Here is a 72,089-nt window from a genome sequence, read left to right on the forward strand (position 1 = left end):
AAACAAAAATTAATTTTGTCCTTCTAAAATAGAAGGTAATAATATGGAATGGCATTTATCTCATTAATATTTGAATTTAAGAGTTTTAATAGCAATCCAGGAGCTGCATTTTTCTTGTGCATTTCAACAGTGGATGGTTGAGATACCAGCATCAGATATTAGGATTCTAGAAAGCATTGCAAATGAATTTTTAGTTTTCAAGACTAGACTGCAGCTGCTTTGCTCCATCAGGTTTAGTCTTTCTTTGGCTGCTTATCCTTAACTCCTTAATGTGGCACATTAATTACAACCTCTCAATGGTTCCATTCCTTCAGGTCCTCATGTCTAGAAATGTTGCCACTCAAATAGCAAAGTGCAAGCTTTCCATCATTCTAATAGTTAAATAATGGTGAGGCTGTGCAATTGAAACAGCAAGAAAGGTCACCTTGACAATATTCTGACTGGTTAAAAGTAGCTTAAGGCATCACATTTCTTTATTGTGAATGAGTTGACTGAGTTTATTACTGTTCATGATATTTGAATCACTTACAAGTTTGAAATAAAGTAAGAAAAACCATTTTGGAATTGCTGTAAATTATCAGATACATCAAATTCAAAGACTATTTATAAAGCATATTTTTTACTATATTGATCAACAAAAAAGTGAGGAGATGCAGGAAAATGAACCAACGACACAATTTTTGGAACAGCTCACACAGGTAGTCAGTACGAAATGCAAACCTCAGCAGAAGTCCAGAAGAAGATTTTGTCATCAGCAAAGTTCCCAGAAAGCTCTGTTTTCAGGATGCAAGGTGCACAGGCATGGAACAGAGACCTCACACAGGGGTTTTGAGAAAAAAAGTTTTGTGTCAAATGACATTCATAAACTGCCTTTGGTATGTATTTTATGGCAGGAATAATACCAGGACTGAATTTCACATATTTCTCTGTTGGAGGTGGGACCAGAACCATAATTCCCACAATCATATAACAGTATGATATCTGGTGAAGCAGTAAAAGAAACCTAAATATTCTGTCATCTGTTAAGATTAGATTTAACTGGAGAATAACGTCACTAAGGACAGTGGAGTTAAGCCAGGCATAAACAGCCTTGCTTTTGTGTTTCTTTTCAGAACTGCTAATTGCAGAAATTGATTGGTTTAAGGTCCTTAAGTTTTATGCTTTAACAAAAGGTGAGGTAAGATCAAAGCTATATGGACTCGAGCAATAAACACATTAACTGAAGTACAGTGAGCAGTTCAGCTGCCAGTCTTCTGGTATGTCTGTATTTCCTTCCAAGGACATAAAAATGTGGAACATACTTGCTAACTTCCTTATCCATTAGGAGCATTAGGTAAAGCCCAGGATTTAAAATGTGCTGGATACTTGATCGCATACATCAATACTTAAGGATTCATCTTTCAAGTTGCTATTAATCTTTTATATCGGTATTACTACTGCCCAAATTTCTTATAATCAAATTTGAATCAAAGCAGAGGGCTGGATATTCTGAATGATGGAACACAATCTTACACAGAGGAGCTATAACTTTCTTCACTAATCAAGGTCTATTTGCCTGAAATTAATTAAATCAGTACGTCTTCAAGGCTCTTTCACTACTTCATCATCTAGTTTCTCATGCACATACTGAGAGAATGGAAAAACCACAAAATGCTGATGAAAGACTTACCACCCAATGACCATTTTTCTGCAGTGATTTAAAAAATCAGTAATGGGTGACACTATTTTAAAAGGTGCCACCAGCACCTGGCAGAGAGACTAATACATATGTAGCACAAATTAATAAATCATAATATGGTAAATATATAAGAAACTGCAAAATATATCTTTTAAGTGTGATGTTCAGACTGGTGCAAAATAAAAAAATTTACATTTTTGCCTAATGATAAATATTTTTCCAGTAGTTGTCAGGAAAAAAAATTCAAACATAGAGAACAATCAGGGTTGTCAGTATTAAGACAAAGCATTTGTGGTAATGCACGTTTTGCTTCCTGCTGAGGCTTGTCAGAGTAACTATTTTGCTCTGAAAGGTGCAGGGCACTTGCCAGAAGTGTACTGTGTGACTCAGGTTTAGAACAGTATAATAACACAGTCCATTTCCAGCAGCAAAGGGGGAGGTTGGGGTCTGAACTTCTGTCTCTCATAACATGACACCAAATCTTGGCTATAGGAAGGCATATTGGCCAGCAAATACACACACAGCTCTACTGCAGTTACTATTTAAAGAGCTATGTTCTGTCTTCTTTTAGAGAGGCAGTGACCTAAATGGACATCCTGTGGACATACCAGACATTTCTAAGGCCTATAGAGCCACACTGTAACAGATGCCCTAGAGTTTCCCTATGTCCTTCTCTGTTGATTTGGGTATAACATTTGATTTGGCTCCATGTAACGAGAGACACCCTGTCAGAATTGTTCCTTTAGGAGCTGGGCAGATGTGTTTCTCTAGAAGCATTTTCTGCACTTTCTCTTGGTGACAGGCCATATTTTCCCAGCCACTGCAGCAAGGTCATTCATAGCCATCAGTCTGTCCACCTCCCACCTGTCTAACAGGTAGCTCCTGCTAGTGCCCAGCTCTACTGCAGGGAGGGACACTTTATTGAAACTGGTTTCATGTTCAGTCTTGAGTAAAAAATAAGAGAAAATAAATTACCTTAAAACAGGAAAGAGTCCTAAGTGTAGAAAAAAAAAGCATCACAAACATCTGTGCATAATACTTTGAATAAATGTGTGATTAGCTTATTTTTGCTGTATTTAACTGCTATAGAGTATACTAATAATTATCTAATAGTAGCCATTAAAACATCTCTGCATTGGATACAATCCCCATCCATTAGTCAGCTGAGCTGGATGAAAGAAATATTAACAATTTTTTTGTGAAACAGAAACATTGTATTCATCAAAGATATTATGTTTTGACTGAAATCACAAACCCATAGCCAAAGGCCTGATCCTTCCAACAGATTTGTATGGGTGGAACTTCTGGTCATTCCCATTAGTGAAAAGATCTTAGTTGTAGTTTAAGTAAATATTTGGAAAAATGTGGGAAATACAGAGTTGACCTCAAATTAGCAGCAAAATTACCACTATTACCCCTAAAGCCAGGTTTTAATCCACCATCTAGAAGCAGATTTGAATGCACTGAGATAACAGCTCCATAAATGCCAATTTCCTTATGAAGTGCAAAGAAAGAGTTTGAAGTTTCTCTGCTAAGTTTGCCTGTGCACAGAGGTCTTTTATAATATAAATTTAAATACACAATCTGTTTTATAATGTTTTCCATCAACTCTCTTCTCCATATGTTCTCCCACTAGGAATCTAATGAGTTCTACATATGAGGGATGACAAGGGAATATGCCTGAGAAATAATTCCAGCAATTATGGCATATGGAGGCATTGTTTTTGAGTCACTTTTGCCATGAACATTAGGCAGAGCATCTGGGACCAAATTATGTCTACCTGCCCATGGACATTAGCAATATCATCATCTTCCATTTGTAAATTCTGCTGAGGTAATCTGACATACAGAGAAGACCATTTCATCAGCTTTATGATCAGGGAGCATATTGAAACACAGTCCATTTATAGTTAGAAAAAAAAAATGTTTCTCTTTAGAAAAAATAGTTCAAACTGGAAGATAAAATAAAATTATAGAAACACATAATCCCTCTCTCGTCTCCCATGTTCAGTTCCAGGCCACTATTTACTAAAAAATTTTCTCATCATTATCAGAGTTTTGAAAGGATGGACTGGATTGCAGGACATGAGAAAATGACCAAAGAAAAATAAAAATAACAAAAATATACACAGACTCTAAATCAGTAATAGTAGGGATTATATTCTCTGTGCTCAAATATGACAAGGCATCAGTAATTAATCATAAGGAGGAAAGAGAGTTAAGGCTGGAGATTCAAGTACAGTTTCTGTCATGTTTGTTATGGCAGTAAGAAGAAAAAGGTTCAAGAGATTCAACCAATATGCTCATATGGAGTTAACTTGCAACTCTACATATTCCTCATATTCAAGAAAAATGTCTCAGCAATGTGAGGAATGTAAGTATTTTTACATGTTGTTTTCCCAGCTGTGCAGTTGAAACAGTGAAAGGCATAAATCCCAAACTCCAATGTCCTTAAGTTACCTCAGTGTTTAAGCAGAAAAAAAAGAATGTTCCTGCTGTTATAGAGGACCTATACCAAATTTTACATTTTAAAGTTATGAACAGAAATATAATTTGAAGAGCTGATATAGAAGTTTTACTGTTAGGGTTACATATAAGCAATAATATCTCTATTACACAAATTATTTTATTTAGATGGCAATACACTGGTTTTCAGAACTGAAAGATTTATTTAAGCTCTTTCAGTCACAGCTAATATTAATGTGATTAGTGACATTTAATCAAGAGAATCTATTATCAAGGAATAACTGGAATTCACTTCCAACTGCTACACAAGCTGACCTGTATACTTGCAAGGAAAGAGTGAAAATAGAGAGTAGTTTCTTTAACTATTAACCTGAATGGAGAGAGATATCGGAATCTTAATGAATTTGCTCAATCAGAATTTTCTAAACCAAATGCTAAACATCATCTACATCTGACTGCTTTATACAAACCACACTGAAATCACCCAGTGTCTTGCCATTTCTGTCATCTGGCTGTGGAGAAAACCCCAGAGACACGAGTCAGACCTTTCCTACAACCCAGAGAACAGGTCTAAGGTCCTCCTGTCCCCACCACAGCCACAGGTTCAGAGTGCTGACTGTGCTCACGTGCTCGATCCACTTCCCCAGACCCTACATCTCTGGTGATGAAACCATATTTGAGTTGTTGACTCTCCTGGCATCCTATTCACAGCACTCTGATAAAGAACTGTCACTCCCTGACACAAGAGTTTCCAGTGTCACCATCAGTGGCCCTCCTGCCAGATTGTCTTAAATTAGTTTTGGATAATGAGACATTGACAACACTTGTAATCTCACCTGTTAAAACAAAGTTGTGGTAAATTCAACCTTTTCATGTACTACCTCTTCTGTAGTACAGATGGATACAGAACATACAAAAAACCCAGCCATATTTTTGCTAAAATATTTGCAATGACTGTCTATGAAGTAGTGTCCAAAAGTTAAATAAGCTCTCACAGAAACAAGACCAAAGATGTAATCTGGAAATATTCACTCATTCTGTGACAGAATAAACAGAAACATTTTTCAGGATACAAACTGTGTTATAAAGACAAAGTGATTAGGAAATTCTTATTTTTCAATTTAAGAGCACTGAATCCATGAGAAATCATTTAATTACATCAGATTGTTCAGGTGTGACAGGTTTGATCCAGAGCTATCTAACTTTTGGCAAAAAAACATAGAAATTAGGGCAACAGTTTTCTTGCAAATCAAAACTGTGCTCCTTTTCTTTGCCAATAGACTGGTTAACAACAGATGTGTAAAATTTGAGGCATGAAGGAGGAGGCAGTAAATCAACAGAAAAGGATGCCAATCACATATTTCTGTTTTGTTGTTACAGACTTTCATGCATTACATAGAAATTATAAAAGCCAGCTGTACAATTATAACGGGCAAAAAAATCCCTGCATATATTTTTATGAAAATTAACAAATTAAAATATTTTATATCAGATTCTTTACTTTCACAATAATTGCATCTGATGCACTCTTAAAGCATATAGATTCTTAACAAAACAGAGCTGCATTGGTTTGGTTAAGTACTGAAATACTACACCAATAACATTTTTAGGCAGAGCTGAAGGAGTCAGGATTTAAAAGATACAGGATAAATACAAGACTTCAAAATATAGCACAATAGGTGTATTTATAGGTAGTAACAGTGTTATCTGCAGCAGTGCTGTTTTAAAGGTTGACATTCTTTATGACAAATAAACCACATACAACCAAGATCTAGATTTGAATGTTTTTTTAAGCTTTATTTTAGATTTGATCCAATATGATTTTTTTTTTCATTAAGATTCATATCAGGATTTCCTTTTGTGCTTTGATGAACTGATCCAATACATCTAACTGTGAGAGGTATCACAAAGCAGTGATTTTTCTTCCTCTCTCAACGCACTGCCACTTGGAACTGCAGAACTTCATGTTCTGCAATTAAGCATTCTTGATGATTACTTAACTCAAAGAGTAACATGGATTTCCCTCTGATCCTAATGCCTGATCATTTTTGCAATCAGATTGAACAATCTACAAAAGAGTATATACATGATTAAATGATTAATTGAAGTAATCCACATTCTAACATGAATGCACATAGCTGATCCTGTCACCTGTACTCCACCTTTAAAGGAGCATTAAACCTGCACTATGGACACTTGAACTGTGGTTCCCAGCTTACTTCAAGGTGTACAAGCAGGTCTGAGTAACTGGCTTTCTTTTTAATTTTCTTTTAAACATTTCCACAAATTAACCTGAAACATTACTTTTTCAGGATTGTCTACCACGCCTTGTTGCTACTTAAAACATCTAAATGACAATTTTTCAGGATTCACATTTTGTGAAGAAAAAAAAAAATTATTTAATCTGAGCTGAAAACAACAGTACACCCACCAGAATTTCCCATAGGTATCAGTTCCTTTCAAAAAAGACATTCCAAAGTGGTAGGAAATATAAAGTTAATAAAACCTTTGAGATTCTTATTCACCAAAAAATTATTTTGTTCCATGAGTAAACAGATCTCCAATGCACACATCCGTACAGGGAACTCTATTTTTTTTATTCACTTGCTATGAATAGTCACAACATTAATCTACTGCAGAGAATCTATTCAGTATATTTGAAAATCCATTTATTTTCATTTATTGGTATGCATGTGTTACACTTGTATAATACATTATTTTCAGCTCTGTTTAAGAACAAGGAAACAAAGAAAACAAGTATTGAGAAGCATGATGTAGATTTTCGACCAATAGAGGTCATATTTAAATTTTACAAAACAGCACATTTACGCTTTGCACTGTCCCAGACAACCTCTTTAAGATGCTACCTTCCACCCTGAACCTCTTAGCACAAATCCATATAATACTAACCCATCCTAAAATACCAAGAGACTTCGTTTCTGCTATGAACGGTTTATTCTAATTAAATTTTAATCAGAAAATAAGATCTTTTTCTGTCAATGTATTTCTTATTTTTTCACAGCAAAATGATAGAATATACTTCTCAGTTTTATTCCCAACAGTCATTTATTTTATTTAAGCTCTCCTGTGCAACAATACAGCAGAGGTAATGAAATGGTTTTGGAACAGCAGGGGCTACAGTGACAGGCAGAGCTTGCCAGGGTGTTCATCCATCACAGAACTTAATATATAACTAAACTAGCCATGTCAATGGCTTGCAATGATTAAACCATTTCTTTCTATTCCTTTTTTTCTCTTTTTTTTCTATTTTTGGGGGTTTTTGCTGTGTTTGGTAACCACACAGAACTTAAACAAGCTTATCTCTATGTATTTTTGACTACCATTAAGTGTGTGTGGCTTTCATTTCAATTCACCAAAGCATACAGTCAGAACTCCCTCTAGCCAGTGTGTTTATGCAGTGTCACTAAAAGGAATTGCCAAATTTCTTTTGTATCAACATTACAGATGGTCCAATATACATTAAATGGAGTATAAAATTATACATTCTGTAATAACTTAGAAAAAGCTCAAAGATGCTTAAGGCCTTCAAATATTGAGGAATTTTTTCATGTAACAACACACTGAAAAGTTCAAAAATTTCTAACAAAACAAAACAGATCTGAATTGGATGACTGTACTCAAGCAAAATACCCATGAAGTGTAAAACTGGGAGAGTACTAGGACTTCTTTCCTTTATGTCAAACAGACTGAGCAGACATCTACATAAGCATCCATCAGTATTTAAGTTCAAGCAAGAGATTTTTTTTTTTAATAAAAAGACAAAAATTCTGAATGATTACCATCCAATATCATAACTGCAAAACTCATTTACATCCCTGCCTACTTTTGTATAAAAGGGATGAAATAGTGGAATTGACTGCTTACCATGAATTTAAATGAGTTAAAGGTTAGGAAAGTAAAGTACATATTGGGAACACCCATTTCCCTCAAACTAAATGGAAATATATATATTAAAGATATAAAATGCCTTATGATGGAAGTAGTAATTGAGTTTTGACCACTACTTTCTTTAACTGTTAAGCTGCAGTAGTTGGTTAGCCTTAGGGAAACATGTCAACCTGACTATACATTTTAATATGACTGATGTATTCAGATAACTATTACTTGTCAACAATAATTATTAACAATGGATATATAATTCCATTCCTATAACAAAGCAACTTCAAGATGTTGAAATATGTACCTTTGAGAGCTGCAAGATTAGAACACAAATAAAAATGTCTAAAACTGCGCCATGCTCGAGGACAATTTCTGCAACAGAAATTTAATTAAAGCAGTGTGCAGTCCCACCAGCAATCTGAACAGCGGACCAAGGATCATTTTAGAGTGAAGGATCCAATACATTTCAGAGTTTGACTTCAAGATGAAAAGCCACTGATTTGCAATGGAGAACCCAAAAGTTTGCTGCTTTTCTGCACCTTTAGAATATTAGCTCATGATTACAGCTGCAAATTCCTTAGCAAGTGCAATTTTACAAGTGTACACAGTTCAATCAGTTGAAATATTTGTGACACAGAAGTTCAAAATAACTTTCCAGTAGTTTTGATCTCAAGGCTGTTGCTGATTGCAAGCCAGGTTCTCATTGAAACAATTGATTCTGAAGGATACACCCCAGCAGTATAAAATTTCACTTCAAGGATTGCCTGGAGGAATGAAATTCCTATGTGTTGTATTTAATGTTATCAGCCTTGAGACTGGCTTGATTTGTCTTTAGCTATCGGGTTACCTGTAAAGAAAAAGAAAATGAGAAAATCAAAAATTGGGTATAGTGAATCTGCTTCCGAAGTACTGGAAACTGAGACTGAAGTGTAAGATCTCTGTCCAGCAAACATTTTTGGATTGTTTTTAAATAAGGGAATAAACCCCGATGATATTAAATGGCATTCCTCCCCAACATAAATTGTGTTTTTAAGTGTTTAGTGAGAATAGGATTTGACAAGGAGAAATTGAAATGTGACCATGATTAAAAATATAATAAAACCATGAATTGCCAACCCACAAATTTCTGTTTTCTGTTATTATTTTTTTGTTGTTGTTAAAAATTCTGTATGGTTACGACTATGCTTTTTAAATGTTAGCTATTGAGTATACAGTGACTGATACTGGAGCTATATTCTTCCATTCTTTGCATGCATCTCTAAAAAACAATCATAACATCATAGAATCATTCAGGTTGGAAAAGGCAATGTCCTTTTAAAGGCTTAATGTATCTCAGCAAGCAATAATCACTTAATGGAGAAACAGGACAAAACTCATGCAAAAGTTAACTAGTGATAGAGATCCTGTTGTTCACAAAGTAAAAAATTACCAGGTATTTAATTTAGAGTGGTTCCACCCAGCCTAACATGAAACAAGAAGGAAACAGAAGACCACAGAGAAAGAGGGGGGGACAAAGCATTTCACAATAATTGGACTTTCCCTCTAACTGATTTGGATTTTAAATTTTAAAAGAAAAAATTTGTCATATCAAAGAAACACAACTTTGAGGAATATTTCTGCTGTGTCAGTGGATACAATTAATCATCATGTAATCTTTTAATATCAAACTGTGTCAGGGGCAAACATCCCAAGGCTTGAGGAACAACTCATTGGAATGGTCACAACACTTTATGACATCAAGGGGCATATGCTTTTCATTTTGATCACAGAGAGAAGGGTCATGCTCCTTAATGATGAAACATTCTTTTGCCCTCAGCAAAACTGTTTGCATACAGCTCTTGTCGGCTCTGCAGAGCATAAACGTAGAACAAACAGAATATTAAACAGACTGTTCAAGGAGTTCATTACTTCGGTTTGCCTTCTCCACAGAGTTGTTTCTAGGAACTGCACTGGAGGCAATAATAAAATTGTGCTTTGTGATTTTTATGATACACAGGCTTATTTATTACACTGCTTTTATTTTGCTTTGGTCTTGCTGTTGGAAACAGCCTCATGTGGTCCCTTCTAAAGTGAAAGATTGCCCGAAAAAATAATAAAGAGTTAATTTAACAGTCAGGCAACATATTTCTGTGTCCTGCACCAAAGCTCAAAAGGCTGATGCACCATCTTATTGTTATTTAATTTTTTGCTTTATTGTAGCAATCTGGAATTCTACTCATGGAACCATGTGCCACTGAGCTACACAATGTAAAATACACGTCTCCTGATACTATCTGCAGGTGGAATTTTATTGGCTTCATTTGTGATACGTCTCTATATCTATATCTATGTCTATATCTATGTCTTCCTATCTGTCTATCCAGTAAAGAGCCACTAAGGCAAATAAGACAGAGGAGCATCTCATATGAGGAAAGGCTGAGAGCACTGGAACTGTTCAGCCTGGGAAAAGAGAAGGCTCAGGGGGAAATACATCAATGTGTACAAATATGTGAAAAAAGGGTGGCAAGAAAATGGAGCCAGACACTTTTTGAGTGGTGCCCAGCAGCAGGACAAGAAACTGAAAACAAGCAAACACAGGCAGTTCCCTCTCAGGAAAAGGTTTTTTACTGTGAGGGTGACTGAGCACTAGCACATATTGCCCAGGGAGATTGTGGGCTCCATTCTTGAAGATATTCAAAAGCTGTCTTGTCCTTACTGGTTTTAGATGTCTCTGCTTGAGCCAGGGGGGTGGCACTTCCAGAGCTGCCTTCCAACATCAACTATCCTGTGATGTATTATTTCTATTACACCCAGATCTATGTGTGGGCTAAGGTGATAAACTTCAGATAACAAAAATGGTATTTTTGCACATACGTGACTGTTCAGTTACATGGTCGTTTGGAAGTGCAAATGTATTTTCAGTCACAAGAAAATCAGTAAAATCATAATCTGCAGGCTTATCTTCTCGCCCCACCTAGCACTATAACCCTGGTGAAAATATCCCCACAAAACCAACATACACTATCCTGTGAATTAGATAGGTGATAAAAATAAGAAAAAAAAAAAAAAAGCAGACAGCCATTCAGATTTCTGCTCTATGTCAGGTCACTCACCTACATACATACACACATACACACACACACACACACATATATGTATATATGTATATATGTATATATGTATATATGTATATATGTATATATGTATATATGTATATATGTATATATATTAGATTTACCTCTATGTATGATGTTAATACTTCTTATGTTCAAGCATAGATTGCACATCAACATTAATGTCAGCTATATATTCATACACCACGCACATCAGGGAGTGAACAAACCTCTTGGTTATTAAAGGTAGTTTCATACAGAAGCAATGAAATTTTAGTTAATACCTATTAAAGGTAGTTTCATACAGAAGCAATGAAATTTTTGGTAATCCCAGAAATGCTTAATTTTGGATATAGTAAATGCTATTTTATTCAAGTTTCTGGGAAGTAAGGTATTAAGGTATTGCGCCAAAGGCCTTCATAGGAAAAGAGGGACCAATAACAATATGTGTCTAATCTTTAAAATCCTTAGAAAACAGTAACACCCTGAAGCGTGCAAATCAAGCTTTCAGTTAATAATTGATACATATGGAAAATTAACAATACAAATTTAAAAAGTACATGAAATCTTTAGCATCCTAAGTGTTGATTTTAATTAATTTATTCATTCTTGGAATGCAATTACTCTCTTTATACTAATAAGTTTTCTCACACCATTGTTATATCATAAATACACCGCATTTGATTCTCTTCATTTTCTTGTCCTAAATATGCAATTAAAGCATAATTACCTTGCAGTTGCAGACTTTTTAATTTAAATTAGTGCGTGGTGGCTGTAAATTGGCTGTAATTGTATGTGGACTCACTTGTTTTATTTTAACACAACAGTATATAACTAAATTCATGTGAAGATTTCCACTTTATTCTGCTCACTAAATGTTCAGAACAAACTAAGTCTTTGGGTAAAACCTTTTTGCCAGGATAATGCAGAATGGATCAGAGATGAAAAGATCTCATGACATCACATTATAAAAGCTACCAGCCTTAAGAGATATTTCTGGACAACCGCAATGGGTGAAAAATATCCTCATTTGTGAAATCCACACTGTGGATGAATACAGCAGGTAGTATTGTTTATTTCATTAAAATAGATTTTCAATAAAAACTAAGTCTGATACTTTTACTCAGGACTTTCTTCTGCCTTAGAAGAGGAAGGAAGAAAAATCAAGACTATAGGATGTAAAGAATGGTTGAGAGCATATTCCCTGAATAATAAAGCACTTCTCCCTAAATTCAGGCACCTCAGCATCAAACTGACACAACCCCAATTAGGTATAGTAGAAGTCTTCTGTTTCTTCAGAGAAACAAATATATCACAAATCAATAGCTAATTACACAATATGTTCTGCATCCTTCTTCTACATCCAAAATTGGGCACATAATTAATTATTATATAATAATGTTAGAATAAAATAGATAACAATATATGGTATATTGAAATTAAATGTGTGCTGGAAAGTTTCATTACACAACTTGTACATTACTATCTTTTGACTGGCAGCTTTTTGAATTTTTTTCTGTGTTCATCATAAACCATACACAAAATCCATAATGAAAACTGACTCTAAAGTTTGGAAAGTCAAGCACTTGAAAGTTAGCAACTTGCCTTTTTATATGTTCACTTCCAATTTAATTCTCTCTCTTTTCCATCATGCACAGTAAATAAGAGACTTTAGTGTGTGAGGAGAGTTGAAGAGAAGACAGGACTAGGTATCAATGCAAATGCAAAAAAGGTAAAATTTTTAAGCCAATGTTTCTTGCCTTGACAGATGATTCCACATGGAATCTATGGACCTTCTGTTCTGGGTTTTCCCCAAATAAACAGTAAGTACTTAAATAGAGGATTTTTTCTTTTTAATTAGAACTGTTCCATCGACCAAATAGGATTGTGTGTGATCATAGGTCATGTCATCTAAGCATACTCAGGCTGTCTTTTTCTTTTCTTTCCTTTTCTTTTTTTCTTGAGATAGGTAAGACACAGAAAGGAAATTATTGTTTTGTAAAAGCAATTAATAGCTCACCCTGAGCTAAGTGTAATTTCATGAGACAAAGTTGCCTTAGCGCCCATTCCATTTTTCTCTAAAATATTAAAAGCTTATGGGAAACAAAAGTGGTATGGGGATTTCAAGCAAAAACAAAAGGGATCTCACAAATTTAATAACCGAGATATGCTAAATACAGGAAATTACAAAAGCCATAAGGAATGGCTTGAAGAAATACCTACAATGGATTGTCCTCCAAGTCCTGGAGAAAAGACAGAGATCCCATACCAAAACGGCCCTTGTTTATATGCAGTATATTCCTGTCCATTTTGCATTGTTATTGTGGTATCCTTTATTATACTGTATGCAAACCACCACAAAAAATTAATAAAATTATGAGCAAAGTGATTCTTTAAACCTTTTCTAAAAAGGAATGAACACAGGAGGGGTATATCAGTCTTTTTTTCTCTATAACGTAAATAATTTTGTTGTAGTAGTAAGAACTTAATATAAATACTACAGTATAGAAACAGAAGGACCCATCTAACCAGAAAAAAACATCTGCCAGCGCATTTTCTCTTCTCATGCCCTCTGAGAATGAGGTTGAGGTTGGAAATGGATCTTTTGAACAGATGGAAGCACAATATTTCCTGGAACTTTAAAATCCATACAGAGCTTTTGCCATGCACTATCATTCATACATCGCTTGTGAAAGCAAATGACAGCTTGCATTGCCACTTGTACATGTTCATTCACTGAAACACTTTCACTTGTAAGCTTGGAAAATGCTTCTGTTCTAGTACTACTATCTTGCAGGAATAATCCAAAGTACTTCACAAGTGTTAACAAAGACAGGTTTCCTTACAGATGGATAATCATGTAATTTATGTTCCAATGAATAGGGGAAAGTGGACAAAAAGATGTAAAGGACCTTTCTGGAATAGGGCTCGTATATGTATAGACCCTTTACAGTAGGTAGATGTGGATTTGGGTTTTTATTGCTAGATAACTGGGTTTCTAGAGGCAGGAGGAACCATTTCAAAAGCCTGAGAAATGAAGGCGACTCAAGCACATTTCAAGGGAACTGCAACCATTAATGAGGACACAGGACCTTATTTTAGTATTACAGACAGCTCTTTGACTGGGCTAATGACAAAAGGCAAAATTTGAGTCACTTTGGAGCAGTCTAGAAACCAGATATTTAATGATAACTACATGGATTCAATTACCTTCAGAGAAGGTTATGTATTGAAAGACACTTTTTCAAGTCACCAAGGAATTTCGTTCCTGTTTATAAAATTTTGATCTTACCTAACTTTTTATTTAAGGGCTCAAGAGCTGCAAATTGTTCCTTTAGTTTTATTTTAGGCACTGCAGTACGAAAAGTATTAATTTAAACATGCTCTCAAGCCTGTTAAGCAATTTAGAATTCTAGATCCTCACGCTTGTCCTTCAGGAGCTAGCTCATTTTATTAATTAAAAAGAGTATTTCCCAGGACATGACTCAAAAGGCTCCCAGTTCTTTGATAACCATGAGATTCTAAAACCTTATAATTCTTTCATATTTTTATTGCATGTGACTAATCAGAACTGCACTTTTGATAGTTCCTGTGCTTAGGACTTGCATTATAGATAGGCAAACATTCTGAAAACTCATTTCATGCAATGCCATTTGAAATATAACTGTACTCTTTTATTTCCTACTGCTCTTAAGGATTTCAGCAGGAAATTTTTGGGGGTAAAGTGAAGATCTAGACAGTCAATGTTAAAAATTTTAATTTAAACTAAAAGTCATTGGAAATCTTTCCCATGTAAAGTGATCTTTCCACTTACTTCAAATGCTCTGAAAGGTAGGACTAGTAAAGTAGGTCATGGAAAAGTACCTCAGAGCATGGCATGTGTTCCTGTAAATGATAAAGGTCTTCATTTTTAACACAGTTTTAAGATAGATAAACAATTTCTAGCCTGTCTTAGGAATATAATGGAAATACCCAATTCTTAGTTTTTTAATGAAATTTAAGTAATTCAGTATGTGATACTGAGCTTTCAACTACAGATGCCACACCAGACTGGATGTATTAAGACGGGCTTCTCTTCCAAGTGCTGTTCTCCAGGGCATCTGCTGTTTTCCCCTGAGTGAGTAACTTAAGCTTACCAACTGGGTCTATCTTTGAAAGTCAAGAGTGTGAAGATATTTTAGGGCTCCCAGAAGCACCTAAGTTACACTCTGAGGCTGCTTAGTAGCACAATCAGAATCTCTCCAACCACCCTCCAGAAACTCTGCCCAAATGAGCCACAAGTCTTTAATGTCCACAGTAAACTAAGCAACTGCAATCAGGAGTAAGGTAAAACAATTCCTGTTAATACCATGTAAACCTGTATTTGTACACACCTGCTGCTCTGTGAGCAATAAAGCGGGGCTGGAACACATTTTCTGGAGTAGTTTGACTCTTTATTCCTCAACGAACGTTCTGGCCCTTCCTTAGAATTCGACCAAGACTAGGATTCATCACAACTAGTGCTCCAACGTGGAGCCAGAATATTTTTTGTGTGTGGAAAAAAGAAAAATTGTCATCAGGCACAGCAGAAACCTCCTTTCTCTACTTCTCCATGCGGACTTGAGGAGTTTTACACGTTTGCCTAAGAAACAAACACATGTCAAGTACTAAACTGTTACGAAACTAGTTACAGAAAACAAAACTGGGATAGTTGGAATATTTTTTAAACTTACAAGGAAAAATACAAAATGACAGGTTAAAACATTTCAGAATCAGAGAAAATTCTCTTAGGAAAAGCGCATGGTCTTTAAAATACCCAAACATACTCAAATTCAAACAAAAAAAAAACCTATAGAAACTTATAGATTACACTCATTTCTGAAAGTATATCAGCAAAACTTAAGTATGTCAAAGCAGTAATTGAAAAGTTCTTTGAGAATAAGTTCATACATAGACCTGTGGTACAGAAAGGAGTCATGAAGTCAGAAGAAATTCCTTCAAAATGAAAATTTGAATGTGTTCTCCTCATATATGTTTAAAGTAAAAAAAAAAAAAAAAATTAGAAGGTTACAGGAAACACTTTAAAATGACAAAGGACACATTACACATTTCAAAAGACAATATTCAATTCAGACAGACAGTTCTTTATCTAGATATTTGAGATAGATTTTGAACCTGCCAATGATTGCTTCTGAAGTGATACACAGCATCTCAAAAGACCACCAAAATTTCTTTGTGTCTTTCTTTTATTTTCTTAACCCTTTTAACTTAAATATCATGCTGCAGATCATTGAAAATATACAAGATTAAACTCAAAACTTCAAAAATTTTTTGCTTAAATAAAATCTCTACATATTTGAATACTATGAAGCCAATTAATATGGTCCCGTGTTCATACTTCCTTGAAATGGATAGTTTACAAAACAAAATTAACTGGTACAACTCACTGGGATAATTATGATAGTGAATAGCTGATGAAGATCTATGAGTTACATCAAGGCTAAATCCAATTCATTAGTCCTTCCTATGTAGTCATTATTTCTGTCTTCCAAAAGGTTATGCCACTGTATTGAACATACCCCAATTTTCTCAATGTTTCTGTAACTCAGTAGAGAACAGACTTTATGGTAGAATTATTTTAATGTAACACAATGTTTCATTTACAGACAAAAATTTTAAATTAAAAGAAGACTTAAACAAAAACCTTATTTTACTTTCTGTAACAGATAACAACTTCAGCATTTCAGACAAGGATATATCCTCTTGAGGTTTTTATGGTGCTCACAACTCCATAGTGGGACTGCAGCATGGTGGCATAAAAGACTGCAAGACAATTAATTACATAAATGTAATTTTTTCTCTTCTACACCACTTATCCTGCCTAATCATCCCAAATGGGAGATAAAACCAAACTCTTTTCTTTTAATATATGAGGAAACTGAAGCATAATAAAGAGTCATGTTACCCTATCAGGAAGTAAGTGGAAATGGAGAGATGGACACAGAGTCCTTCTGTCTTTGGATTTATCTGACTTCACTTACCTACAGAAAAGGCTACACTTGGTTTTTTTTTTTGTTTGTTTTTTTGGAAAAGGAAACCTATAACAAGCATTTTCCTGTGTTTGCATTCTAAATACAAAAAAGCAAAACAAATTTATAAAACCCAAATCCAACCTTGTTTTAAAACTAGACTGAGGTTCTAAACTGTCTAATAGGCATAAAGGATTTTTGTCTTTTAATATATTTTTCCCTAAATGGGGTCAGACTGAACTTCCAATTATCTCCACTAAAAAAATCAGGTAGTCTAAGTTAATCAAATTTGAGATCTTCACATTTTATGCTGTAGTGTTTTTCCTGGTATTTTGAATGGAGAGTAACAAGCCATTTGGACAAGTTCAAAATAGAAATTTAATTTCCTTACCTGTAATTTTACCTTCTCTATAAGAGTACCTGTTGTTCTGTTAGTGCAGTACTGATGTGTTTTCTGCCTTTGTCCCAAGCTTCAGAGATTCCTCTGATGATTTTTCCCCACTTGCTTACCAGCTTCCACTGCTGGCATTTTGAGGAAGTGCACTCACATTTGGCTCCAGGAATACTGCCATAGCTGAGGGAATATAAGATAACTAAAAAACAAGTTAGAAAACAACAGAACCAATATCCAGGAAGGAAAAATTATTTAAAAGCAATGAATCAGTCATCAACTTGAATCCCTTTGATAATTTTCCTTTCTCTTTTCATCCATTTAGAATTTCCACATTATGAAAAGACTTTTCTGTGCTTGGAGAAATTTTGGCTTAAAAAATGGGTACTGGCAGAGTAGTGGGTACCCTTTCAGAGAATATAAAATTAATTTCAGGAAATCTAATTTTAACCTTCTCCTGTATGAGTACCCATCATGCCATCACTCCAATACAGATAAGAATGAGAAGAAAGAGAAGAAAGCTGACAGATTTGGAGGATTTCAGAAAAATCTCTGATATCTTTTCTCAAGTCCTAGTAGAACTGTGAAAAAGGAAGACTTGGCTTTTCAGTCAGAGGCTGAACTATAAGAAGGATTTCTCATTGCCCAGGAAAACACCACATAAAGTCTCTTTCACTAAGACATAGTCAAGATTATGGTTTCTGATTCCCAATAGTTGTAGTCATCTTGGTCAAAGATGAAAAGAACAAGTACTGTCAGTTTAATAGGTAAATGTTTTCTTGCTTGAGCATTATGGAGACGTCCAGGTGAAAGTTGCACCTTATAATATCTCTGCTCATCTGGATCCTATTTTTGAACTTCACAGTACACAGAAAAGTATTCTGTCAAAGCTAAAAATGAATCCTAGGACTTTCACCTAAGAACCTACTGTGGCATTCAATTTAAATTATCTTTCTTATAGAACCCGTCCAGTTGTCTTCATATATTCATTTTCTCATTATCTTATCTAAATATAATGTGACCTAAGACAAAGTATAAATGAATCAAAGTAGCAAATAGCAATTAAATTCTGGAATTCTAAAATCTCATGTAATGAAGGAAAGACCAAAACGCTCAGAAGAGGTTGTTGCCTTCAAATTTCAGGAATGTAAGTACCAATGATGCGCTTTAAGGTTGCAAGAAAAAAAAAGGATTCGGGCAATTTCCTGATTGACCTTTGAAAAAGTAATTGGCTTTCCAAGAAATAGGCTTCAAATTTGCCAAGTTTCACTCTAGAACAAAGTCTCCTGCTCCTTTTTTGTTCTTTGCGGATGAGGAATAATAATTATTAGCAAGTGGAATTTGAATGATGCCTTGAAGATGAGAAATTTGTATTTTCCAAGGTGATTCTGAAAAGGTGACAAGGAATCAGAACAGAGAGATGTCAAATTTCTAGAACAGCTAATCTGATTTTGGAGTGCATTTGCCTGAATTAGAAACAGCATGAGCACAGTCCTTTGGTCTTCCTTTGGCAGGAACACGTTCCTAAACCACAAAGATTGAATTCAGGATGAAAAAATAAGTTCTTCTGGCTGGCATCAGTAATTTTTCTTCTGACATTCTTCAATGTGAAGAGACAAAACTGCAGCTCTATTAAAATTCTCAGAGCTATTACTACTGAGTTTGTAGATACATGTTGATTAGACACAATGCATTGTTTCCTTGAGAACCCATTGATTCTCATAAACTGGAGACAAACTTTTGTTTGGTCTTGTCAACATAATTTTACAGGTTTCATCATACAAATAAGCCCTGTTGGACTGGATATTTTGTAGCTTCATCCAGAATCTGCACTTTGGAGTTCTATGGCATTTATCACTGCAAATATGGAAGGTGATGGATGATAATCTAAGGGATCATCTGCGTATTCTAATAATGCAGTAGAAGAAAGCTCAGAGTCCATTTTATAGAACATGGAAAGTTCTTTGGAGTATTTTCTCTATACACAGCAGTAGTGTCTTTCCTGAAATTGACTTGGTGTTCACCAGGGTAGTAGAATAGTAAACTACAAGTCATGAAAAAAATGAGCAATTTTGAAATTCTCATGGAAATTCATTCTACGTTGGTTGTTTTCTTTATTAATTTAGTCATAGGCAGCAATCTTCCACTTATTCCTGCCTGAATATTTTCTTTGTTTAGAAGAATTTTCACAAAGGATAGGACTATCTTCATTATTCTTCAGGAGAAATAGTTAAGATTTACAACCATGCTCACTTTGCTATGCAATGGAATAATGTCTGAGTAATCTGATTTCAATTGGTTTGAGAGTTGTTCACTCCTCCAGCTCTGTGACTCTGTAGGTTCAGAATGCTCTGTATGTCTGATTCTCCACTTCATAGTGATTATTATTCATTTCCTTCCCTATAAGGAGGCAGAAAAGCAGAGCTGTGCCAAGGGGGTGTCTCTGATGTTTTCTATAATTGGTCCTAATGAGTAAGGAAACTCAAGAAAACTATGTTATTTTTAAGAAATGAAAGCATTACCTTTTGAACAATTGAAGGCCAGTTTTCCACTCCCTCATACATTTCTACAACTAAGCAGTGATGCAGAGTTTGTGAAGTCTGTGCCAAATACCCATGGAAAGAGGAAAAAATTCTGCCTGCAGCTATTTAGGCAGCAGATCATGTGAGGTTTCAGAATATCCCAGTCTCTCTGACCAGCAATGTATAATTTCTGACTTGCAGAAATGATCCAAAGAAGCCCCTACAGACTAAAAAGGAGGCCGAGACAAAAAAGAAGCACTAGTTTTAGAGCATGCCAGCATGACTCACATGATACTGGCATTTGAATATCATTTTGTACAGTAATTTCGGAGATATTAGAAGCTGAAAAAAATTTTCCAGGAAAACTTAAAAGAACTACTAGATATTGAAAGAGTCCTTTTTGCACAACTGTGAATGGCAGAATGAAGCTGAAAATGGAAGTGGAAACACCTTTGATTTTGGTGTCAGGACATTGAAAAAGTGGAAATTCATGGGGTGAACAAATTGAAGAAAACCAGTCATTAAGAAACAGCCTTAAGAACTTGTTCTTATTTTCCATCACAGAGGCAGAAAATTATTTTTCAGACATGAGTTCAATATCTCAAACATGCCAGCAAAGGACAAGGTAGAAGAATAAAAAAGCAAATCAAAAGTTGAATCTTTTGGGACAAAGGCAGAAAACATCTTGGCTGGACAGATGAATTGGGGGACTTGCACATGGAAGAAAGTAATGGTTGTAAAAATCACTGATTAGTAATTAATGACATGCAGTTGAAACCTATTTGCATTTTTCTTTAAATATTGAATAGTTTCCTTTGATTGCAGAGTAATTCTGTCAATGTTCAGGTTCTGGAGAAGCTAAAATGGTGCCTTACCATGCATCCTAGCTCCAGTCTTACCTTCAGAAAAACTATTCCCTGACAAAAATACATAAATGACGACGTATACTACTATGCTGTGAGTGTGATGAAGGGATTGCAAAGCACTTCATTTCTCATTATTTCTACAGTGTGTCTACTCACCAAAAAAAAGTTATATTGCCCCTTCTGAATAGCTTGAGACCATACTCAGTGTATTCACAGGGAGATATAGCAAGGTAATGTATCATCAGGCTCCCTCTTTTCAAAAGATCTGTACATGTGAATATTGCCTTTAATCCATTCTCTCTTTTGATGTTACTCACTTTCATCCTTCATTTCAGGATCCATGGGACTCAAACTCTGAGTAGAACTAAACAAAATTTGGTACTGAAAATGTCTTGGGATTCAAATGCTTGGATTATCCTCAGCTGCAACGTTTCTTCCTTTAATCCTTTATTCCATAATTGCTCTTTTTTCAGATATTTCAGAGTACATTTGCTTTTGGAGAAAGGACCATGACATTTCTGGATTTCTGTGACCACAAAGGAACATCAGCAAGCTGTAGGCCTAGACTCCCGCCAAATGGAGACTCACAACTTTATACAGGGTAGAACTAGGCACATCAACTTCACATTAAAGAAGCAAATTTGGTATATAAAAGCTATTTTTAGGAAAATCAGTAAATTGCACAGCCCTGAATACTGACTCCTTTTAACATGTGTTGGCTGGCATGTTAACTATTTCCATCAAAACGTCCAAGTGTCCCAAAAGATTAGTGTTTAGGTGCCCTACAAAAAATAAACAGCTTCAAAATTAAAGAACTGTGGTGCTAACAATAATTACTGATTAATACAAAAGTGTAGCTTGACCCTAGAAAATGTCATGATATTCCATTACCAGCTTATTTGTCCCCTAAAACTTGCATTTATTCTTAGAAAATATGTGCATACCACTTACTGCTAGTTTAATGACAGATTAGATACAGTGGTCTCAGAGTTAGCAATGAGAAACATGCTGAGACAGCTGCAAATTTCTCCTAGTGACAGATTAGCCAAAGGCATGGAAAGAGATACCATAGCAACAAAGAGGCTGTCACAAGTGCAATCACTCTTTTCCATGGGTAATATTTTGCTACAGTTTGTGCACTCACTTATATTGTAATCACATCATTTTTATGAACCTCCAGGTATTGCTGGTCACTGTATATATGAACATTATTCCAATAAATCTTCATTTTAAATTAAAGTAGGAGCTGAGGAGTCTATACAGAGGCTCTGAAGTGAGGCAGAAGAGCAAAGTAGTTTTACAGTGTGGTGGTTTCTTCTATTACAAGACCTGTTACATAATAGTAGGAAAAGTACTTCCTGTACCTGACACACGGCAGATCATTGATCTATCCTACAATTATTTCACATTTCTCAGTGGTCAAATTTTTTATGTCATGTAAGTCAGTAGCAGTTTAACACTGTAAAACATGTCATGTGAGAAATACACTGCTTTCTTAGCACTCACTGACCACAACACCATACATTCTGCCTATCAGAAACATCCTGGAATAGCCTATGTATTGTATTTAGATGATGAATTTCTGCTTTTTCTAGTTCCATATTCCATACACTACTGCTGTTTCTGCTGTTTCTTCCTCCTGGAGCAGGAAGAGCAACAAAGACATGAAGGAAGAAGCTACCACGTATTTAACTTTGGCAGAAAAAACAGTAACGCATAAAGAACCTATGGATCTGCTGCTTGTGTGAAGTACAGACCAACAACTAACTCTGTTGCATTGCTAACGCTAGGTAAAGCTCAGTTACAAGAAAAATGCCGTTGTCCTTTCAATCCAGGGACACACTTCAGCTCTCTTGTCTTACTCAAGGAGCAGTTATGACAGCACTGGTAGCAGTTGAGTAACCACTTTATGCTGCCTCCTGATACTGGGAATCTGAGTAGCTCACCAAAATGTAAAGGTACCAAACAAAGGTCCTTCCATTCCTTATGCTGAAAGGGTTATGAACACCATATTTTATAAATTGAAACATAAATAAAATTACTGTCTCTCCTTTCACCAGCTGTAATTAATTTAGAAACAACTCAGCGTCTGCAAGTGAGAAAGAGGAGATAGGGTAAAAATGTAAGCACTATTTATAGATAGCAACAACACTGCATTGATTGAGAGCAGTGGGATGCACATACTGAACACAGTTTGGCTTCAAATGAAGCCAGTTGGTGTGTTCAGACAGTACATTTTCTATTTTTCCAAGGATCTTATTCAATTTTGAGTTTCCTTTAAATTCTGGAAGCCATAATGTAAAATAAATTGGAATATTTCAAATAACTGAGTTCAGGCTCTCTCCTATATTGTTTTGGAAGGTATAGATGCTCTCAGAATGAGTATGGATTTCTCACCATCCTGGCAATATTTCTGTTCTTTTCACACTAGTCGTCTGTCTCTGGTATTGATTTGGAATGCAGATTTGGATTTGGAATGTAGATAAATATACTCAATATGGATTTATTTTTGACTCTGTAATATTTCTCTTTTATTTCTCTCTGCCCTTGTAATATTTATTTTATTTTATTGCAGTACTCTATTTCTGCTATTGGTTTGGCATATAGTTACATAGTAATATACTAGGTATTGATTTCTTTCTGTTCTGCAGTTTGCTTTCCTCCACATTGCAGTTCCTTCAGCCCATCAGCTATTCCAGAAGCTGAATGCTCATTTCCAAACCATAGCCCTTTATAACCTGGCTGAAAATACTTATTTCCCTTGTTTATAGGAAAACATTACTCACTTTCAATTTCTATAGATTTTCAGGGGTTAATGATCAATTTCTACTATGTATCTGATTTTTCTGTTGTTGTTAATTTATATTATTAGTATTAGTATTACACCAACAACTCTAAAACATGCACTGTTGCCAATTTTTAATGAGTAGTAGATACTGAACATGTTGCTCATCATAGCATGAGTCACTAATTTAGCTCATAGCCATGCACCTTCAGAATATAAGCATTTTTTAAGCTCTTATTATATTATATTCCATTAGATAGAGGTCAAAGTCCAAAGCTTCCCAAACTGACAAAGAATGAACAGGACTTTATGGTCATCTTCCTGCTGAAGGCCACATCAAAGTGACTAAATTATCTAAGCTAGCTGCTTCCTAGTCAACATTAAATATCTAAACATTAGGGGCTAAGTTAGTCATGGTAGTTTTCCTCTAGATTATTTGAGAAACATAAGCACCTCCAGAAGACAATTCATCAGACTCATCTTAGAACAAAATCAATTGTCCTCTGGAACTGAACAACTCTATCTAAAAGTAAAAAAAATAAGTCTAGAGCTTGGGCTAGTTATCTCACTCTAGAGAGTCCTAACCCAAGCAAAGTCCAGTAAATTCTACCTCACATAATTTAACCACAATTTAGTATTAAACTACGCCTCATTCCACAGGCAGTTCAAATAAAACTAAAAGACTGAGGGCAAGGTACCATTTAATTACTGTGCAATGGCTCAACGCTGCACCAGGGAGGGTTTAGTCTGAGCACTTGGAAGCTTTTCTTGACCAAGAAAATGGTCAAAGGTTAGAACAGGCTTCCTAGAGAGGTGTCCAAGCCTATCTCTGTCTAAGAGACATTTAGACAATGCTGTTATTTACATGTTTTAATTTGATCAGCCCTGAATTGGTCAGGTCACCAGATGTGATGATCATTGTAGGTCCCTTTCAGCTGAAGTAACCTATTTTTTTCTGTACTTTTTCTCATGAAAAATACCAGTGCATATTTCTCTACATGTTCATAAAATATCAGCCCAGGAACACTCTTCCACTTCCTGCAGCAAGTACACTCTTCTTCAGTCATGTTCCACTTCCAGAATCTCAAGATACACCACTTTACCTTGTTCTTTTTCTCTAAATTTTGCAGGAAAGACACACAGGTCTATGAGCTGCCCAGGAGCCATGGCATGTTCCAAGCTAGTCCCAGGGGAGATGCCTGGAGAACTGGGACCCCAGTAGGCACTGGAGCACTTTACATAAAGCCTGCCTGTATAGCAAAGATAGCAGGAAATGTACTCTTTTTAAAAATACAAATAAAGGCTGGCATCTAGATCTGCCCAGGGAAAAGCCCTATCCAGAGAGAGACCTCTCATGTGGAATATATCCCACAACTAAGAGAAACATTTAATTTGTTCTTTTCAGCTGTTATCTGACTGCAAAACATTAGTTTTCAGTCTTTGTAAAAGGCTTGTCTGTTTGATAAAAGTCAGAGAATTTTTAAAATGTCATTCGCAGTTTTATACATAACAACAACATATTTTTCAACTTTTTTTTTAACACAGACCCTTTCCTGTATTGCAAGAAGAGAAAGGAAACACAAAAAAAAAAATCTAGAAGAAAGAGGCTGTAGAAGAAATTTTTTTAAATTTTCTAATTTAAAAAAAAAGGATTTTTCACTTTTTTTAAACTCTTTTCTTATCATTTAAAGAGGGCAATATGACAAAATTTTTGTATTTATGTGCCAAAAATTGAGACTAACCATGTGGGGAAAAAAATGCAATTGTTTCCTTTCACAACAGTTTCTCAGCCTGGAGGAGAATGCCCAAGCATGACTGGTAAAATTGTAGCTCTGCACATAATCATCACATAATTCTTCTAATGTATTCATGAACATCCTCTTTTGTTGTGGTATTATGACTGGGAACACAAGCCCATATTTCTTTATATGAAGTAAAAAAATTTACTGATTTACCTAAGTTGTCAGTGACTTTTTCTCCCTTCCTCTCCTGCAGGCTGCATAGACCCAAAATAGTCAGTACTCATTCATACACATTTTTTCCCTATATTCAGTTCTTTTCCATTGTTAATTCTTAATATCAGCCTTTTCCCATTAATATGCAAACAAATTAGGAAAATAATACCTGGTTTTGTATTCTAAAAGTAAATAATTTCCAAATTATATTTCTTAACATTTGAATTCTGAGTACTTTTAATTCATTATTCATGTATGACCTTATTAGATCCATATAACTGAACAAAATACAAAGTAGACCTCATTTTTAAAAAACAATTAGTTTTGTGCCATTTTTTATCTGACTTTTTTTGCATAGTGACTGATACCATAACTATTAGGAAGTCAGCATCATAATTTTTTACAATAGCAAGATTAAATATGCAAACAGAGGTGGACAAGCAAACTACCTCCTTTCTCCACTGTTTTTATTTCTAACATAGAGGTTAACTATTAACAGCTCAACATGTGGAAATGTACGTGCTACTTTTCAATTTGGTATCCTGCAGAAATAGTACTCCAGCAGGTAATTGGGTTAGGATTTTGGCACATGAAGAAGGCAAACTTACAGAAAATGTTTGCACATAAAGAGAAACTTTTTTTTGCCCTTTCAGGAAAGCCTTGAGAAGGTTTTTCCGTAATTTACTTAAATCACCCAAGCTGTTTCATTCCCTTTGTTACTTTATGCTTTTACATTATACATGATAATCACATATGGGTTATTTCATTTGACAATCAGAAACTTAGTATTCATAACTTCTTAATTCTGCCTCTGTAGAGTTATTTTTTATTTTTCTCAAAAGAAAAGGGGGAGGAATTTGGAAAAAAAAAAAAAGAACAATTTAGAATTTTTTCCTTTTATTTATATAGGCCTTGGGGAACAGAAAGAGGAGCTACAAAAATATGATATTGACTATATATTAGGGAAAATTACTTGCCCTTTGACAATAAGCTACTCTGTTAACACAAAGAACCATACATATTTCTAGTAGCAATATATATTTTACTGGCCACCAGAATGATGTCTCTTAAAATCACAGGTTGTTGATTCTGAAAGAGAGACCTTCATTCTCCTGTCACTGACCTGGTTTCAATGACTTAGGTCAACTTGCAGTCAGAAATTTGAATTGAAGTTTGCTATTGTCTCAAAATAGCCTTGCAGCTCTGTGGGAAATGAAAGGGAAAGGAGGAAATCATACAGCATCTGGACAAACTGGCAGGCAGAACAAATAGTGGGGATTTAAGGTGACTAGTATTTTCCTTTCAGTGGTGTTAGGTCTGTAAGCAGGTTATGGTAGCCATTGTACTGAGTAAGTGTTTATGAGAGCAAATATAGAAAAGGACTGGCTTTTCCCAAGCATCATTATGGAAGAGGTATGAAATGAATCCTGAGGATTGCCCCCACCATGAAGAACAAGAAAATTCCAGCTGCTGCAAAGAGACAAACCTAAAAGTCTAACAACACAGAGGCATAACCTCCTGAGGACAGGAGCCTTGGGCTTCTTTAGATCCCTAGCACTGGAAAAAATCACTTCAACCAATGCAGAAAAACCTATATTCTGACAAATTTTGAAGAAGAAACCTCATCAAAGCAATCATAATTGTTTTTCCCCCTTGTGTGACCTCTTTTTTTCCTACAGAAATATAATCCAGGTCCATATTTTTACTTGCCATTTGTTAAACCCTCTCAATACATATACAATGGCAAGTATTCTGTAACACTAGTAGTGTCATGTAGTAGTAACCAGGAAAAAATTTCAAAACACTCACAATTTTGTTTCTATTTCTATTTCTATTTCTATTTCTATTTCTATGTCTATTTCTACTTCTACTTCTATGTCTATTATTTGTATTTCTATTTCTATTTCTATTATTATTATACATCTATCTGGTTCCTTATGATTATATTCTATATGCACATACTTTTACATGCATATAATCAGATTTGCATTGGCATGTACAGAGTTAAGTGAGGGCAGCATTCCAGCAAGGTCATCTTCAGAACACATCCAGAAGTGGATTCAGGAAGGGAACTGTTAAGCAAACATTTAGGAAGCATCCTTCCTTCAAAGAATGTCAAAATGTTTTGGAGCCTTATAAATACAGAAACTGAGACATAGAGAGCTCTCTGTGGACCAGAAGAAATATAATTCAGTCAGTGCCTGCTGTGTTTCACCACAACCAAAGTGTATCAGAAATTTAGTGCCTCTGTAAGGAGTATTTCAATAAAATTACATAGCTACTCAAACACCTGTTTAGAGTAAACACCAATTTAGCATATTATGGCCTGACATTACTAACTATTAAATACATAAAAGTAAAACCAGTCACGAGTACGTGTGCTGGGGTGCAGGGGGGAAGGTGTTTATACTTAAACACAAGCATATGTGTCTTCAGAGTACATTTTCTTTTTTTATATGTTGATGAAGAATTGTGTTGACCCTGACAAGATACAATGCCGTAATTTTAGGAAGTTTGTGTGTTTAATGCTTATCTGAAGAATTTATTTTTCTTTTTTTTCTGTTAGCCACTAAAATGCAAAGTTGACAGTGTCTTTATTTTGTTGGCAGGCATTGTATATGACCTTTAAATATATTTCTGTTAACACATATTTGAACCAATAATATGAAAAGTGTCAACTGGAGGAAAGGAATTTCCTAAAACTCTGTCAAAATTTTTTAGTAAATCACAGTTATACAAGATAGAAAGGACCAGGTCATATGTAATGACACATCAACTGCTTACCATGCTCAGCAGTTTCTATGTAGAAACGTGGTAATTCCATGTAACTGAAAAAAATGCTGGTTTGCAATCCTTTGAATGAAGAGGTTAGCAAAGTGTACAGAAATAGTGCAACTGATTTGAGAGAGAAATACATATTAGACTATAACGCATTTGATCATTACTGCTAGTTGAAGGGATCAACTCTACTATACCCAGTGCTTACCTGAGAAGGGCTGGCACTCAGCTTACTATGTTCAAACAATTGAAAAGTATGCTGAGAAAAGTGTGAGGGACCAGGAAGTCCAATCCCAGTATAACTCTCTTCCCATGCTTCTTTAGTCTTCTCAGCTTAGATCTTCTTTGTGCACACAATTTCCTGTGCACCTCTCTTTTTTTTACTTGTTGGTAACATGTCAGGTTGGTATCATACCTACCCTAGTTGTTTTCACTTTATTCCCAGAGGAACAGCTCCATCCCTTACGATCTGGAAGAACTTTACATTCCTCCCCTTCAAGACATGGTTGCATGTGGCACCACCATTTCTGCTCCACTATTGAAGCTACAAGAGAAGAAAATAAATGTAATTCTATTTTGTTGAAATGGACACTTTAAGATGTCATTACACTGCAACATTTCTTTTATTTTCCAGGAAAATATGAGAAACATGCTGACTGACAACTAGTCTGTGATTTTCAGCCACCTCAGAACCTTCAGAAGAAATTAGGTTTCCAATTTGCAAAAGGTGCTGTGTGCTTCAAAGTCAATCTCTTCATAGCATTTCATCTCAACTTCATTTTTATCTTGCTTAGCCAGATTTCAAAGTTTTACGTAGAATCTCTTCTTTTGCTTGGTCTATAATATAGCCTAGCATAGCTTGATTAAATTTATTCCCCAATGATGACATATTTACAGCTTCTCTGACAGCCAACAACATATCAACATTAAAGAGATCATGTAAAGGGTGAATCCTGCCACTCTTTCAGAGAAAAAGATGTGAAAAATCAGCTAGTATTTTCCCAAATAAAGCATATGAGTCTGTACCAGAATTGCTAAGTAAGACACTAATATTGCACTGTGAATAGGAATAATAGTGTAGGTCTAAAAAGATTAAAAACCAGACCAAACTGTGTTCTGTTTGTTTGCTTGTTTCATGTGAGACTGTAGCACATGAAAATTTTATGCTTATGTAGGTTTTGCATAAATGCTTTTCAGTAAGTTAATTTCATACAACTCCAAGAGTCCTCTTTTTAGTTAGATCAAATTTAGCCTCTCAAGATGCCTCTTTCGCTGGCATCTAATAGTTTTGTTTAGCATTTCCACAGAGCAATAACAAACAATCAATTTTTCCATCTTTCTCCCATTCACCTTGGACACCCCCTGCAAAATGCAGAAGCTTTCCTACTCTTATTTTAAATAGTTTACTGTCATGGAGTGGGTCTCATTAATGACCTTAAGCCAGCAAAAACTCCCAGAAACACAAAGAAAGGAAGCAATAGAAGGAGTCGCACCATCAACACAAGAAGGAGCTGCCCGGGTGGTACCTGCTACCTGCCCAGGGAAGCAGGAACACTTCACTGTCTGTGATCTTTCTTCTATCTTATTCTTATTGCAGCATCTGTGAAGCGCCACCACTTCACAGGTCCCAGTTTTAACATGGTGAGCTGTGAAAATAAAAATATGTACAATTTGATATCTTTGAGAAGTAACATCATATTGTTTCATTTGGAGTTTTTTTAAATTGAAATTCATTAAACTTGGCTCTGTAAGGCAATCTGCCACACATGAAGTAAGAGGTGCAATGGTATTAACACTAGACTGGAGAGTTGATCTCTTTTCCAAATGTAGTATCTCAGGCAGAAAACACTGGCTAAAGAAGAACGGTTGGACAAGGCTGTATATGGGCATCTACTAATGAAGCAGGAAGCAGAAACATAAAACTAACCTAGAAACTACACTAATTTCTGGACTCCCATAAACAGCCATGTACCTCTATCAATATTTTTTTTCTTTTTCCCTATGGCAGAAACTTTGAAATGAAATTATATTAATGCTAAAATATCCATACATGCATATGTTTCCACAATCCATGCTCCAAACTATGCTCCAAAACCTTCCGACAGGCAGACAGAGAACAACTGGAAGGATACAGGGAAAACACTCAAATGAAATCCAGAAATAATATCTACTAAGGAAACACACTTTAAATTTTTCTGCCTGGCACTGCAAAGGTAGTTTGGGAACAAGGGGACCCAAATCTTTCAAACAAGGGAGACAGCAGGACAATCCTCATTATTCCATATCTGTACCTATCACTTCCATTCATGCTGCTCTAGCTGATTACCAGAATCATACTGCTAGAGTCCAATGAGAGGAACAATTTGATGAGAGGAGAGCCACCAAAATACCCTTTCTGGTTCAGCAGCCAGTTACTAAAGAATCTGGAGTTTGGAAAAAGTTTTAACGGAGCTTTCAGCACTTGCTTATACAAGGCCAGATATTCCTTGGGGGTAGCTCATTACCATCAGAAGAAAGAGAGAAAAAAATCTGAACTTTAGCTGATATTGACCTACAACCTTGTATGGGCAGGAATACTAATTATGTGAAGCACTATGTGTCCCTTAGTTCTGCTATTTAATTTTTTGTGTGCTTTATGCAAAGGTTGTGTACTGAATGCTTCAGCTATCTTTAATATCACAAGGAAAAAGCTCTAGAACAGGAGCCCAACACTGATGGCTGGATTCACTCCATTGTTATTTCACAGTGTCACCTCCTAAAAGGCCTGAGGAAGGAACAGAAATTGATGTGGCTATGGACCCCATGAATTTCCTAGAGGCAAAACCCACAGATAGCAATTAGACTCTGGGTCTTCATCAACAAAACATAAACTGCTAAACATTTCATTGGGGAATTATGCATTTTTCAGTGTAACAAATTCCAGTGAACAGTCTGTGGTCTTTGTCATCACTCAATGTATTGTACATGTCAGGTTTGATTATACTCGACCACATCATGCTGGGCTGCAGCTGAAATTATATAACACAATGCAAGCAATTAACCCATGATCCATCATATTCTGATATGCTGAAATGTTATATTTAAATCAAAAATCTAGGAGGAAAAAAAATCTCTTTATACACAAACAGTGATTTTCTTCACTTTATAACTGTAATTTTTAATTCAATAGAGGATGAATAAAGTAATTCGTACTATCAGCCTGAACTTTGCAATCTCTGTTATTTTATACCTTTAATGACATTTAGTAAATATTTTTACAGCTACTAGCACAGGCTGCCCCAAAAATTACTTTTAATTCTTTTCCAAACAATTCCACTGGTATACATGCCAATAAAGCAATTTAAATAAATATGTTCAATTTTTTCTCAATAAAACACTTGTAAAGGTCTTTATTTGTGAATAGAAAAAAAAATTATCCTGGGATATATTGAGTATGTGTAATATATAGTAGAACAAACATATCCTGCTTTTGCAGGTTCACATTAACCTTGATTTTGATAGAAATTACATACCTTATATTCACTCATTCTAACACAAATTCACTAAATTTCATTTTATGAAAGGTACATAAAAAACCCTAGACACAGAATCTACAAAAGAAAGTAAATTTAGTGGTAGGATAAGAACTTCAAACCACTTACTTTTTCACTTTATTAGTTTCAATTTGTATTCTCTGTGTCACTGATCCTGAAATTTTGTGTCCTCACTCTCTTATCATATAACTTTATACTGCTTTACTGTGTCTACACAAATGCCGTAATACAACCACTAAGGGAAAACTAAGCACAATGTACAAAAGTAGCCATCAGGAATGGAAGCCAGTTAAAAGAGCTATTGTAAAATTCTGTGAGGGAAATTTTCACACGGAAACAAAAATTTTGAATGCCTCCTTTGCAGTAATTAGGAGGAGAAAATCAGGCATTGTAAGACTTATGGAAAAAAAGTACAATGAAACCAAACAGTCATATTCACATACAATACAGAAAAGCATTTCAAAGGATGAAAATATATATGAAAAAAGGAAGAGAACAAAAAATAACCACATACTAGCAATAGTATTTTGGGAATATTTAATAAAGATGCTTTGAAATTTTCTGAGTATAAAGCAAAAACACCTTAGAAAAATATACAAAAATATTTCAAACATTGAGAAATCTAGGCTAACCATTGTCTAGTTTCTATTTGCTATCTAGAAAATGCCATGAAAATTCCTTGAGAGGAAAAGTAGGGATTTCAGGTCTTTATGCTATCAAATAATTAAGTCCCAATGCAGCAAGTACAGGATCTGTCACATTTATGTGAAATTAAAGCTTCTATATAGTAGATAAAGGATTCCACACAACCTAAAACAAATTAACCTCATTAAGCCACTGGATCATTCCACAAAAGGGGGATAATACTTTGGGAGATTCACATTTTGGTTTTGTTTCTTTTCATCCTAGCACAGATTTCAAAGTAGGCTGCTTGCTTTGCAGAAATTGCTTGAAGAACCGAATGTCATTTCTGTAATCCCACAGAAATTAGTTATTCAAAACCACTGCAAACAGTATTTCATTTGCTGCTAATGCAAGCAGTCCTTCCTGCTATCAGAGTGGAGAGGAACTGAAGAAAGGTTGCAAAGTTTTCCTGATGATTGTACATAACATAATATACATAAAAATTATGTTCCAGAAGATCTATCACTGTATTATGAGAGTGCAACTTGGAAAACAGGAATAACCCTATCTCACCCATTAATGCCATATTCTGTAATTAACATGCCGCTTTTCCAGATTTTTTTCATGTAGTGAAATCATCAATCCCTATCTCATAAATCAGAACTAGAAACTTCAGTGATCAGTATCATGTTCCTGGGAAAAAACAAAACTAAACAATTACTAGTCTTCATTTTAGATAAAACTTTTCTTGTTCCTTCATAGTAGCTTTATATTTCTTTCCTTCAGGTGAATAAAATTTCAGTCACATCTGGCTCTAAGTTATTACCTTACTCCTCTGCTTCTGTGGGAAGATTACTCCAGAGAAGAAGGGAAGTTACTACTCAAGATTGTTATTTTGTAATTCCACTCAAAAATATGAATATAAGGTATTTAGTGTAGGAATGCAAACCTTGCATTAAGTCAAGAAAATCTTCTGAATAGCATCATTCACCATGGTCACCTTTCCTAGCCTCAACACTTAAAGACAAACTAAAAACACTCAACACTTAAACTAAAAATTGATGTTCAATTCTGTCACCCATCTGCTCAGTCATTTGAATCTTTTCTTTCCTGAAAGTAGCACAGATCATGCTTCAACACATACACTGGGCATTAACAAAGAGGAAGAAATCATGTTGCCAAGAACTCAAAAAATAAAGTCACAGCTTTATTATGTTTCTATCTTCAGGATCCCCATCATTGCAGTAGGCACATATAAATAGCAGGGGAAATCATCAAAAAGGCTCTATTATATGCTCTCTGCAAAGACATCAGCACAGCTGGGTGATACAGTTGAATCCATCTAATGACTAAGAGCTACTGGAAGCAAAAGAAGATCCCTTGTCTCTTTTCCAGCATTCTTTCATCCCCTGCTTGCATGAACACTGTCATTTGATAGTAAAGATGGTAAGCCAGGAATTTGAACGGGAAGAAAAAATTCCCTTCTTTTAGGGTTAGTTCTCTACCAGTTTAGCTCCTGCAACTAGGTGCAGAGACCAGTGAAAAGCATTTTCAGCCAAAGGGAAGAGGAAGAAGATGGCAACCACAGATACCTGATTAGCTCCTGCAGAAACCAGTTCCTATATCAGCTTGCAAGAACTGCAGCTCTGTAATCTTACATGAAATAAATGTATCTTATTTTATTCTATTTCAGGTAATTTTTCTCAGGTCACAGAGACTATTTAAAATCTGCAAAGCTTTGTTTGTTTGAGTCTATGCTATAGGTGAGAAGCATCAACAATAAATAGAAAAATGGAAATTTCACATAGCCATGAGTCTCAATCCACATTGCATCTAATATTGTATACACTTTAGACTTTTTGGCATCTTGGGTATTATCAGGAAGATTTCCCAGATGAAGCACTACAGTAACCCAGTCTTTCAAAGTAGGTACATATACTTTCTAAGTAGGTACATGTGCACTTTTTATTTATATAAACCATATCCACATTAATGATTGTGATGGAATGACTCTTTTAAATTATCATCGGTAAGGAAAAATAGACAGTAATTCAGAATATTGTCAACTTACTTCATCCATTTTCCCAAGTGATTAGTCACTATTCTATACCACAATATTCAAACAAATATGTGATTGGATGTTATTGTTAAAATAAATAAAATTAGTGGTTATAATATACTGTTTTTCCAGAACAGGCTCTAGATCACTGCCCTACCCTTAAATGACCAGGTGAAAAAAAGAGGGTTTTCTTGTTCACATAGTTTATTTGCTTTGTTCCTACTGATTGACAAGGAAAACAAATGTAGTTTATTTTTCTGCTACACTTCAGCAATTTCAGTATGTCATATCAGTCCTAATGTGTCACTGCAGAGAGGAAGGATACAAACGAACTTGCAAAATCTCCCTCACACACACAAAACACACACTGTCACACAATATTATGGCATTTTTTCAATATTTTAATAAGTGTTGGTAGCTGCCATTTCTAAGCAATCAAAATCTTATATAACCACTGCCAAGTCAGGATTTCCATCTAACTTGCTCTTTAAATGTCAGAATAAGATATATGAAAACAAATACACTATCTAATTTCTTCATTCAATTAATTTTAACATTCTTCAATATTTTCTACAATATCCATGTAACAGCTGTTAGGGAAAAACTTGAACATAGTTTATTTCTACTCTACCAGCAATGGTTCTGATATTACTGCAGTTCTGTGATGTGAGGACACAACCAATGTGACACTTTTTGTTAGGGATGAAATCTTTGATTTGACCAGTCATTAGTGCAGTTGGGAAAGAAAGCAGCCGGGATTTTGGGAACACAAGCTTCAGCTTGCTTTTGTGAACACAAAACAAAGCACAACTCCATTTCAGCTCCATGGGCCGAAGAGAAAACTGGCAGCACAGACATCAGGAAAGGACGCCTAACTCCCAAAGCAGCACTGGTAGTTGTACACCAGCAGCAACCTTAGTGAACCTTACCTTTAAAGACCAAATTCAAAACCCTTTGAACTCAATGTTTTTGGTTTGATAGGTGTTTTTTGGATCAGAATGTCAATGACAGAGTATTTTTTTTTTCCCAATAAGGGCGACATCTGGATTTGCAACAGAGATATTTAGTCTGATGATTGAACATGTAGCACTTCTTACAATGATTGAGCAAATGATGATATATAGTCTAGACATGTGAAAACTATGGTGAATTAAGATTATTAAACAAAACAAAATCAAAGAGAATTGTATCCACAAGGTAGTTTTCTAAATTTTATTTTGCATATTTTTTAATTGGTTTGAAAATCTTATGACATTTTTTAAATTGGGAAAATTATCAAAAACAAAACTTTTTTATTTTTTAAAAACTTTCTTGGTGATCTTTTTATTTGCTGGGGTTTTTTTTCTTTGTTTGGCCAGTGAACAGAAAAATCAATTACAGACACAGCAGTAATTCCTGTGTCCTCAGTGGTGACAATAAGGCATGACACAGTTGTGGTGCATCTCAGGAAAGGCACTCATGTTGCTTTATTTTCAGATGACACACAGGGTTGTACTATAGTAACAGCAGGACAAAAATGCTAATTTTGTGCTATCCTATTCTACACTATCACAGAATCATAGAATGGGTAAGGTTGGAAGGAACCACAGTGGGGCTCTGTCCTTTTGACAGCCTCCCTCCAGATACTTATGTACATTGTACATATACAAGCTGTCAGGAGCCAGCTGTGTTTCCTTGGGGCCAGGAAGGCCAGTGGTATCCTGGGGTGCATTTCCAGGTCCAGGGAGGTGATCCTGCCCCTCTACTCCACCCCAGTGAGGCGCACCTGGAGTGCTGTGTCCAGTTCTGGGCTCCTCAGTGCAGAGCTCCTGGAGTGGGCCATATAAAGATGATTAAGGGACTGGAGCATCTCTCTTACAAGGAAAAGCTGGAGGAGCTGGGCCTGTTCAGCCTTGAGAAGAGGCAACTAAGAGGCAGCCCTTATCAGTGTATATATTATATATTCCCATACAATTATTTCTGAAAACCCTACAATCACACCTTATTGACAGGTCCTATTTACTGTATTCACATTCCCATCCTTTGTACCTCAGCTACAGTTATTAAAATTACTTGTTCACTTTGGGCACAAAATTCCAGACAGAGTATGCTCTATTTACACCAGTGAAGAATCAATTTTTGGTTAAAAGTACAGCATTGTTTTTCATTTTGCTTTTACTCTGATGTCTCTTGCATCTTGGGAGAGGTTCTCAGGTGAATTGCTAAAAAAAACCATAGCTGATTGCTTGGAATATTTTGCAGTGCCACTTGTAGGCAACACAAACAGAGAAAATGCTAACTGCAGCTCCTCCTAGGCTTCTTGGATTCAACATGATGTTTTCTCTCCTGAGAGAATCATTTTAAAACAACAAGAGTCATTCTTGGTAAGTGTTTATTCTGCAGATGCTGGCCCAGCTCCTCTACCCCTCAATTAACCCAATTAGTCCACTTGGGTGAAGGATGATGAGCAGACAACGCTATGCACATAGCATCTCCAGTAGCCTTTAAAACCTGAACTAATCAATGGTTTGCCACAGTCACATTGCCAAGCATAATCTTCTGCATGGTGCCAAAGAAAAATCTCATCCATCACTTTGTCTGCCAGCCGTCATTTACAGCCATCTGTATGGGAAGACATTTTCCCTTTTGGAAAAACATCAAGGAAAAACTACAATATAAGCATTCCCCTAAGAAGAGCTCACTAATGAATCTGTGAGATTTAGCCTCAGATATTCCCATAGAAAATTCTATGCACAAAAATGGACTGCTGAGATGTCTCCACTACAAGAGGAAAAGACTTACTGGAATAAAGTAGCAAGCTGGCATAGTCACAGCTGTTTTCACAAACAAAAACTACAGATGGAGCACTTCATGCAGGATCTCTTGGACCAGGAGAGCCCACAGCCATCTCCAGGCCTTACTGAGGCTAATTGTATTCAGTCAGTCCTCTGGCAGGAGTGAGCCAGTCTTAAATAATCTTACCTCCTCTCTCTCAAAAAAGTCAGTGCCTTTTTATGGCAATGGCTACAAATTATTACTTCATACCAAACTTTTAGCCAAAGAAATAGGAATTCAAAACACAACCAATTTTCAGGTAGCCTGAAGAATGATTTCCTCTTCGCCATATGACCCCACTCAGCCTAGAGTATTGCCCTCCCTAGGTCCGACCTTTTAATTTTGAAATTGGGTAATCTCTAGGTTCACAAAACCACGAAGCGTTTAGAGACAAGATCACAAGCAGCAATCATTTTGGGGGGTTTCCAGCTCTGCGTATGTCCACCCACTGGAAGAGGAACAGAAGTTTCTGCACAGTATCCCAGTCCTCACCTCAAGACGGGCTCCCTGCCTGCCCTGCCGGGTCTTACCGCAGCTGCCACCGCAGGTGCCCGGGGAGGAGCTGCTCCACCACAGCCACCCCATGGCCAGGCAGCGCATGAGAGGATGACGACAGCAGCAAAGGCTGCATGTTTCCATACGGGACAGAAATGGAGCCACTTTGCTTTTCACAGATGAGATGCTTCCCACATTTCTTCTCCCACAGCTGTGAGCTGACACAATCTGTGAGAAAGTTTGTGTAGAACCAGTAGAAAAACACTCAGGGCGAGGTGCAGTTTATAAATACGACAAGTCAAAAGCCCCAGTATCTCTGAGGTTGTTATCAAACATGTTAGGCAAACGATATATTAAAGTGTGCAGACATTTTGCAAATTACCAGGCTGATGCTAGAGATTACTAATTATATGATTTCACAGAGAAAAAAGACTAATCCAGCTTTCAGGCACTCAAAAGATCATTTGGCACAAAGACTTTTTATTCTCTCATACTCTCTCTTTGGGCCTTCTGCCAAATATCTCGACTCAGCAGGAAGCAGTAGCACATGTCTCAGTGCAGCCTTCAGCCTTTGGCAGAATACAAAAACCCCTGCATCTTCTCCTCAGTCTCAGAGAGTCAGAAGCCTGTTGTTTACACAATTATGGAGAATGCATTTCCTGCTCCCCTATATGACTCTCATTATTGATTTTCTTTTCTTGCTAGTTGACCCAAATGGTCACATTGTATAGATGATGAATTAACACGTTATCAGTGATACATCGGAAAAAAAAGGTGTTTCTACCTCCCCATATTTGCATGACCCTCTAGTACAACACCTTCACCCTTAGTGCCTTAACAAAAAATATTGTGTATGGAAGTTTCTGTGGAATAAGATTGGTGCAACAAGGTGGAGAGGTATATTCAGCAGTGCTTTTGAACTGCCTGCTTGCAGCCTTCTCATGCTTATTAAAAAGTATCTCAAGAACTTAGAGGTGCCTCTGTGGAGGCAGCAGCCAAAGCCCAGGGAAGGGGAACTATTATTTCCCCAAAGAAAGGTGCAGCTGTGTCCCTGTGTTATAGTTCCATTGCAACACACATCTAACTGCTCATGTGTGATCTTTCTTCTGCAATTGAGGTCTTCATTTATTCAGGTCCAGAAGCTACTTTCACAGAATCTTAGCACGGCCTAGGTTGAAAGGGACCTTAGAGATCATTTAGTTCCAACCTCTCTGCTGTGGACAGGCACACCTTCTACTAGACCATGCTGCTCAGAGCTCCATCCAAACAGGCCTTAAGCACTTCCAGAGATGGGGCACCCACAGCTTCTCTGGGCAACCTGTTCCAATGCCTCACCACCCTCATGGTAAAGAATATTTTCCTAATATCTAATCTAAATCTATTCTCTTTCAGTTTGAAGCCATCCCCCGTTGTTCCTACCTCCTCTTGTAAGAAGACCCTCTCCACTTTTCTTGTAGGTAAAAGACCTCAGTTATTAGATGGTCGATTCATATTTAAACATGTCAACAAGAATTTGATTATCAAAGTATTCATGTTTTTTTTTCACTTTTCTTTTCAAAAATTATGCTTTGCACCCCTTATTCAGCCTATGCTAAGATTTTTCAATATTTGAAAAGAAACAGTCCCCCAATTTATGTTGAAAATCTTATAAATCCCATCAAATAAAGAAGAATAAAGAGAAAGCCATGATTTCCAAACCTAAGCAGCCCAATTTTTTTTTTTTCCTGAAGGCAAACATCACTTCTTTAATATCTATATTGAAGTCCTATTAATCTGATAAAACTTGCTACAACAGAAGCACTCCAGAATTTTAGCGATGACCTGATAGAAACCAGTCAGTGAAGTCAAGGTAAAGTTCTGAAAATTCTGCAAATGTAAAGATTCCCATTGTGCAAAATCTTTCCAAAGATAATAATCAGAATACTGACTCACTATCCCTGTTCTATGCAGAAAGGTATTTATGTACAGCTGTGCGCTCATCATTTGCATGGAAACATACCACAAGGTACTGAAAATACCTTTTAACACTTATATGTGTGTATACATTCATCACATAAATATGTGATGACATTTAACATAATATCTACAAAATTTAATTTTTGAAATTTCACTTTTTAGAAGCTCTGCAAGATTTTTGCTTACTTGCTTGCCTTGATCATTGTCTGGTTGGCTCATTTTATTTTACACATAGTTTTAGATGGTGTGTTAATTTTTTTTTGGTTTGGTGTTTGGTTTAGTTTTGTTTTTCTTCACCTTATCTATTTTCATGACTGGATAGAATGTACTAATTTAAAGTTTCTTTAATTCTCTACTGTATTTTTATAATATATTGCATTCCATTTTGCAGCTCTGTAGTGCATTTTTACTTAATCAGTCAGCTAAAGAAAATTATCACACACACTTTGGAATATTCCTCCCACAAATCATAGGCACATGTATGCACATTCACCTTCCTGACAACTATATAACTGCTTTTTAATTTTTTCATTTTTCCTTTTTTACACCCCTGCCTTCTAGGACTTCACCACCATCCTTCAGACTCCTCCATATGTGTTAAGAGAAACTCCATAGGATGTCCCAGTACACAGTTCACTGTCTGAAAGAAAGATCTTAATTTTAAGTTTCAGCTTGCTTCTTTAGAGCCCCAGGCAAGCTCTTTGAAGTGTAGAGTCAGGAGGGAAACTTAACTCAGGCCTTTAGAAAAAAACTGCTAACAAGGCACATGTCTACCACTGTGAAATGCCTTCCTTTGGAGTGATCTCCCCCGCTACAACCTTCCCTCCACACTGTTGATTCCACATAAACAGCAAGTCTCTGAGCCATGGGTATGATTAATCAATAAAGATCTAGACAGAGTCTACGAATTGAAACTGGGTGGCCTAGGAAGAGGCTGGCTATTCTTCAAGACAGAGAAAAGAAAGCACAACCCAAGTGAAAGAGGCGAAACTGCCAGGAGAGCCTTTCAGAGTAGTGCAATGAAGAATATTTTTGCCCAAGGATTCCCAGCAGATAATACTTTCAGATATGTCTTCTTGCTGAAAACATACCCTTTAAGATGCTCCTTGCAGACTCCCTGGCATTTGTTTCTGAAGGAACTCTGGTTAACAGAGGCTGTTGATAGGAAACACACACACCACTCTCAGAGCTACCCAAAGTCAGAAGCTGCAAAAATGTCACAGAACCCAGAACTCCAGAAGTGTGTTTTTTAACTATCATGTAATATAAATGGATTAATTAACTCACACCTTAAAAAAAACTTCTTCAAAACAACAATATGGACCAAAACAAAAAAATCATAATTATTCAGGGACATTTTCAGACAATGAAGATTTGGCTTCATGTTTGGCATCTTAATCCTGTATCTAAATGGAAGCTCATACATTGCACATAGGGGTGTAAGAGGACACACCAGGCCACCTCAGGATCCTTTTTCCTGCCTATCCACAAAATGAGCCAGGAACCTTGTGGAGCTAAACCACTGCTGGGACACAAGTACAGAGCACAGCAGAGCTTGCTGGGCAGCTCTTGAACATGATATTTTTGGGACTGCACACCTGGAGCAAAATAAAAGCAAATTATTACTAAACTAATTTTCTATCACCCCAGAGAATTCTCATACTCAAGCCTCCTGCATTGAATATGAGACTCACACACCAGCCAAGCAACTCTGCCTCCTGCCATGGAGCAGAGAGAAGCCTATGGTGCCATGCTGCTCCTGCTGAAAGGGCTGGTGAAGGGGCTGCTGCTGAAGGCAAGCTTCCAAACAGGTCCAGCTCCCACAGTTCCTCTTTTGCCACGTTACCCAGCACACAGATCCATCATTTTCTCACAAGAGCCAGAGCAATGCCTCTGAAGGTGCCAGGATCGAGACCCTCTCCAAGTGCCAGAGACTGGTCATGCCAAAGGGAGAGTCCAAAGAAGCATCCTCAGCATTCACATCTTTCTCACCATCGTGAAAGTGCAAAGGGGGAAAAGGACAGTGGTTGTCTCTCAGGGAGATATGAAAGCTAAAAGAAAAAAAAATAACGCCCGAATTTTAATGCAACTCTTGCCAACAGGAACTTGCAAGGAAGGCAAACAGGCAAACTACCTACTGCACATAAAATTATAGCATCCGCTGGCTTCATACATTTATATGACTGCATATTCTTTGATCTTTTTGCTGCTTTAATGTAGGATGTTCCTCACAGAGGTCAACATTAGAACCTCAAAACCACAGACCTCACATTGCACTGAAGTGTGGTTTTTAGTCAAATAACCAAGAGATTGTGTAGCAGTTGTTATCTGTGGGCTGTTTTGAGTCTTTCACAGTCCCAAGTGCAAAGCTGAATGCCACATACAATACATTGTAGTGCAGTGTATTTGTCTGCCAGGGTCTAAAAATGTGTCAGAAATGACAGCAGACTGTTTATAAATATCCATAGGGCTGTGCCTCTTTCCAAGGTCAGATGAAATTGTAATGGGGAAATAACTGAGTACCCACAATTCCTTACAAATATCTACACTGCCTCACAACAAAATATTTTTACTGCTTTAGTTCTAAAATGCACACAAGAAAAAATACATGACTGTTAAATAATTGTCCAGGTCCACAGGACTGATATGCTGTGAAGGGAACCAAGTGTAATCTTCTTTAGTCTGTGGAAGACTGTCACAAAACTCAAAAAAAAAAATTGCCTTCCCCTTCAATTCACCACCTTAAAAGCTGAACAGCAAGGGGATACACCAGAGGATTTGACAAAATGCCATTCATGAGACACCTTGTCTGATCACACACACAAAAATCTAGCAGGAGTTTTATCTCTACAGGGCTCACAAGTCAGGGAAATCTTCAGAATAATCCTAGCACATATCCTTCAGGTGCAGCTGTAGTTAGCAGATCATTGTAAAACAAAATAAAAATATGAAGAAATCAGAAACTGAAGATGCAGCAGAATGAGCCAGCATTTCCCAACTCCAGTGGGACAGCCTTGCTTTAACACCTAATTCTTTATGTGGAAGTGGCGCCTTGTCTAGGAATTCTATGTTCACTGGGCACCTATAATTTCTAAGGAACAACAAAAAAGTAAACATTGGTACTGCGAATCTTTTATTTAACACACAACTACTCTGATATTTGTTTTGCTCTTCACTTGGATTCTTACTTTAATGAACATGCTGCATAACACAGACATAATCTGATTATTTGTGATCCTCTGCTTCATCTCTCCAAAAAAATCACATGTTCACCCACCTTTTCTTTCTCATACAGTTGTTTCTAGAGTCCAGCAGCAGCACACCTACTTCTATTACCTTAATATATTGTCATCTGATAGAGCAGAAACCAAATTTCTGCAGTTCATGCATGGTTCAGAGTCCCAAAAACAGTGTACAGCAGTGTCCAACCTGCAAACTGGAAAGATTTTTGGAATTTTGTCCCTGATTATTTTTTCTCAACTACTATACATAAGCATACTGACACAAACACATATACCATCAAGGACATAGAAGGGTCTCCAGGTAGAAGCATCAAATGTTTTAACATAGCAATGTATCTTAACATTTTTATTCACTTTCTGAATCTTTATAGCATCATTTACTATATTGTTATTACAATAATGAGAGTGGGGTTTCAACTGTTCTCTACAAAACCAGACACACCACCATACACTGGATGTCTACAGTGCCTAATCTAAGCTGGACATCCCAGCGTGATCAATGCAGCTAGAGAAAGAAGCACCTCCAGAAGGTATTACCCAAATCTTAAGGGTGCAAGATTAGATCCCTCCTTAAGGGAAACAGCTACATCAGGAAAGATATTACTTGATCCCTGGTTAGTCATTTAATCTGTTAATCATTTAATTTAATGAGACTGCCCTCACTGGAATCTGACTTTGCCACAGTACTGAAACAGGCCCAGCAGAGATCAGCACTCTGTAATGACCATGTCTGCTCTAACAATCATAATATATATGTATAACTAAACTAAGCTAAAATATATCCTGATTTATTGTCCTCTGTAAAGCTGGGTTTTAAGATCTATGACATTTGCCAGGACACAGCAGAGGAGTCACATGCAGGTCAAAACAGAACACTTGAGTCAGAGGAAGAAACACGCTCCCCTAGCTTTTATTTTAGGAGCTTTTAAAATTTTACTAGTTATGGTAGTAGCATATCAAGACTGATTTTCAAAGTTCTGCTTAAAGACCGAACTTTCTCCTTCAAAGAAAAAAGAAAAAAAAGAGAGATAGACTTAGAGGACTCAGACATCCTGGATTAAAATACATCACCGATTTATTTCTTCATTGTATTAATAAAGGGACACAAAAATTACACAAAATCTGCAGCTTTTAAATCTCAGCTCTAAAGTAACATTTCTGCATTTTTCTCCAGGTTGTCTGTAAGAAAGAAATCTCATTTTCCCATCTATCTTCCCTTTAATTATTCATAATTGCTACGCATAAGCCTAGGAGACTTTTCAATAAAATAAAGTAAAAAAATAAATGCCAAAAAAATATAAAAACTCTATTAAAAACTACTGAAATTTTTACCCCCTAATGATTATTGTTATGAAAAATTGAGTGATATTTTACAGTTTAACACCCCTCTCTTACAATGGCTCTATTAGGATAAGCCATAATTTGGCATTTTCCTACATTTTCAGTGTGGGTCATAATGCTGCTTAAGTGTAGACTGTTGTATTCCTAGCACCCAGCAGAAAAGCAAATTAGTTTATTATCACTCCTACAGATCTGTTCTAAAGATAGATTTTTAGAGAGCTTTTCTGGCAGGCAAAAAATAGTCTGATTAGTGGGACCTTTTACTTTTTTTTTTTTTTTTTTTTTTTTTTTTTTTTTTTTGCCATACACCATTATTTAATATGACAGTTTTAAATGGGAGCTCTTCACAGGATTTATTGCATATCTAGGTTTAAAATGTTCATTAGGCTAATTCGTATTTGAAAATAGAAACAAGAATTACAGTTGAGAAATATATTTCCTTCAGCAAAATCATTATTTTTAAAAATACTTTCAGTAATTACTGTCAATAGTGTCCTACTGTCTAAACAGATTAGCACTGTTTATTTCAGAAAGATGAAGAAATAATGAGGCTAAAATATTGCCTGTGATGAAATAAATCACATGTACTTCAAAAATAATAATATGATCTTCATAGGCCATTCAGAGTATTTTAATTTAGTTTTGCTCTCAATTTCAGAAAAAAATACGAAGCACTTAAGTTCTAAAGGCCTTTAACACAAACAAAAGTTGTTTATATCCTATCAGTGGAGGTCTTATTTGAAACTAATTAAAATATTTTTGTGCTTTGCTGTTTCCAATAATAGCTGACTGATTCTGAACATTTTTTGATACTTCTACTACTAAGAAACAGTTGTTCTAGAATATGGCATTTTTATAGTCAACAATATGCAGTGATCCTTTTAGTTTGCTTTTTTGATTTTTTTTTAAAGAAAACTTAAAATTACATCAGTTTAAAAATTCTTTATTTTTCTCTAGCACCTGGAGAAAAGTACTGAACAATTTACTTTATTTCACACTTGTGAAGGAGAATATACAACCCCCCTCCTATGGTGGCTATGCTCTTTTCTTCAGTCATGTTCCTCTTTACGAGCTGTTTCTCAGAGTAAACCCAGGAAAATCTAATGGCAGTGATGTTGTGACAGAAGAAGGGTGGGAAATGTATGTCCTGTCCTTAAATCTCTTTGCAGAAAATGCATCTTGCAATTTGCAGGGCAAAAACTGAAGTCATGAAAGTCATGAGCTAAGACCACTGAGACCTGTGTAATGAGGTTCCTCCTAATTCCCCACTTTTTAGCTGTTTTGTGTCTGATTCCGTCTTCTTCCCTAACATTAGGCAGAGGCCCTGAGTGCACTTCAGTCCTGCAATCTCCCAGGAAACATTTCCAGGGCTGGAGATCATCTAAACTGTACGATGAACAGGAGTGGTCTAAGGAGGATACAAAAAGTTTAATTCTTTTCTCTGGTGTTTCCAGGGCACAACCTCAGCAGGTTGCCCTTTGTCTTCTGCAACACACCCTTCTAGCATACAGTGTCTTGTTACTATAAAGGAGAAACTATGGACCATTTACTTTTCATAACTGAGATTTTCTGGATTTTCACAGGTTTTTAAAACATAAACACAGGCAGAGGAAACAGTATTTTAAATCTCCTAAGACAATTTTTAACCAAAACTAGCAGCAAAAAAAGATATTTAAACAGCTTTCATATGCGCAGTGTGCAGTAGTATAACAAGATGGCACAAAATTACTCTTCCTCCTTCCTTATTTAAACTTTTATCTTCTCTCAGATATAGTCATTTTTGCTCTTAATATCTCTGGCAGATGTTCTGGGGTGAATGAGGCAATTAAGAATCCAAAATTCCCATTTCTTCCAGATGCTTCTTTTCTCAATATTCACTCACTGGATATATATTTACTTTCCACTCTGCGGTGTGTAGCAGTTAGCACACCTTCTGGGCTCCATTTCACAAAATTTCCACAGTTAATCTGACATATGCCAATGCATCTTAAATGAAAGTTTAGCACTAGTAATATTTTTTTCTATCAGTAGCATATTTACATAATAGAACAAAGTTGAATAAAGTTTTAAATAAGTTGTTTACTTAAGAAATATCTTCATTGTGTTTTTCACAAGTACAATACTTTCTGCTATCTGTCTGATTTTTAAAACTTTGGTTTTTCCTCAGTCTTTCAGCTCACTGAAGGAATGTAATGATGGTTTTGGTCTTTTCTGTGATCAGTTCTATTCACTGAGATAGAACTACAGGCTGAAGTGTTCATGCTTGCTCTCCACTCATCAAACACATACATACATAGCTTTGGGTTCAAAAGCTGGATCCAGAACAATTCTGACCTTCTCAGTAATTCAGACAGCTCTCCTCTCACACACAGCTCCGGAGCATAGACTCAGCTGAAGCAATTCTAACAACTTGCACCTAAAAATACAATGGCACAGTGCACCCAAGATTTGTGTTGGTCTTAACAGAGTACTTTTATTGTGTATATCCTTTCTGCAGCTCTGCATTCACCCAAAATAACACACACATTCAGGGTTATACTTTAGTCATTCAAGGGCACTTGATATTGAAGCCAGAAGTATTCTGCAAAAAGGAATTCTAAGTCTACTGCATTTACTTGAGAACAATTTGAGTACAAGAGTTATACAAATCTATGGGGAAAAAAGAACAAGACAGACTTGGCAGCTCCCGCCTCAGCCTCCTCATCATTACAGACAGAATTCTTGCTCAGCCTGGTAAAAGAGAGCTGCACAAGGCAGACTGCTCTTTTATGATATTCCTGCTTTCTGTCATCTGAACCCCCAGCTAGCCTCCATCCCCCAGTAAGCATGCCATGGTTTTGCTCCCATCTAAGTCGAGAAGTGGGTTTTTCTTGGCCACACTTAAATGGTACTTTCATGCTCCCAAAGGCATGGTAAGAAATTCACTACTATTTCTTTGCAAATTTAACAGTTCTTCCAGACTTTCTCTGCATGCACACAAATATCTTAAGGGCTGCTGCCAAAAGGATGGGGCCAGACTGTTCAGTGGTGCCCAGTAACAGGACAAGGGGCAATAAACAAAAAAAAAAAAACCACAGGAAATTCAATCTGAATCTGATGAAAAACCGCTTTACTGTGAGAGTGTGTGAGAGACTGAAATGTTACAGTAAATGGCTTAAACATTGTTATGAAGGATTTTTTTGCAGCAGGGGACAGCACATGATCAAAGTGTCACAACACATCCAGAGTCTATTGCAAGAGACAGTGGCAAAATTGTCTCCCCCAGGAGAGTCACCAGCGGGTTCCCACCTTTCCTGAATGTGTATTAATCCACTGAACTCTGTTTTAGGGGACTCCAACCACCAAGAAAACCAAAGAAGATGAATGGGACACCATCAGGTACCATGGAATGGTGACATTTTCCACTTAATCTGTCCCTCTGTCACTATTTTTCTCTCCCACCCCCGCCCCCCCCCACCACCTTTTTCTATTTCTTTCTATCTCTCTGTCTCTACCTCATATTTACTGTTAGATAAAATCCATATTATTGACTTAAACATATGGATGGTCTCATTTGCACCTTAATTCAGGCAGAAGCATCTCTCTAAAAGTTTTAATTAAATCAGATCATAACAGGGTAACAGACCACTGGAACAGGCTGCACAGAGAGGTTGTGGAGCCACCTCCTCTGGAGATATTCAAGACCTGCTTGGACACGATCCTGTGTAACCTGCTCCAGGTGAACCTAGATGATCTTCAGAGATTGTTGTCTTCCCACAACAATTCTCTGATTCTGTGTATTTTTGCTCAACAAGGAAAAATTGAACAAATATAAAATCCAGGTTTAACAGCTAAACCTTTTTCTTAAACAACAGAATTACATTTGCAGAATGATACACAGATATAAATAAATCTGTCACAGACCAAATTTCACTGGCTTCTGAATGGCAACATGAGACTCTACTTGAAAATTAGAAATAAAATAAGACCTTTAGAAATTTATTCAGACATTATGACCCTGATACAGGAGAAGAGCTTTTAGGCAGATGAAGGAACAACGTCCAAACCAAGTCCTCCTGCTAAGAGACTTTCCAAAAGTTCCGGAAACTGTCCAACAGTTTGTAAATTATTTGATATAGGAATTCAGGGAAGAATTCACCCTTACACTTAAAGCTTAAGTTCTTACTTTTTGAAAGGAATGAGCACTGAAAGCTGTTTTAGTGAATCTAGAAGAGATGCCTGAAACTAGATGTTGTGGAAAATTCCCCGAGTTTTCAGTTAGTTTTCAAAATCACCACTATTTTGTGAAACTCCCATAAATAAATTATAAGAACTTAAAAAACTAAAATGGTCCACATAAGCTATTTCAGCAGTGATGACCTTGTATTTTCCTCTTTCATCCAAATCTCTCTTACACACATATGCATACATATATACATTGTATTCCAAAATGATTACAAATTTTACACATTTGCATGGAGTCTTTTATGGCTAGACTCACAACCTCAAAGGTTGTTTTCCCACCTGAAAAATTCTATCATTCTATGATTCTAACTCTCTATTGCAGAGGAAGACTGCTCCAGTGAGCCTTAAAACAGGACATTCCCTCAGCCCCCCAGTAAACACAACTCAATTTTTGGTTCAGAAAGAAACTTTATAAAGCGCAAACCAAAACAAAGAAAATATTATTCTATGGATACTTCCCAGAACAGCTGACTGCTTCTGAATGTTTCCTTGGCACCTGTATGACTAAAGAACAGCTGTTCTAAAATATGACATTGTACAAGCAATTACTAACACTGTTGTTGAGTAAATTCAGTGAAGAGTGTCAAGAGAGAAGGGCACAGTCTTTATACATCAGCAGCAGAAAATTAATACAGATGAAAATCAGATTAACATATGCCCTGAATGTTAGAGAAATAATCTCTACATGGGATGTGCTTTTTCAGGCACAAACCAATCAATATGAGTATGTCACATCCTTTGAGTTGGATTATGGGGTATGCAGTAGGCACCAGCACACATATGGGACAGTCATTGTTGATTGCATGGAATGTGTAATGGAAAGTCTAAGGAACAGTGCAAAAAACTTAATACTGGCACCACAATATATATGTGTCCTCCATACAGGAAAGCAGATGTTGACTTTGAAGATACAATTGGTTTTAATTCTGCCATTACAGCAGCTTTACACATGTAGTTTGTGGTGTAAGGGACTTTAAAGATCATCGAGTTCCACACACACACTGTTAAGGATCAGACTGCAATTATAACATTATATTGACTCATTATATTTGATTTACAAAAATTATATGATCTTAAAATGTTAAATTTTGAGAAAATATAATGTAAAGGAAACTTTAATCAGATTTGTTTTTCAATTATATTCTTGTTGGATAGTCGCAGATGTATTTCTTCAAGGAAAAAAGACAGGAAGAATATTAATTGTCATACTGGTGGAGAAAAATCTGCTTGATTTCTCTACCAAAGAAAGCTGATTTCAGGGTCTTGGATATAAACTTGTCACAACTGTCCAATATATCTCAAGATAATCCATCCATTGGCTCCAAAGCCATCAGAAGATCCAAATACTGCCTTTTCTACAGTTCATGTCCAATTCCAAGGCTCGAAACTTCAACCATAGTACATGCAGAGCTTTCCTGCACATAAGGATTCACATCCTCCAAGTAACTCAGTAGATTTTTGTTGCCAGCATAAAGTATTTATATAGAGACAGAAAATAACATTTCCTCAGAAGATTTACTTGTGTAAACTCATCTGACATTTACCTTTAAAATTTTGCAACAATTGTCCTGTTTACAACTCCTATATTACATATCTGTACTGGAAGGATCCTCATAAAGACAGTGCAGCCAGTTTTACTCAATGAGTAAAATTGTTTTCAGAAACAGGAAAGGTTCTGGAGAGTGGGCACAGGCAACTGCAGCAATGCCATGGCTTGCTGTGGCACAGCATCCTGCTCCATGATGTATGGCAATTGTCTCCAGGTCACTAAACAGTCCTTCTCTTTCTTCCTGATCACAGCTGCATCTAACATCTTTATTTAAGACATTCTCTATGATATGATATACATTTAGGCAAATGAAAAATTCTGACTACAACTGCAAGCCCAGAAAATAATATTTTAAATATGGAATGGCTAACAAAAATGTACAATGATATATGGTACATTAATTGAGCACTTAAAAAGTTAACACGAAAATAAAAATTCTGATCAACAGATCCAAGAGAGGATACCGTGCAACAGTTTATTTTGTACTATTTTTATGATTTTAGTAAAAACTGTGGCATGCAAATGTAATCACTCTGTTTTCCTAGGCATAAGAATAAAGAAATCTAGCAGAATGTATTACTCAGTACACATAACAACTCTACTGGAGGAATTTGAGACCAAGAATATAAAACTGGAAAAGTGGATCTGATTCCAGTACTAGGGAAATGTCAACATTTACTCATGATAGGAACAAGTAACAGAAGCATATTATGAGTGGTTTTTTTCAGTCCTAAGATTTTACAATATTTTCATAACAAAGAAGCATAGGAAATTTTAATCTTCTGAAACAGAATTTGGCTAAAGAAACATTTGATTGGTAGGACAGTTATCTAAAGGAAGCTAGCATTACTATAAATGAATATATTAAAAAGTTTGGAATTTGAAACTGTAAAATCAACTATATAACTTTTACAAGAATATAACATTTTTGCAATGATCTTCTTTACTCCACAATATAAAAATCTGAATGTATTTAAGAAAAATACCCTGGGTACTTACTTGTGGCAAGTTAATAAAAAATTTGGCATAGGGATTAGAAGACCAGGCCCCAAAAAAAACCCTGTCCTTTTCCTTTTCTCAGAAAAACCTCATACTACTTGTATGTATGCTACTTGTCAAATATAAATAGAAAGCCATACTACTTGCCAAATATAAAGAGAAATATTTTTAAGTGATCAGTATAAGGTAAAATGCATGATGCATCATTGCAACCCTGGAACTCGCTCCTCCATGGCTGCTTCAAGGACAGACAAGATTCACAGCCAAGGTGACGGTGGGAATAGGGCAAAAATGAAGGCAGACTTTTGCTGTGATGGAGCTGGCAGCACAGGGAAGAAATAGGCACAACTCTGCTACTGCAACCATTTCTTCACCCTTGTCCTAGTGAACCATCAGAACTACTGGCACCTTAACAATAAGAGAGTCTTTTTCCCTTCAGATCCTGGCAGAAGGCCAAGAAATGTTATCTCCTGAATTCTAACAGATATGGTATTAACATTTTAGATTGCAGTGACAGATACTGATACAAAAGTTTTTGACTGACTGTTCTATTTTATCTTCAAGGAAATGGCAATTTTTGGATTAGGTTCTGATCCTGATGACTGAAACTTCCAAATCAGGCTAAAGCTAGATAAGAACATCTAATATCTTTCTTCCCTATGCCTGCTAAAATAACTATCATCTTCCTTTGTTTCTATATTTAAACATTAATTACACTTAGAATTAGGTTAGTGAAAGCTGCACACAAAGCACTCTCATTTAAAAGAATTTATCTCTGGGCCAAACTTCTGCAAGAGATAAGATGGTCCATATTTGAGACAGCGAATATGACAAAAGAGTTTTTGAATGAAGCAGGACTGACAGAAAAATAATACATGAGTGGATGTGTCCATCTAATATTTTGACAGACCCTACCCAAAAGTTTCCAGCCTCACCTGGCAGCTCCTAAGGCATCCACACATTCCTCTTCATGCCTGCAACTTCCCTCATTTAAATATTGGACATTTTATTTTCTAATTCCAGTAAAGAACCTGGAAATATGCCGAACAACTCTTTTGTCCTTTGACAGGTCCACACAACCAGAAGGTGAATTTATCAGCAGGGTCAGATCCCTCAACAAATGTTACAGTATCGGTACTTCAAAAAAGTGCAAACTGAGGAAAAAAAAATACTCTATCTGCTTACCCCTTATATTAGAGCCCCCACAGTGGAACTGGGAGTCCTGAATTTGGTGCCCTCCGTAGCTCAAACCACATATCTTATGTTCCCAAAGAATGGCATTACCTCCAATCAGGCTCACTCAGCTCACTCGAAGGAAAACAAGAGGTAGCATGTAGCTCTCTAGTGGTTACTTAGGTGGAAGAAATGTCTTATATCTGGTTTCTGTACTCTGCACTGAGGCTACTTTCTGTTTTTAAATTGAATACAAATGCCCTCTATTTCTGTGTTATGAATGCTGTTTTCTACACAATATAAAATCCTCAATAGAAAAGACAAATGTAAACCCATACTAAACACTGTAACATCATGATGAAGGTATTTCTACAGAAATACTGAATACTTCAGAGATGTCCTATGTAACCATTGGGACTATTCTCTAGTCTTACCTCGACAGAGTCCCAAAACATTAGGAATGTAGTTTCTTGTTTCTCATAGTGATACCCATTCCCAAACTCCGGGCACGTGTGGCACAGGCTGCATCACAGCCCTGGTGCAGCAGTGCTCCTGCTCAGCAAGACAGCTGAGAAAGGCAGACCTACCCAAGAAGGGTGACCTAACCATCAGCTTTAAGGGCTCCTTCATTCAGCTGGATTTTGGAACAGCTGCTCCTCTGCAAGGAGAAATCAAAATTCATTTTCTCCTTGTGAATAGAAAGACATTCCCTCAGACTTCTAATTTAGTGAAAATTCACAGACAAGTAGGAGCAGCAATTCTGCATCTTGTATGATATTTTAATTTATCTATATAATAGGCATCAGATTAATAAATTCAGCTTCTGAGTGACTTTTTTAAAATTAAAATAAATTATCATGATTTTTCATGATAATGTCAAAAAATACTCAATTACTTATCTACCTAAAGTGTTTTCTGGTTCTGTAACAAATTCCCTCTGCATGTAAGCATTCATCATTAGCCATATTTTTAAGTTAATTCTTATTTTTTCCAGGATTTAAAACTAAACTCAAACTTTATGTTTTGCATTTTGAGAAATATTAAACTATACTTAGATTCAAAAGTGCTCTTCATTTAATTAGAATATTTTATTGCATTATCAATTTAAAAAAACCTTAGTGATCAAAATTTCACGAATTTATGTATTGTGAAAGAGTTTTTAATTTTAGGGTAGAAATTTTGTGCCACAGTAGTCTCTTCTCTAGAAAGGAGTGCTTGTAAGGGAGTATCAGTACATTTTTTTCTCAAAAGGACCATTTCAACCCTTGACACACTAAACATGGGCTGTGATACAATGGTCATCAAACCAATTCATTCTCCCTATGACAGAAATAGCAAAAAGGCAGTGATGCTGAACTGATGCCTGCCTGCCATATCTGCCAGCAAACACTGTATGTTTGCACAGGTTTGTTTGTTTTCCAAGGGCTAGCAATGTGTAGGAGGATAAGGATTAGTCTTTATCAGTTTTTTGACTCATACACTTGACAACATCCTTTTGGGGATTGATATGCCTCTCTCCTCATATGTAGCTACTGCAGCACAAATGCTTCTGGTACTGCAAGCTGATACTCAGGTGCACGTGCTTGGGTAAGGCACCCATCACCATGGTATCAGGTTCCACAGCAAAATGGAAAAATAGCAAAGTTACTGGGTTTTTTTACAGAAGACAGGATAAATGGAATACAAGTATGTGCACAGCCAGGAATCACACTGTAAAACTCATAATCCTGTGTGCAGTAAAAGAATAAGATTTGTGTTGTTTTAAACACTGTTAACATTCTTAGCTCTTGGACTTACTGTCCAGAATGATGAAACTCCAACCATCAGTCAAGATAATGGGAGCAGAAGTGTCTTCAAACCAGACTTTCAAGAGAAAGAGGGGTGGATTTGGCACCCACACACATCACACTGAAAAGATGTAATCTGAAATCCCAGCTTGTAACCCTGCCGCTCAATTGGTCCTCAGAGCCTTGTTTCCCATGCCCTGCCTTGACCTCTATTTTTCTTGCTGCTGACTTGGGAGTTTTCATTTGTGCCACATCCCAGAAATAAATGCAACAAGCCTACTCATAGCCTGTCAGAGTCATCTGTTTATATTCCTCCTGAAGTCTGCCTGGAGAGCAGAATGCTCATTAAACAATTTTTCACACACTGATGATCTTTTTATTCTTGTACTTTTTCTTTTCTTTAACAATAGCTTTCTGAAAAAGAGATGGGTTTGAAAGTTAGTGCAACTGGTGAATAATACGAGTAAGTCAATAGGAAAGTAAAGATTTTTTTCAAATGCAGATTATTGATTTTTGGAATTGTAGGGGCTCCTTCAAAGTCATTAAGGGTTTGTCATGTCAATATGTTAGTAAGGACTTCTATAAATGAAGATTAATGATGCTAGGGATAATTAGTGCTGAAAAAACTCACATGTTTCTCAGTATTTGGAAACTCCATGCAAAGGTGAACAGCATCAAGTTCTCCTTCAATGTACCTTGGCTCCATTTTTGCCATGAGAGTAGGGGGAAGATTTTCTATGACACAATGGGAATTCAAACTCCCAGTACCTTTGGAAATCAATGGCAATTGAGCTGCATAACTCTGAGTTTTGCTTTTTTTAAAAATCCCCAGTATAGTGAATGCAGCTGATTTACTGAATCCACAAACCAAAATATTTCTGAATATTTTTTATTTCCAAAAGTAATTGAACAGGTAAAGTAGCTGCTTTTCCAATTTTTTTTTCCAAATTAAATACTCAAGTCATGCTTCTCATTATTATTTTTTCATTGTTATATATTTTGTTAAAGCCATGAAAATATGCAAATTAAAGAAAAAGCAGCTTTTTGTTAGCTTGCACGAATATAAAGAAGACTCTACAGATAATAATCTCATTTTTAAGGGGGACCATGCACTTTTTTATCTAAAAAAAATAAATTTAATCTTCCTTAAGTTCTCTCTGCTCTAAGGCTGAGGTTTAAACAACAAACACTGTCCAGATATTCAATGTATAGTTCTGCTGGGGTTTCCCTAGCACAGCTAAGCTACAATTAGTGGTGGATGTTGTTTTTCTCAATTATGAAGCACCAAATCGCAAAATAGTCCTTATGGTTATAATTTGTGTCTATGAAATACATGGTGATAGGTTTTACTCATCAGCTTTCCAAAAAGTACAGCAAGCATACTTTGGTAAAGTTTGAATTCCACAGAGGTAAACACAGCTTGACCAGCCCTTGCTCATGGAATCAAAATGGTCTGGATATTGGCTTTTTGGATGTTTAAAGAGAAATAATCAAAGCAAAAGAATTCTGAATGCAGGCTGTATGCAGGATATATCTTGGCTCTTTTCCAATAGGCAACTAAATTGGGAAGCCACAGCAGAAATCTGAATTCTGGTTTGGGGGGGAACAAGGCTGAGGAAAGGGTATCAGCACAGTTCTTGTCTGGCATGAAGCCCAGCTGGTGGCCTGCTGGACCACATCAGACTCTGTTTTGTCCGCAGTCAAATTGCAACCTGTATAAGACTTTGCATAAGTGTCTCTGCATCCTGAAGTCCTTAATCAGCGGGTCATTTTGAAGTAAGGTATCTTCACACAACAGGAAAATATCAAGCAGCTTGATGGACAAAAATACCTGCTCATAAAATCCTATCACTAGAGTGAACATCGTAAAATGTACATAGAACCAGAGAAATTAACTAACTGGGTTTTTTTTGAATCCTTCCTTTGGGTTTAACTCCTTAGCTTGTGGTAATGTTTGTGTCCCACTCTTGCTTTATCCACGTCGTTAGAGTTAATTCTGACGTTGTATAAGCAGATAAACAGCCAACAAATACTATATGACGATGAGAAATGGAGTTCAAAATCCTGTTATACTGCTGATCAAAAGTCCTATTAGCCTCTAAGAAGGCATTTGTTTGTAAATCTGGAGAGCTTGTTCCTTGTGTTAGGGTTAACAGAAACACACATGCAAAAGAATGTGCATTTTTTAATATTTTGTGATATTAAATAATCCATCACAGCTTATGCTGGTATGTATACATACATATTAAGGGCTGGAATGACCAAGAGGAAACAAATCTCACATTGCCACCAAAAGTTCCTGCTCAGGTGTTAGGAGCAAAGCATAGAAACCAGACAATACTGCAAAGTGGCAGTCTTTTTTTGATGATGAAACAGTCTCATTCAATACACATTATCCATGAAGTTAATCTTGGTAGAAAACTGCACACAGAAGCATCATATAAGCTACTAAAAATTGTTTCTTTCTAGGGTTCATTCCAGGAATCCATTTGCATCATATACATCTGCTGATAACTATTTTTGTGAGACAAAATGTACTCACTATTTTTTTTTTACTCTTTTTTTAGCATTTAGTGAAATGCTAATTCACTGATTAGTGAACCAGTGTCAGGAGACACAAATACACATGAGGAGAAAAGGTCACATAGATCAGACCCTTCTGAATTTGTTGATGGAGGCCACAGACACAACAGTACGATAGAACAGAACAGAATTTCTTACCTTTATGATGATTTGCCCCAGATGCTAATTTTCCCCACAGTGTTACAATAAATATTATTATTAGCAGTTTTCCTTTTGTTGCTTTCTGTAAGTATCTCTTATTCATCCTGAAAAGAAAAATACACAAAATTAAATGTTTAAGATTTCTTAAAAATACATATTTTTCTTAATTTAAGGGGAATTGACTAAGTTTTTATAAGTGTCCAGCTCACAATCTTAAAGTCTTAAATTCTGCTTAACTCTAAATGAGGTACATAAAGTAGCAAGATAACCTCCCACCCTGGTCTGATAGCACTCCTCCACCCTAGTCAGTACCAGGAGAATTCAGCAGCACCATCATTTCTCTCAGGGCACAAAGAGTGTTCATAACCACAGCAGACTCCAAAGGCAGAAGGATGAACCTGTGCATCCCTGAGCAGATTTTGACAAACTGAGCAGTTCCACTACTGTGTCTGCAGGCAGTCATGGTTGTGCAGTTGTCTCTGACCATACAGTGGTGTTTTTAATTTTTGGGATTGCAGCTCTTTTTGGATTTTGCCCACGAGTCCTAAGGCAATAACAGATTTGAATAAACCTTCAGTTTGTATCCCAGTCCTCCTGCAGAGAAATCCTGTTAGGAAGATTTGAGGGGTTTGGAAACATGAAGTAGAGCAGGGCAGATTCAGTACCCTCTCTCCTCACTACCTTTGGGTAATGAAAAGATCTGATTTACTGCACCAAGGGAAATTGCACAGAGCTCCCCTCATCTCACTCAGTGATGTTTTCACTGTGACAGCAAGCCATCAGAGTGGTTCAAGCACAAGATAACACATGACTTATTTCTCACTAACCTCCTCCAAAGTAAAAATACCCCTCCACCTGCCAAAAAGACAAGTTCAAGCATGTAGGTTCCAGTGCTCAAGGATGACAGTTGTGCAGAGTGGCTAGGGGTACAATAATGAGTCCTTCTCTCACTTCCTCCTGTGGAAGAAGCCTAGGGACAGGAACAGCTCCATACAATGCTCATGTTTCTGCTGATAAATCAACAGAACAATGATAACTATTTCAAACCATTTATACAAAAAGCTGAAAATTTGATCACTTGAACATAGTTGTTGCTGTATTGTAATGTCTGGAACTAGGTTGTTTTTATGAGCAGAAAAAAATGCATTACTTGATTATGGTTGCATATTTTTCTCCTATTGTGTTCATAAAAAAAACAAAGGAATACAAGTGAACCTCTTCTCCTCTGCTTGTGTTACAATGCTATCCTGGGCAACCATAACTCTGAAATGTAGACTGCTTTAATACAGATTTAACCAGTAATATGTTGAAAATCCTAAATAATTTTCCACTTCTTCAAAACAATTCCTCTTCTTTCAATTATATTTCTTTCAAATATAACACCACACGCTGATAAGGTAACACACGCCCCACAACTCCACTTATGGCTTCCAGACTTGAAACCAGACCACTGCCCCCAGAATGGCCAATTTTGCTCTCCAGGCTGTGTGTAAGAAAACATGACTGAAACTAACAACCCACTGAAGAGTGCACCAAACCTTTTCAAACATGAATTCAGAGCAAGCAGCGCTCAGCATTCTTTTACAGGAGTCACACATTTATTATGTGTTTCCCAGAGGTTTAGATATCACGTTTATCAAGCAAAAGGAGAGAGGAGTAAGAAAATGCTGTAGCCAGGATAGTGTGTGTGCCCCTGAAAGCCTGACTGATTAATAATCACAGCAGAGATCACAGTGTTCTGTGAACCACTCTAAGGTCTGCCTTCTTGCACTGCTTCCAGTGCCTTTGGAGTGCAAACTGCATATTCATCATCAGCTCCAGGTTTATGAACCACCCAAAGCTAAAGGGAAATACATTATTTGTCACTGTAAATAAGAAGAAAAAAATGAGACTAGAATGCACATTCAGCATATGCTCTTTCACAGCTATGTCTGTGAAAAGAATATGAATTAACTCTTTCACTCTGGATTCTCATACTGCACCTGTTATGCTGCTGGTCCCAAGTCATCTCTCATTAAAATCAAATCTTTCTTCCTCACCTACATAACATTGCTCAAAACCCAGTGGGACTTGCACCATTAAAGCAAGGTTGAATCTAATACAGTTTCTTCCTGTATTCTGCTGATGCCAGATTCCCTCACTGTGCTGTGAGACTGGCAGCAAATGCACATCAGAAAATGCAAATGCATCAGGAAAAACAGTAGTGGGAAAGAGAAAAAACCAACCTCTCTGCCTGAGAACAGCAGCCCTCAGGATGCATGGCAGAGTGAAGATGCAAACCCCTGCACACAGCTGAGCACACCAAAAAGGAGTAAGCTAGCACTCAGTGAGACTGTTTTCTGCAGAGTCAGGGAAGGGTTTGACACAGAAAATCTGGGCTTATTGCCATTGCTAGATTTCCCAGTCATGAGAAAAACTATTCACCACTTTCTGCACCACAAGCCTATTACATTTTTCTGCATTAGGTATTAGTGGTATTCACCTTTAGAAGGACAAAAATCTGAACGGTGTCGAATAATAGTCTCATAATAAACATAATTAACAGAAAAATCAGTGCAAGGAGCAGTTTGGGACTAATAGCTCAGAGGCCACCAGAAGAACTACAGAAAAAACCCTGATCAGTTAAAGCATTCATAACATTCAGCTGTTCTAATAGAAAAATCTGGAAGATGATGTTAACCTTCAAAGCAATTACGCTACACAACCCTAGACCCAGGTCTGTGATGGTGTGCACTGTCACCCTCAGTGGTCAGTCCAAGGACAGACAAGAGGCTGCAAGAGCACAAAGACGTGAAGCTCTCTGCTCCAAGCAGTTCTGCTACACACAAGGACCACATTGTACCAACACAGCCCTAGAAACAAAAAATGAAGGGTTTGTAGTCCAAGAAGCTGAGAGGTTAGGATGGATGCACATCATTGACAAAGTGAGTCAGGAGCTAGAAAAGAAGGAGAGGACAGAGATGCCATGAGATATGCTCAGTATCTCACTGCATGCATTATCACCTGGGCTCTGAAACCCTGATGCTGGTTATTTTGTTATGGATTTGCAAAACAGCCCATGATAGGGCACTGAGAAGACACTGGGACTCGGTAGCATTTGACCTCAGCTGTGAAATAACTATTAGCCTCCTGCAACCCTGATCTATGTCAGGTAAGTGCATCCAGGAAATAAAATTGAGTCCATTTCAGTGCTGTTATTACACTAACATAACTGGCTGTGATAAGTAGGAAAAATAAGCTCTGAAATGATGTCTGCTTTTACTAGAGGTGATGCAGAGCTCCACAGACAAATTGTAGATATTAACCTGAATAGTTTTCTTTTTGAGACATTTATTATTTTATTTACTTTCTTTTCTTCAAAACCTCTCCCTCACTGTGATCCATCCAGCCTTCAATAATGCCACATAAGCCAAAGCTGATCAAAACAGAGAATAGCCATGCTATAGGAAACACCTACATGTGAAAATCAATTTTACACATGAGCTTTATGTGTAACAAAGAATTTCCTTCAGTTTCTAACCTAACATACTGGAAATAAACCCAAGGAATTCTCTGCATTTTCACACAAAAGAGGACATGAATGTCTGCCGCGTTTGAGTATATTTTTCAATGTGCTTTGAAGCAAGAAAAAAGAAAGATGGCTCCTTTTTTGGTTCAGGAACACATTCAAAATATAACAAAAAGATGTCACCCACATAATTCAAACAGGCAGTGGCTGAGTGTGAGATGGCTCTGTTGTGCCTGGCTCTTCACTGACACCATAACACAAGGATTCATTCATAGGATTTGTTACTTTTGCTCCCTAAGATTTCTTTTGCTTGAAGCACACTCCATGAGACCAACATCAGCCTGGTATCATGAACTCAAGAATAGACTGTTCTGGTGATTAGTGACAAAAAACTGCAGGACTTTTTTTTCTCAAGGAGAAACCATATCTGAAGCTGCAGAGGAGTTTCACAAGCTGCCACATCAGCAGAAATCCCTCCCCCTGCCCTCTGTGGCTCAACAACAGCAAACTGTGAATATACTCCAGTGTTGCACAGGCTCTCCTTGTCTCTGCTGCACCTCACTGTCAGCCCGCTTTCAACAGCAGATGGGGTCCAACCATTCAGCTGCACTGAAAATGCCATGCACAGATGTGTATTTTCAATGTAGCATCCATAAGCTTTCGTGTTTCTACTTTCTTCTTTCTTTGTTTCTGGACTTGAGATCAGCCACCTTGCCAACAGCTCAGAATTAAAGGAGAATCACATGGGAATTACCTTATATTGTATGACCAGTGCTAAACTGACTTGCTTTCTGATTTTAGGTGAAGTACAAACTCATGTTATTTTTGTTGTTGAGGAGTAAAAACTGAAAGGAAAAAATAGCTTTTACTCTTCCTTTAAAAGCTTATACACAAATAAAATGTTCATGTTTCCTACCGAGTAACAGCATTCTTCTCTGTTGCTCCTTATTTTTCTTTTCTTTACATAAAACAGATTCTCTGAAGTTGTTCAAAATTCATTTGTTCCTGTTTTACATATGTGGGAAGTTTCACTGTCAGCAAGGCCCATTTGCCTTTTGCAAATACACAGACCCTGTGAATGCAAGTGTTCACAAAGAGAGACATAAGCCTATTTCTCTACTGAATCATGACAAAATGCTTGAGACAAAAATCTGATAGAAAATTAGTCCCACGTCCTCTTAGTTTTCTTTTTATGACAAATATTGTATTTGCTACTTCAGAAAAAGCCTAAATGAGTAATAGAAATCACTTGAGACCCCAAGTCTCTTGTACAGAAATAATGCAGCCATTTAAATTATCTTCTCTACTATGTTGAATCGTACATTATTTATGAGTTGTGTTAGTTGCTACCTCCCACACAATGCAGGTATTTACAGTTTTATACAGCCTTTCCCATGTAGACAAATGCAGATTTAAAAATGCCCCCCTGGTGACTAAGGTCACTTTGTAAAAATTACACCAGTGTGACCCCTATGCATTTACATATATATAAATTCCCTCTATGACATTCCTGTCATGTTTGCTCAGGGAACAAGTAATTTGCCACTTCCATTACTTCAGGTACAAGGTAGCTCGTGAAAATCAATCTTCCTTCTGCTTCATACAACACAGCCTGTAACATTCACAAAGTGTCTGATTCCAAAAGGAAGCTGGGGGACAGACATGGGCACGTTCTCACAAGCTACTTTCTTTGATGCAGGTTGGCAATGAAAGAAAGGGAATAAGCATTTAGCCTAGCAATGCACACTAGTGTCACACAGGAGATGATGGAAATCCCTGCATACAAAGCAAAAGGGGGGGCTTTGTTGGGTTTTTTCTAAAAAAAGTTGTTTAACAGTGTGAATATTTCAATAGCCAGAACAAGTAGTCATGGAGAGCTTAGCCTCACTACTAAGAAACATTCAGAAATAGTTAAAGCACTCTGGGCAGATGGATATACCAGTCTTGTCACTGTTAATTTGTTAAGTGTAGCAGTGGAAGCAGACTGAATATTTTGAGGCTTTAATGCCATAAAGAGGGCTTTTGAAAGACTACTGTGCTAAAACTTAGGACTCTGAGGTAAATTAAATCTTCACAAAAGTCCTATAGTGTATGATTGATATGTATGCTCCTATTTTTCTTTTATTTAAATCAGTGTAACTTAAGCACATACTTAAATTTAAGCACATACGGAAATGTATGTACACAACATGAGTTCTTGGAAACAGATTAGCAAGCAAGCTTTTATAAGAGACAGTTTCAAGAAAAGAAAATGTCTCAAATATCCGAAAAATAAAAAGTTATGGAATATATGAAAACATGCAATAAACAAAAAAATTCTCTTTGCTTACTTCAATTAGTTTCCCAGCAGAGGGAAACTGCAGACAGATGCACATACAGGTAATTACATTTGCCAACAGTCTCACAGCACTTGGATGAGAAATTTACATATATATTATTGTTTCCAAAATCTGATAAGCATGAATGCTCAAATTGCCAGAGGTTTGAAATGCTTTAGGCACCTAGTTGCATTCCATCTCCCAGCTAGAAACACTGAGATGATGGAAAGAACTTATTTCTTCCAAAAGCTTATATATGGTTGTGAAACTGGTCTTCCCTCTAAACTGCTATCAGTGTTAATGTCCCCTATTTCCAAATTAACCCCAGTTCTTTGTGCACACAGTTGATAGTAATTTTCATCTTCATTAATTTTCCAACACAACACCTAATTGAAAGCAATAAAAAAGCAAAGAAATTGTAAACAAGAAATGCACAGCCCTTCTAGCCAGTTTCAATTCAAACAATACAGACGTATTTAACTGACTAAATTTCTTTCTTGGTCATTTCATGAGGACCAGCAAAAGAATGTTCACCTGATGGACATTAATGCTGACACGTTACTCAGGATGGAGAAATAAAATCCCATGAATTTTTGGGAGGTCAGGTTCTATACTTCTATGTATTTACAAAAATATAAAACTTAATAATCTAGCATTAGATCTACATGTTCTATTCACTGACTTTTTAAGTACTAGCATAAAGCATTATGGAATATTTAAACATCCAAGGCATTAAAATATCTTTAAGCTGCCCAATGATGTCCAACAGCTTTGTGAAATAATCTCTGACCATGAAGTACTCAGTATTAGAGGGTACTTAGGCTCCAGTTCTCATCATTTTCTCTGATATTATCATGCCACTTTAAACTATTTCTCTCCCAGTTTCTATGCTTAAGGGAGCTTTAAGTTGCAGGAGGTACGAGCTATTCACTTAATCATCAAGGCAGCAGTATTTGCTCATATCTTACATGTGATCCGCCTGCAGATGGTTATTTAAATTTTCTTTATTCATATCTCACTAACCAATCAAAAGCTTAACTGTGAAAAAAAATATAACTGTGCAATGAGCTTTGAACAAAATGTCTCTCTAAGATCTGAATCACTAGGTGTACTGTGATTTCATAAAGGCCATTGCAGTGGCAGAGATAAGCCTCCAAATCTAAGGCAAAGGAAGCATCAAGTATTAGTGGAGAATGGGAACTGAAGTGCCCATATTTAAAAGCAAGAACAAAAATGATCTGTGCAAGCGTAAGCTTATTAGTCTGACCTCTTCAGTTTGCAAGGGCTTTGAAAGCTTTGAATAAAAAGATAAATTAAAGACAGGGAAGTAAACAGAACATAGAATAAATTGAAGCAGCGTTACCAAAGGTAGCTCATGCCAGACAGCTCTTTTTGACAACTCATTTTGCAGACAAAGAAATGAGGTAGATATAATTTGTCTGGTTTTAGATAAAGCATTTTCTACAGTGTCACTACAGAACTTCTACATTAAGCAGAAGATGCTGTGGATTACAAGAACTGAAAGGTGAATTGAATTCAGGCACAGTAGCAGCATGTAGTACTGAAAGGGAATATCAGGGATTAATAGCATTTGTGCTGCAAATTGGGAACTTGTCATCTGAAACAACAAGTGTAAAACCAATCTTGATCATCAAGAGCACATCAGTATTAATATGACACAAGATGGCTTGAAAAAGGCAAATCCTGTAAATTATTAAATTATATATTTCTAATAAAGACACAGAACGATAAGTGTGAAGTTTCTTAAACTATCATTCAGAATCATCTATACAATTCTGGCCAGTCATCTTTATGAAAGTGAAACTGAACCCGCAAAAGATATGGGGACAGTCTTCCAGTCAGAGGAATAAAGTTTCTACCACAGGAGGAGTTTTAAAAAGCTTGGCTTGTGAAGCAAAGGAAAGGCTGAAGGGAAACAGAGAAATCAAAAGGAAATAAACACATTGCAGGCAAAAAAGCATATCCATAAGAAGTGCAGTAGATGGTATCTTGCCAGCAGGCAGGATCAGGAGACTGAACTCAGTCATTCTGGGGTCTTGTCTCTATATCAATACCATGATTCCTTTCTTGTACTCTAGTACAGGAACACAAGAACTAAGTTTTTTCATGTAGAAAATTATAAGCAAGTTCTTTGCAAGTTCATTAGTGAAGTGATTTCTTCCATGTCATTTCATTCTCCTCAGAAAAACTCCTAAAGTAACAGCATTTCACAGTAAAAAACACTGTGAGTGCTCTCACTAATTTCCTGAACCCACATTGTGCTCCACTCAAAAACTAACCCTAGTGATGAACATTTGATTAAGATGAATATTCCTTCTTATTGTTTTAATGTCTTCAAGGCATAATTGCCATCTCGGTGTCATAACATTTCAGGTGACCCAAAAAGTCACGGTACTATACAGGGGAATTATTCAGTACCAAAACTGCTTTTTTACTAACTTCAATGAGTTCAAGTCAAATTGTCGAGCATGAGTGAGTATTCCATAATTAATGCTCTCTCACTTTATTTAAAACTCACTCTCTTTTCTATCACTTATGTTTTAAATTTTATATGTTTGTGTTGTCATCCTGTTTTTAACAATGACAACACGGAAATGTAAAACTGGCAAGCATAACAATTGTAGAGATATGAAGTCTTGTTTCCCACAAGAGTAGAAACAAAGAAAACATAGAAAATATGTAGAAAATATAGAGATGTAGAACCTAAAATCAAGTGCAAATATTTTTAGATAACAGAAGAAACTATACTATATATATTAGAGGTATTTTGAAAGTGTGGATACAGGAACTTAAAAATCTCTGTTGTTATTAGATCTATTTAAAGTGACTACTGTCTTAAACATAGTATCTTTCAATCAATAGTGGAGGACTAATTCTGGGATTCTTACATAGATATGGGCATGGATGAAGGCCATCATTATGTTACACAATCTTGTCAGACCTGCAATTTTTATGTTCATATTCTATTGCATGAATATCCAACTGAAAGTTTTTGATTTTTGGGTTTCTTTCTGAAGAACTCTTCTGGCAAATAACACTATGACAGACCTCTGCAGATGAACAGGGAAGCAGGACTCCAAGTTCTACCCTGCTATTTTCATGACAATTATATCTGTCAATAGGCATAGTAGCACTTCTGACAAATAATTGTAGGTCTGAGCCTAGTCTATGTTTTATACCTCACTCCTACACATTTTGGGCCACACTTGAAAGTAAGGGTTCAAGTGTAAATAAAAATGACAGGTTGCTCAAATCACAGAAAAATATGAAGCTTGCTTGTGCAATGACCAAAAATAGCTCTAACAGCTGACATAACACACTAAGAAGACAGGAGAGTTGTCAACTGGGAGTAAACCTAGTTGAAACACAGCTGGAATATGTTCCTCCACTCTTTTAATGTCAAGTCCTAACCCATGCTCATTTGTCACAGACACCACAGGCACAACCTTCAGAGAAAAAAGTGAGATCAAAGTTAGACCAGACTTTTCCAAAATATGAATCTGGTACATAATGCAAATCTCTGTTCCTGAGGATATGGATAGAAAAAGACTTTTTTCACTCTGAAAGATGCTAAAGGAAGGCATCCAGGCTGCACAACAACCTTCAGCCACCAGCTGGGAAGGAGAACGTGAAGTCCAATGGGTAATTCAGATACAGTGTCTTGCACTCAGCAGAGGTATGCCCACATAGAAGAAAATATAAATTTTCTACTCACACAAATAAAAAAGGACTTTTTTTTTCTCTCTGCACAGGGCTTTATCAAATATTAGTGGGGTTTTGACCCTGGCACTTTATCTAATCTGTTGCACAGACTGTAATAATTAATGCTGTCTTTAGAATCACCCAATATGCCAGATAATTTTGATTCTCAGTCTCTGCTTCCTTGTCAATATTCTAAAAGAATAAGATATTATTAATACTAGCTCATACTGAAAATAGAAAATTCAGGGTGATGGCTTGTGATGGCTTGCTAGGAATTAAATCAAGCTAAGTCATTGCTTAATGATAGCTGAATTATCTAAATGGCACCCAGTTTTCCTTGAAAAATAAAATCAATTTCCCACCCCTTTTCAAATATCCCCTTTTGAAGGGTAACAGCAGCTATGTAAGAGTCATATGGAGCTTCAACCCTGATTTTCATCCAAGTGAGTCTACCTCAAGAAATAATGCACTCTCTTTGGCATGTACTATGCCTGCCTTGAAATGGCATTTTAATCTGGCCAGGAGCTCATTAAGTAACCGACCATAACCAGCACCTCTTAAAAGTTCTATACCCAGCTTCCTGCTGCATGATATGTATTTCAAGACTTGTAGGTAGTGTACAACAGGAGAATTAATGACAAAACAAATCAATAAATAGTGTTTTGTTCCTCTAGTTCCTTCGACTCTTACAAGGTGCACTCATGCCTGCATTTCAATTCGGAGCTGGACTTTGATTTTCAAACAAATTTTCAAATTTTGTCCACTTACTGTGGTCTGTATCATATCATGGAATGATTCCAGAATGATTCTCAGCAAAATTAATCACTTTTAGATGAAATTTAAGCAAAAAATGAGCCCGAGAGTGCATCTAATGCATTTCTACAGTTTAGGGGTGTTCTGTTCAGGACACAAGGGCTTGTCAAAAAAAACCTCCTCCACTAAATTAATATAATATGGACATCATGCCCTCAGCAACAACAGTTTGGGTCTACAAAATCACTTCTGCAGGGATAAACTGTTTGCTAATGTAGATGCAACCCTATAATCTCATGAGGAAGGAGATAATTATTATAATTATTTTATACGTGTACAAGATGCCCTTTTGGTTGTGATTAATCTGAAAAGCCTTTTCAGATCCTCAGAAAACTTCAATGGCATGTTGAAAGGAACCTGTCACTCAGGAGGCCCTCAGACAAGTTCTGATCTGCATTTTAGGGCCATTATTCCTACTGTGACACCATAGCATAGGGAAAAGACAGCTTGTGTACTGAAGTCAGGGAACAGTTACCTGCAGTACATCCCCCTAATTTAGAGCATACAATGCAGAATAAATTACTTCAAATTACCCAGTGAATTGTTCCCTTTTGTGAAACAGCAAAACCCTTATCTTTTAATGCAATTAACAACAAGAGACTTTCTGTCTTTTTTTTCACAGGGGGTATTACCTAACCTACAAGCAGCTCTACTGTTAAGAAAAGCACAACTCATTGTAAAACTGCCAATGCTTTACTGGCTCCATACCTACCATTTTCAGCCATCAGAATATTGACAGTTTCTCCCTGAGTCTGGTAGCCAAGCTACCAATAGCAGCACTGCTGAGTAGGTTGACCCTTTTAGGTGAATAACACACAGAAAATGACATGCTAAAGTAGAAAGCCTAAGAAATTACTGACTGGCAGTGGGACAGACACTGGCCAGCAATGACCTGCCCTGCTCAGCACCTACATCTTCCAGCCCAGAGGGAAGGCCCTGGCTTCATGTTGCCCTGGCAGACAGGACTTGAGTAAAGAACCGAGCCTAAGAACACTTCAGTTGACTTTATCAATAAAATATATTAGTCATTATTCATAATTAGATCAAAATCCTTGTATTTCAGACTAGCAATGTGAAATGTCCTTGGATTAGAAGTTTATAAGAGTGAACTAGATTTCAATAAAGATGATTTTTCTTCCTAATGCAGACTTGGCTCAGAAAATACTCAGATGTTACCATATTTACAATGGGTTTAAATGTTTCTAACAAATTCTGCATTTGCATTCTTATGCATGCTTAGTGGAACAAAAAAAAAAGTTATCTACTTTTATTTGCATATTATTATTAAAGAAGGCTCTGTCATTATACTTTCATAATAATTACATTAGCAGCACCCATATTAGAGACAAGGATATGAGGAATTTCATGCAACTTGTTTCTAAACAAGAGGTTACAGTCAGTGTTTGTAGTATTCTTGATTAAAGAGAGGGTTGGTTTTTTCCATTTCATTCTTCATTTTATAATAATTAATTGGAACTGTATAGGAACTCAACCAAGTAATGTCTAATTTGCTGCCAGTAATAATCTAAATTTGGTAACATACAAGAGCAGTACAGTCAACTAGGATTCTTTTAGTGCTGTCTTAGAAAGGCATTTTATGTGAGTCCATTAATAAGAGAGCATTACTCTCTAAATGTGCAAGACCAGAAAAGGGTCTTTAGGTAAGAAATAGAATTAGTAAGTACGACATAGGAACGGCCATAAATGAAAGACGTCAGAAAATTACCAAAACTTCTAAAGATAAATGGTGAGATAGAAAGCTTTAGAGTGCTCTTTCAATGAAATGATGACTGAATTTTAATAAGGGAATGTTATATTTTGCAAGAGCACAGTTATAATACTGTTCATATATTACTTACTAAGAAAAAATGGTATAATAATATTTCCATATCATTTCAGTCACAAATATAGCTATTGTAGTGCCATCATCATTAAAGGAAATGATTATGAGTTTGCCAGACTTGCAGGAGACTATATGTACGACACTGAGATCAGCAGATCATAATATATTCTTTTAATTTTGGAAAATCACCACAGCTTTCAAAATTTAAAGAGAAACAAAATACAATCCAAGCCAAAGTGTATTTCCTTCTGCATCAGTTAACTTTATTTCATTTTAACAGCTATCTGCCCCGCTCTTCCCAAAATCCTTGCCAGTTAAAGGTGAAAGCTCTTCTTACAGCACTGACTCAAGAAAGGACATTCTCTGGTTTTATGTTGCTCCTTGCATAATTTGCAGTTGCAGCTGCTAACAATGGGCCTCCATTTCAGTTACACAGTGAAGGAAGAGCATTTCCCCAGTGTTTCTCTGGTTTCTCTGGAGTCTTTGATATTTAGTGTTTCTCTGAAAGCTCCCAAAGTCCAATAATTAGACAAGAACTTCAATGGTAATTATCCTTTGTAATTTCACAGAAAATGGGGTTTCTAAAGGCAATGAAACAAAAGGATCCGTTTTCATGTATTAAAGCCTTAAGAACTTAAAAAATATGAACATAAATTTCCAGACAATCAGATTTGGCAAGTATTGCCAAATTCTTGATTTGGAAATAATCAGTGAAATCACATATTTATTTTATACTTCTTTTTCCAAATTATCTACAGATTCTGTATGGAAATTTATTCTGGATATCTATATTAAGTATAATAATTTAACTTCTATCGCTATTGTTCATGTTTCATTAATATAAATGCTGAACCAGGAATATAAAAAATTTGCATAAAATAAGGGACAAATTCTGGAAAGGGAAATTTCTCCATAATTTCCTTACGTAAGCTTTGAAATTTCAGAGAAAAATAAAATTGAAATTTCAAGGTCAAGGTGTGTTAACAGTTTAAAAAATGCTACCTAAAGGATAAAGGACTTACCACAGAAATGCATATATTTAATAAATAGCTAGTAAGGTAAATGGAAATAACAGTCTGATTAAGACTGATCTTTCTGGTTTGGATTTTTTACTGTTTCTTATAATAGTTAATAGTATGTGCACCTTCCTCTTTTACTGGTATCACAGCAATGCACATTTGGTTTTCACTGGCTAACCCAAATGCTGCTATATCTCCTGTGAACGGCAGGAATGAGGATGAATTCACATCTCAGAAATAAATCTGGAAACAAGAATGCCATGAATGTGTAAAGACATTGTCTTCAGGTATTTCCAGTGGCTGGCTTTCTCCTGTACGTCCATTCTAATATATTTTATTTGATGGTGGCAATTCATGTTTCTTCAACAGAAAAAGGAGGACTAAAATCCAGTCAGAAGAAAGCATCTAGAGGACACTTCTCTGCACACTGAGAGCAGTGTCCTTTTCCAATCCTATGTTCCCATTGTATTTCACCTAAGATAGCGCAGGGCTGATGAACTTAAACTGTATGCTATGACCTCAAAGTTTAGCAGTCATCTCAAACTATTTGCCATGTCATTAACTGCAAGATGTGCAAAGTATTTACAAGAACCAACAAAGGAATGAAGTGGGAAAGCAATTCCCCAATATGTATTGTTCCCATAAATATAAACCACTATATATTTCCAGTGCACTGTCAACCAGATCAAGCTCATCAAATACCAATTCTTTGCTCAGCTATAATGAAAATCTTTTACGTGAGGTAAAAGATAAACGGGACTTTTGTCATGATGGCTCTAATTCAGAAATACTCATCTACAGGCAGTATAAGGGAAAATAAGTTAGTCTTTGAGCCGCACCACAAGTTTTTTTTCTGTTGTGGCCTGTTCCTCAAAGTGTTATATTTGTCAAATACTAATTAAAAATGAAAATGTTATGTTTTATTATTGCTTGAGTGATGCCATTAGGTATATATGAATTCATAATTTGAAAAGCAGGGATGGATGAGATGAAACCAACTCAATGGAGTCTTTTACTCATCCAGCAAGAGTATATTAAACAGCTGCAATTTCCTCTTTTCACACAGTTATGACAACCATCTTCCCCTGGCAGGAGCAGCACCAATTGCACACTTATGCCAGACACTGAAGTGTGTTTGTTTGAGAGCATTTTTTTCACTCTAATCTTCTGCCATGCCGAGTTCTCCACTCAAATTATTGTTCATAGAATACTCCAGGGCACTGGTTCTGGAAATTGAACACCCAAACAAGATTTGGAAACAAGTCTATTCTTTGACATAATTTTCCAGAATATCTGAAGTCCTGACGTACACTTAAAAGGTATTCTGTGTTTGTTAACTTTCTTTATTACTGGAAAGAACAGAAATTATATTTCACCCAGAAAAAGCTGTGATTTCATTATTTCAAAAACTGGAAAAGTAGTCTACTATGTTCTTGTGCTGACCTTAATTTCTTTAGTATTAGAGAACTGCTAAAATTTCTGCATTTTTACTGTCCTCAAAAAATAATTTTAAAAACTCTAAAAACAAAAACCAGAAAAATAATCTGAATATAAGACCCCATAATATACAGACTTATATGCTTATAGCTTTTTAAATCCTTGAAATAAGAACTCTGCTTTTCTAATCAGAATTTAACTCCTGCTGCTTTAAAATTAATCACAAAAAGTGTATTCCAATTGAAAGTGTTTGACAACTATCAAGAGTTTTGATTAACCTGGTAGCCAGATGGCGACTCTTGGTCTGAGGTTTGGTGTTACTTAGCTGGATTTTAGCTTTCATTCTTAATAGTTATGGCAAATATTTTATCCTGCCACTACTATATTTTAGCATATTTAATTGCCAAGTTCATAAGAAACCAACCCACTGCTTTTCCCAAACAGATGGTGGAAGTCGATTTTAACAC

The 72,089-nt window shown here is 36.3% G+C and overlaps 1 protein-coding gene across 1 annotated transcript; it reads right to left on the reverse strand.

Annotated features, from left to right (window-relative positions):
- Positions 1 to 8,829: 8,829 nt before the first annotated feature.
- On the reverse strand, positions 8,830 to 57,064 carry TAFA2 (TAFA chemokine like family member 2). Its single transcript, XM_041465636.1, has 5 exons — positions 56,959 to 57,064; positions 29,935 to 30,087; positions 28,861 to 28,985; positions 15,510 to 15,757; positions 8,830 to 8,891 (listed from the first exon to the last, which is right to left on the reverse strand). Exons 1-4 carry the CDS (start codon positions 57,062 to 57,064, stop codon positions 15,746 to 15,748), a joined length of 396 nt encoding a protein of 131 aa, XP_041321570.1. The 3' UTR covers positions 8,830 to 8,891; positions 15,510 to 15,745.
- Positions 57,065 to 72,089: the final 15,025 nt, after the last annotated feature.

Source organism: Pyrgilauda ruficollis, unplaced genomic scaffold (genome assembly GCF_017590135.1).
Source record: "Pyrgilauda ruficollis isolate IOZ18807 unplaced genomic scaffold, ASM1759013v1 scaffold19, whole genome shotgun sequence".
In the NCBI taxonomy this organism is placed as follows: Eukaryota; Metazoa; Chordata; class Aves; order Passeriformes; family Passeridae; genus Pyrgilauda; species Pyrgilauda ruficollis.

What these genes read in the sequence shown, in the direction of transcription:
- TAFA2 (XM_041465636.1), bottom strand. Translation starts at nt 57,064, where the DNA reads ATGAATAAGAGATACTTACAGAAAGCAACAAAAGGAAAACTGCTAATA. An exon ending in TGGGGCAAATCATCATAAAG is followed by an intron (nt 30,088 to 56,958) that starts GTAAGAAATTCT and finishes TTATTTTCACAG; the next exon opens with CTCACCATGTTAAAACTGGG. An exon ending in AGCTCCTTCTTGTGTTGATG is followed by an intron (nt 28,986 to 29,934) that starts GTGCGACTCCTT and finishes CTTCTCTTGTAG; the next exon opens with CTTCAATAGTGGAGCAGAAA.